This window comes from Gossypium hirsutum, chromosome D07 (genome assembly GCF_007990345.1).
Source record: "Gossypium hirsutum isolate 1008001.06 chromosome D07, Gossypium_hirsutum_v2.1, whole genome shotgun sequence".
NCBI lineage: Eukaryota > Viridiplantae > Streptophyta > Magnoliopsida > Malvales > Malvaceae > Gossypium > Gossypium hirsutum.
In genome coordinates this window covers 33,720,987-33,792,862 of record NC_053443.1, presented here as the reverse complement: position 1 = coordinate 33,792,862, position 71,876 = coordinate 33,720,987, and the positions used below count along the sequence as shown (strand labels likewise).

At 35.5% G+C, this 71,876-nt stretch overlaps 1 pseudogene; it reads left to right on the top strand.

Moving 5' to 3' along the window:
* Positions 1-30,834: 30,834 nt before the first annotated feature.
* LOC107956178 (peroxisomal membrane protein 13-like) lies at positions 30,835-55,150 on the top strand (annotated as a pseudogene).
* The last annotated feature ends 16,726 nt before the right edge of the window (positions 55,151-71,876 follow it).

Here is a 71,876-nt window from a genome sequence, read left to right as displayed (position 1 = left end):
TTATGTAACACATGATCAATCAAGATCTTGGAATTGAAACTTCTCTTTCCCATTATCAACATCACTACCAGGATAGAGTTTGAGATGATCACAGTTTACCTTAAATGTGTCATATTCAGGTTGTGTTACCTCAATTTGTCCAGATAGAAACACGTGTTTTACCACAAATAGACCCGACCATCTTGACTTAAGCTTTCTAGGGAACATTCATAGCCTTGAATTGTATAACAGCACTTTATCTCCAGCTATGAAATGCTTTGTCCTCTTTAAATGAGCCTCATAACATTGCTTTGTCACTTCCTTATACATTCTTGAGTTTTCATAAGCATTTGATCGTCATTCGTCTAGCTCATTGAACTACAACATTCTATTTTCAACTATCCTTTAGAATCTATCACTTTGAGCAAGACACAGGCCCAATGTGTCTTTATGAGTAATTTCCTATAAAGAATGTTGAGTTGCATGATCAATAGAATCAACATAATAACACGTAACATCTTGCTCACTAGAAACTTGCATACCATCACGTGTTTGAAGACTAATCTCTTTAGCACCTACCCTAAGAACAATTTACCATTACCAACATCGATAATAGTTTTAGTAGTGGCTTGATCTACCGTAATTTGATACGTCAAATTAGGCTCCCGATTACACTGAAGAAGCTTATTTTCGAGCAATTTGAGTATCTTTTCTTTACTTTTTTTGATTTTTAGTTTTTGTCTTTAATAAAGTGTTTTTGTTAGTTTTATGCTCTTTTGAGACCCAAATTGGCCAAACGTGCCATGGGGGACCTAACGATATGATTGAGTGTTGTAGGGAGTCGATAATGGCCCGAACTTAAAGAAAATGTCACTCAGAAAGGGTATTGCGATACTAAAGCATTGAAGTCATGATACCCCTGACAGTCTGATATGAGCTCGCCCATGAAGATAGGTGCCGAATCCATGGAGTTGCCTTTGGGGCCAATTACTCGAGCACGTGCCAAGAAGTTCCAAGATGCTGTAGCAAGCTATATTGCTCGATTGTGGAGTGATGGGTTGATTGCCCATAAAACGCCCAGCTCAACTAGCTTGATTCGCAATTTCCTACAAGCTGATTTTAGCTTGTGTCAGCTCAATTTAGCTCAATTCGGCACTTAATTAGTTCAAGGAGCTGATTAAATTTATTTTTAATAAATTTAATTAGTTGTGTTAGTTTAGAATCAGCTCAAATCATTTAATTAAATAAATGTGTCTTAATCTGGACATTTTTAATTCAGCTTATTAAATATGTTTTATATTAGTACATGCCTTTAATATGTCCATATTAAGTCATAAATTAAATGTGTTTAGTTTAATTACAAAGTTTTAATGTGTCTTGACTAAGACAAATTTATTAGTGGCTGCTAATTAATTTGTCTTAGCCGAATTAATGTGCAGAATTTTAATATGTCCAGCTGCTGATTTCATGAGTATTAAACTTGTCCTAATCACATTTATTTGATGTTTTTTCAGCTAGCTTAATGGCAAAGAAAGCTCATAAAGAAGGAGCATGTATTTGGGCACATGCATGGACGGCATTTAAAGTGCAGCTGCCTTGTGTTTCCAGCTGACTTTTCGTGCAGCTCAATGGACTTCTAGCTGCTGTTTTTGAGCTTCTCCAAGGGCCAATTTCGTGGAGAGCAATGGCCAAAGAGTGCCTCATAAATTCCAGCAGCCAATTCATGTGAAGGCTATTCATATTCGGCCAAAGAAGCATAATTTTTGAAGCTGTCCATTTCTCTTCTCCATAGCAGCAATTAAGCTCTTTTAAAACATTAACCGAATGTGAATTTTCTCCATTAAAGGGGCCAGCCGAATCATCTTTTTCTAGAAGGTTAATTTTCAGAATTTCATCACATGAATGTAACTAGGAAATTTCTAGGAAGTTTCCTCAAGAAACTTAAGGCATAAGGATCTGATTAGATAGGCTATTCGGCTAATTTAGTCAAGCTATAAATAGGTCATGTAATTCACATTTTGAGGTTAATGAACAATTTGATAGCTTTGCTAAATTGTGAGGTTGTTTTCAACTCTCGTTATTCTCTAAAAACTTGTGAGACTTATCAAACATCTTTGTGGCGTGAAACTTGTTTTTGTTTCTTCCCGAACTTATCACTTTAATCCCAAAAGTGTGGCGTTCGATTCATACTAAGGTTCCTATCACCATTGATAGTGGGTCAAAGTTTCTTTCCATTTAACAAACCTTCCATCCATCCTTACCAACCTAAGCATTCTCCTAAGTTACGGGTTAACACATTCCTATTGTGTTAGTTCGGCTTTCGAATCCTTAGCCAAATTGCTTCCATTGTTTTCTAATTCATTTCCTAAACCAACAAAACCTTTTTGAGCCTAAATAAACCTCTTTCTTCTAGCCTATTTTGTAAAGCCTCAATTTACTCCTAATTCACGATCGGGCGATCTTTACGACTCAATTCGATCTCGAGGTGAGGGCGTATCAAGTTGGTATCAGAGCTAGCTGAATTGGAGTAAGAATCGTCGTCTTCAGTATTACGAGATTGTAAAAAAAAAATTCGAAAAAAAAAGTTTGTATTCAATTTATTTTTTTTTTCTTTTTCTTTGTGTATTCAGTATTAAAAAAATTTGGAAAAAAAAGAGAAGTGATTAAAATTCATTTTGAGCTTGTAAAAGCATTGCTTGCTGCCCGAAGGACCACATCTATACAGCCACACTAATTTCCTTCTATTTTCTTTGATTGTTAGCCTACCCGATCCTAAAATATTACCCTACCAAGCCACATCTATTTTGTAAGCCGACCCCAAATGATTTTGATTTGTCAAACTTAGTTTGCGGAGAATTTTGGGAAGTGAAAATTGAGTGGTAAAAGGCAAGAGAGATTAGTGAGACTATTAAAGAGTAGAAAAGCCAAAGTGAGTGTTTATTCTTGTGAGTGATTGGTGAGTTCTTGTTGTGATTCTTTAAAGAACTTTTTTTTTAAAAAAAATGTCACGAAGCCCGGAAAGGAATCCAAACGAGGGAGGTGGATTTCGTCCAATAAGAAACGTTGGAAGGGGAGTGCCGGATCTCACTTTGCAAGCCATTATGCAAGAAATGGAGCGAATGTTTGATCGCAAGCTTGAACCAATTGAAGACCGCCTATATCGAGTCGAAACCCGAAGGCAACGCGAAGTGACTCCGGAAGATGCAAGGCGAGGACGAGAGCAACCAATTGAAAACCATGATGAAGAAGAATCTGAAGGTGATCACTTATCTGAACAAGGAAACCCTCAACGGTTCCAACGAAACCGAGTCCCAAGAAATCGAGACCGTTCGGATGACAATCTCAAAAATATTAAGATGTCTATTCCGCCGTTTCAAGGGAAGAATGATCCCGAATCTTACTTGGAGTGGGAAAAGAAAATGGAACTCGTCTTTGAGTGCCATAACTATTCGAAAAATAAAAAGGTAAAGCTCGCTGCCATTGAATCCTCGGATTATGCGATCGTGTAGTGGGATCAATTGGTGACTAGTCGAAGGAGGAATGGGGAGAGGCCTATCTCTACGTGGGCCGAAATGAAGGCCGTTATGCGCAAGCGTTTTGTTCCCTCCTATTACCATCGGGAGTTGTACCAACGATTGCAAAATCTCACACAAGGCAACCGAACTGTCGAGGACTACTATAAAGACATGGAAATCGCTATGATAAGAGCCGACGTGGAGGAGGATCGTGAAGCAACAATGGCGAGATTTTTAGCCGGCCTAAATCGGGATATTGCCAATATCGTCGAGCTTCAACACTATGTAGAAGTTATGGACATGGTGCATATGGCAATAAAAGTTGAAAAATAATTGAAACGGAAAGGACCCATGCGGACATATCCAACGGCTTCTACCAACAAGTGGACTCAAGGGACTAGCAAAGCTCCCAATCGGCCTAAGGAGCCTTTCGTTGCTGCCAAACCCAATCAAGTAAGTGCCGATGCTAGGAAAAATAAAAACGAGGCTGTCTCGAATCGTTCTCGCGATATCAAGTGTTTCAAGTGTCAAGGAAGAGGCCACATTGCGAGTCAATGTCCTAATCGACGAGTGATGGTGGTTCGTTCAAATGGCGAGATTGAGTCCGAAGATGAACAAGAGGAGGAGCCTGAAATTCCCATGGGGGAAGGTGAAGAGCTCGAGCTGCCCGTTGAAGGAGGATTACTTGTTGTCAAAAGGAGCTTGAATATCCAAGTAGCCGAGGAAGAACAACAACGAGACAACATCTTTCATACTCGTTGCCATTTTCAAGGTAAGGTGTGTAGTTTAATTATTGGCGGAGGTAGTTGCACCAATGTCGCAAGTTCTTTGCTGGTTGAAAAACTTGGTTTAGCCACCACAAAGCATCCAACTCCTTACAAGTTACAATGGCTAAATGACGGAGGCGAACTCAAGGTGACGAAGCAAGCAAGGGTGGCGTTTTCCATAGGCAAGTACCAAGATGAGGTGGTTTGTGATGTCGTACCAATGCACGCGGGACATTTGCTATTGGGGCATCCTTGGCAATTTGACCGGCGAGTAGTCCACGACAGCTATACAAACCGATATTCATTTAAGCACCTTGGAAGGAATGTTACATTAGCTCCTCTCACACCGAAGCAAGTGCATGAAGACCAACTCAAGATGAAGCAATCTATTGATCGAGAAAAAGAAAAAGAGAAAAACAAAAAGAGTGAAAAGAAAAAGAAAGAAAAGAATGAGGAGAGTGAGATAAAAACAAGAGTGACAAAAGAAAAAGAGCAAGAGTGTGAAAATAAAAAAATAAGTGTTTTTGCTAGAAAAAGAGAGATTCAAAAATTGATGTTGGCAAGGCAACCTATCTTTGTACTTATGTATAAAGAGTGTTTATTGGAAACTAGCGAACTTGACAATACTTTGCCTACTCCTATCGTTTCTTTGTTGCAGGAATTCGGAGATGTTTTTCCTGAAGAAGTGCCAAATGGCCTACCTACCATTCGAGGAATCGAGCACCAAATTGATTTTGTGCCCGGTGCTGCAATTCCAAATAGGCCAGCATATAGAAGTAATCCTGAGGAAACGAAGGAATTAGAAAAGCAAGTAGCCAAATTAATGGAGAAGGGCTACATCCGTGAAAGCTTAAGTCCGTGCGCGGTTCCGGTATTATTGGTTCCTAAAAAGGATGGATCCTGGCGAATGTGCGTTGACTGCCGCGCTATCAACAAAATCACAATAAAATATCGCCATCCTATTCCCCGCCTCGACGACATGCTTGATGAACTTAGTGGAGCCCAATTGTTTTCGAAGATCGATTTAAAAAGTGGGTATCATCAAATTAGAATGCGGGAGGGAGACGAATGGAAAACTGCGTTCAAAACTAAATATGGTTTGTATGAATGGTTGGTAATGCCATTCGGACTTACCAACGCTCTGAGTACTTTCATGCGTCTCATGAATTATGTTTTACATTCGTTCATTGGAAAATTCTGTGTTGTGTATTTTGATGATATTTTAGTCTATAGCAAGAGCTTGGAAGATCATATTCAACATCTACGTGCCGTGCTTGAAGTCTTACGAAAAGAGGTACTTTATGCCAATTTAAAGAAATGTTCTTTTTGCACTAATGAAGTTGTTTTTCTAGGCTTTGTGGTAAGTGCTCGTGGATTAGAAGTTGACCAAGAAAAGGTCAAGGCGATCAACGAATGGCCGCGTCCAACGAACATCAGCCAAGTGAGGAGTTTTCACGGGTTGGCAAGCTTCTATCGAAGGTTTGTGCCTAATTTTAGTTCTGTAGCTGCCCCCTTGACAGGTATAATTAAGAAAAATTCTCCTTTTGTGTGGACTGATGAACAAGAAAATTCTTTTAATAAGCTTAAAGAATGTCTAACTAATGCACCATTGTTGTCTTTACCTGATTTTAACAAAACATTCGAGATAGAGTGTGATGCTTCAGGTATCGGCATTGGTGCTTCTTTGATGCAAGATGGACGGCCTATTGCATACTTTAGTGAAAAGCTTAACGGAGCTACGTTGAATTATCCAACGTATGATAAGGAACTATATGCATTGGTCCGAGCTCTCGAAACATGGCAACACTATTTATGGCTGAAGGAATTCGTAATTCATTCGGACCACGAGGCTCTAAAGCATTTGAAGGGACAAACCAAGCTCAATAAACGTCATGCCAAGTGGGTGGAGTATTTGGAGTCGTTTCCGTACGTGATCAAGTATAAAAAGGGTAAGGAAAATGTTGTAGCCGACGCCCTATCACGAAGGTACGCACTTGTCAATTTAATGGATTCTAAATTGCTTGGTTTCGAATTTATCAAAGATCTTTATAAATCTGATGCTGACTTTGGTGAAATTTATGAGTCTTGTTCGCATGGTGCTTGTGAAAAGTATTTTCAGCATGAGGGCTATTTATTTCGTGAAGGCAAGCTTTGTGTGCCTCAAAGTTCTGTGAGAAACGTCCTTGTAGAAGAAGCTCATAGCAGAGGACTTATGGGCCATTTCGGAATTGCTAAAACTTTAGCAATATTGCATGAACATTTCTATTGGCCCAAAATGAAACGTGACGTAATAAGGAAATGTGATGGTTGCATCACTTGTAAGAAGGCAAAGTCACGAATCAAACCGCATGGATTATACACCCCGTTGCCTATTCCTGATGCTCCGTGGGTAGACATTTCAATGGACTTCGTTCTGGGCCTTCCAAGAACCAAAAGAGGGAGAGATTCAATATTTGTTGTTGTAGACCGTTTTTCAAAAATGGCGCATTTTATACCTTGTAATAAAACTGATGATGCTACTAACGTTGCTAGTCTGTTTTTCAAGGAAGTTGTTAGGTTGCATGGGATCCCTCGAACCATTGTCTCTGATCGCGACACAAAGTTTCTAAGTCATTTTTGGAGGACGTTGTGGGGGAAATTGGGCACCAAACTTCTATTTTCGACGACATGCCACCCTCAAACGGATGACCAAACCGAAGTAGTCAACCGTGTGCTATCAACTTTGCTTCGAGCTATTTTGAAAAAAGAATTTGAAGATGTGGGAAGATTGCTTACCTCATGTGGAGTTCGCATACAATCGAACCGTTCATTCTGCTACGAAATTTTCTCCTTTTGAGGTAGTATACGGTTTTAATCCCATTACTCCTCTTGATTTGATTCCTATGCCTTCTAATGAATTAGTACATGTAGATGGCAAAAAGAAGGCCGAATTTGTTAAACAATTACACAAAAATGTTAAGGATAATATTGAGAGGAGAACCGAACAATATGTTCGAGGGGTAAATAAAGGGCGTAAACGAGTCGTGTTCGAACCCGGTGACTGGGTTTGGATCCACATGCGCAAAGAACGGTTTCCCGATCAAAGGAAATCCAAGCTTCAATCAAGGGGTGATGGCCCTTTTCAAGTATTGGAACGGATCAATGACAACGTCTACAAGATTGACCTACCGGGTGAGTATGCAGTGAGTGCAAGTTTTAACGTTGCTGACCTTTCTCCTTTTGATGTAGGTGACGATTCGAGGACGAATCGCTTCGAAGAGAGGGAGGATGATATGAGCTCGCCCATGAAGATAGGTGCCGAATCCATGGAGTTGCCTTTGGGGCCAATTACTCGAGCACGTGCCAAGAAGTTCCAAGATGCTGTAGCAAGCTATATTGCTCGATTGTGGAGTGATGGGTTGATTGCCCATAAAACGCCCAGCTCAACTAGCTTGATTCGCAATTTCCTACAAGCTGATTTTAGCTTGTGTCAGCTCAATTTAGCTCAATTCGGCACTTAATTAGTTCAAGGAGCTGATTAAATTTATTTTTAATAAATTTAATTAGTTGTGTTAGTTTAGAATCAGCTCAAATCATTTAATTAAATAAATGTGTCTTAATCTGGACATTTTTAATTCAGCTTATTAAATATGTTTTATATTAGTACATGCCTTTAATATGTCCATATTAAGTCATAAATTAAATGTGTTTAGTTTAATTACAAAGTTTTAATGTGTCTTGACTAAGACAAATTTATTAGTGGCTGCTAATTAATTTGTCTTAGCCGAATTAATGTGCAGAATTTTAATATGTCCAGCTGCTGATTTCATGAGTATTAAACTTGTCCTAATCACATTTATTTGATGTTTTTTCAGCTAGCTTAATGGTAAAGAAAGCTCATAAAGAAGGAACATGTATTTGGGCACATGCATGGACGGCATTTAAAGTGCAGCTGCCTTGTGTTTCCAGCTGACTTTTCGTGCAGCTCAATGGACTTCTAGCTGCTGTTTTTGAGCTTCTCCAAGGGCCAATTTCGTGGAGACCAATGGCCAAAGAGTGCCTCATAAATTCCAGCAGCCAATTCATGTGGAGGCTATTCATATTCGGCCAAAGAAGCATAATTTTTGAAGCTGTCCATTTCTCTTCTCCATAGCAGCAATTAAGCTCTTTTAAAACATTAACCGAATGTGAATTTTCTCCATTAAAGGGGCCAGCCGAATCATCTTTTTCTAGAAGGTTAATTTTCAGAATTTCATCACATGAATGTAACTAGGAAATTTCTAGGAAGTTTCCTCAAGAAACTTAAGGCATAAGGATCTGATTAGATAGGCTATTCGGCTGCCTTAGTCAAGCTATAAATAGGTCATGTAATTCACATTTTGAGGTTAATGAACAATTTGATAGCTTTGCTAAATTGTGAGGTTGTTTTCAACTCTCGTTATTCTCCAAAAACTTGTGAGACTTATCAAACATCTTTGTGGCGTGAAACTTGTTTTTGTTTCTTCCCGAACTTATCACTTTAATCCCAAAAGTGTGGCGTTCGATTCATACTAAGGTTCCTATCACCATTGATAGTGGGTCGAAGTTTCTTTCCATTTAACAAACCTTCCATCCATCCTTACCAACCTAAGCATTCTCCTAAGTTACGGGTTAACACATTCCTATTGTGTTAGTTCGGCTTTCGAATCCTTAGCCAAATTGCTTCCATTGTTTTCTAATTCATTTCCTAAACCAACAAAACCTTTTTGAGCCTAAATAAACCTCTTTCTTCTAGCCTATTTTGTAAAGCCTCAATTTACTCCTAATTCACGATCGGGCGATCTTTACGACTCAATTCGATCTCGAGGTGAGGGCGTATCACAGTCCTAAAGTGAAGAGAATTGAAATCAAGTCTAGTGATATTGCAAAATCGAGACTCCCCAAGATGCCCAAGTTCGAGACTAGTGTGGGTATCGTGAGCCCGCTGCCTAACGAGTGAAAAACTGTTGGGGCAATTTCATGTCCAAACAAGCTTAATTCTATTTTTCATTTAAGGGTATAATGGTCAATGTTAGGTTAAATGTTAGTAAGTTATAAATACTACTTTATAAGCCTTTGAATTCATATTTTTTTGGCTAGAAAAACATTTTCCTTAGTTTCATAACTCTTAGTTTAGGTTTTCTTTTTTTTCTCTTATTTTCTTTCTTTTTCTTTTCCTTTTTTTTATAGTATTTTTATTTCTCCATTTTTGTTGGCACATAATGGATGGAGATGTATTAAATGCTCGCACTTCATTAGATATTTATCTATTAATAAACATTTTCTCAACCATTATCTTTTATATTTTATGCTTACTATGAGTTTGTTAAAATGCTTGTGTGGAATTTGAGTTTAATCATGTGTTGAATTATTTTATTGGTTGATTGATGAGTGGGTTACTTAGCTAATTTATTATCTATGCTTTGATTGGTTGTTTATTCAAGTGTATTAAATTGCATATTACACTAGAATTGATGCCTCTAGTGGAAGATTTAGATAGCTAAGTTATTATTTATATACCTAGGTAAGACCGAGAGGAGAACCTAGGTGGTATCTTTTAGTTTAGGATGAGACCGTGAGAAGATTCTTAAGCAAGAGTGACAAACAATATAATCATCATAGGTTTATTAGCTTAGCTAAAAATTCAGGACTCATTCAACCATCATTTCAATCCATTTGCATAGTTTCTAGGAAAAAAGTTAGTTTAGTATTTTTATTTCTTAATTTAGATTTAGTTTATAAACAATTTTTATTTGAATTTACACTAATAATTTTTTACTCGATTAGATTAGTACTTGTTTAACTTGTAATTAACTTGATAACACTTCACCAATTTGGCAATCCTTTGGGTTCGATCCTTGGAATGCTCTAGCATTCCATTGACACTACAAATATTACAACTGAAACTGTATGCTTGCAGTAAAAATTGCAGTTTTGAATCAATTTATAAAATTGTTTATTTTCTACGCACGCGCGCATGCGGTCCCTAGCTAACCTGACGTCAAATGTAGTAGTAATTTTGTTATGTTTTCACATTTAATGAGCTTATTTTCTATCACTTTTATTATTAATTATTGTATTTTCAATGGTTAGTAGTTAAGTAGTAAAAGTTAATAAAATAAGTATTTTTAACACATTTTTTTAGTGTTAGTGACCTATTAGGCCGACACAGGTCTTAGGTAGTTCTAGTCTATTAATTTGAGTGTGGAGGATGCTGAATTTAGGGCCCAATGGACGTAAGAACTTGGGACGAATGTTACACAAGCATCCGGATCCACTAAAAGATGAAACAGACCCAAGAGCCTATAAAAAGCATGTTGTGTTGCGCCATGCAATATATATGGTGCGACATAGGACCTGAGTAAGCCCAAGCCCTTCAAGGCTATTTTTGCTGCACAATCAAACTTATATGAAGACCTAGGATGTGCTGATGACCTAATTAGGGCTTCTAACACTTCTATAAATAAGACCTTAGGGGTTTGATGAAAGGAGGTCATCTTAGATGCATCTAAAAACCCTAGTAATTTAGGATTAGTTTTAGTTTAGTTTCCTCTTTGAGTTTTTAAACTCTTTTGTTCTTTTTTCATGCAATCAATTTTGATCTAAGATCTCTTTTATAATATCAAAGTATTTTAGCTTCTTCTTTTTTTGCAAGCGACGAATCTCGTTATCCCAACCGAGAGATTTACTACTCTACGCTTCCATCTATATCAAACAGGATTATTTCTTTATCTCTTTTCTCTGTTCTCTTTAGATTTAATTGTATTTATTTATGTGTTTATTTCAACTGATATTGAGATTATGAATATCATGAGTAGCAATTCCCTTACGGGAGATTAACGAGTGGATGTGGGAGTGATTAATGAAGGAAGGGTTTCCTATAAAATCAGTTGGTATAAATTACGCATTCTTAAACTCTAAGCTTGACAACCCTAGGAAGTAAGTAAAGGTTAAACAAGGTCGGGACATAAGTTTTTCATGTAAATCGTGATTTATCCTGGTTGAGAAAGTGAGGTCGGGAGATAAGCAAGTATGGGCCAATTAATTAATCAATTAGAGACCAAGAGGTAATAATTGGTTAGTTAATAGCTAATTCGCACTAAAACTCGAATCTGAAGTTAATTACAACCACTAAAACGAGTTAATCTTCTTGATTGGTTTAACTGACTTAGTTGTTTGTGTTTTATTTTCTGTTATTTAGTTTATGATATTATCTTTTTTATATTGGTTTTCATAATATAGTATTTAATTATTACTATTTAGACATATTATTATAAAAGTGTTTTCAATAGATTTAATTCATCCTCCCTTGGGTACGATCCTCAAAATACTTCTCAATGTTTCATTGCACACTTTACTATATTACAATTTGACTCGTACACTTGCAGACACCACTGTTTTATTTCCCATAGTTTTTGTGTAGTATTTTCCAGTCACACATTCGCACGTTTGGCGACAGTTACTAGCCAACAGCCAAGCCACCTTGCATAACTGTTAAGACCTAACAACCTTGATTGGTTGGTACTAAGCAACTTAGATTGCAAGAATAATAAACCAACCATTAAGAAAATCATGGAGGCCATCGCACTAGTATGGTCAAACAAACAATCAATAGCCATGCATTGAGCAATTCTTTGGGCAACCTAAGCGCTCAATATAAATATTTAGGTACAACTCTTCTTCCAAATATTTATACTTTCAATCTTTTATTATCTTAAGTTGCATCATTTTTGTACCTACACTTTACCTTTTGTTGACTTAAGCATTGAAGTGTACCTCAAAGCATGAGCTTCGATATCCTCAAAGTTTACATTTATCTTGCAAAAAACCTAAACTCTAATCTAAATTTACTATTCTCAACCAACTATCTCTAGGCCACGATTAGGTGTGAAGCTAGAAGATAAACATGATTTTTCACCTTTCTTATTTTCGAAGTCATGAGCATATTTTTTATAGACTTTTTGTTAGATGACTCATTTAGACCTAATACAATTGACTAAACATAGAAGATTGAAGTTGTACGAACGAAATCACCCTTAGCAGATTAAGTGGCCTTGTCGCAGCGGTGTCACGACATCCTAGTGGCGGTGTCACGACACTGCTGGTAGAATGCTCCTTTTCACGTTTAAGGTTGGGTGTCGCGACATCTAAGGCAGAATGCTCCTTAGGTGGTTTGGAGTTGGTGTCGCAACATCGAGGGTAGTCCACTGACTCCTTAGCCTGAATTGATGTCCTGCACACTTAATCAACATGTTAGTCTTCCCTTAGGCCTAGATTGGCCTAAAATGTCATAAAACACTCAAAATTTCTCATTTTATGAACTAAGTACTAAAATGGAACATTAACTAAAAAGAATACTAAAGTCCTAGAAAACAAGCTCACTAAGTGTTAAAAAGGACTTAATTTGCCACAATTCGACCAAAATCATGTAAACTTTTGTTAGTTAGAGTCATTTTTTTTCTTTGATAGTATAATGATATTTAGATTGAATGAAAAGTATATTCCTAAATTTTTATATAAGCATGCTATAAAGTTTAGGAAAATAATTTCACATGTACTTGTCATGACAATTTAATCATTCATGATCGAAACTGGAAATAAAAATCCTGCATGTTTTCTAAAAGATTGAGTGGAATAAGGTCCCTAAACAAGACTTATGGCCTCCATCAATTGTTTTTTGTGATGGCACGACAATTTTCCTACCCCATGGTAAGTATTGCCATGTAGATTTCACAAAGGACATTTCCTTAAAACAGATAACTATCCTGTGATAGCATATTATAATTTGTCGGCCCTGAGGTAGGTATTATCATATGGAATTCATTGAAGAAGTTTTCTCTTTTATAGAAGACAATCAGTCATAGATGTTACTCATTGAGATTTCCTAAGATAACTTATTTGTGGTATATGATGTAACGTGTGTTGAGTTGAGGGCTATACACTCAAGATCATTCCAGTTAAGTAACTTTCCAAAAAGGTCTACTTAAGTTAGAATTATTTCCAAACATGAAGCGATTATTAGTACATATGATTACCTAAGGATTAGGTTCATGTATTAATTTGATGAAAATCCATGTTCTTATGGGTGTAGGAATTATCATTGGAATAGCTTACAAATGTTTTCAAGGTTTAATGTAAGACGCATACATCATCTAAATGCATATTGAATGTTGCAAAAGGTTTTTCAAATATTTTTTTAATACAAAGATATTGATGAATGGATGTTTTATTTTTCCAATTCAAAAATGGCACCGACTCTCTTACTAAACAAGCTTTCTGAAAACAAACTGAATGAAAATAACTATAATGAATGAAAAAGGAACCTCATGATTTTCCTGAGCTATGAGAAATTTAAAATAGTTCTTGATAATAAATGTCCTCTGGCCAACCAAGCTAAGGCTAGAAAACGTTGGAAAGAATCTAATGAGATAAATCATTGTTATATGCTAGCAAGCGTGACTAGTACTCTTTATAAGCAACTAGAGAGTTGTGATTTGTCCAAAGAAATATTAGACAAAGTAGAGGACATGTTTAGAGGCCAAGCTACCTTGGCTCGGCAATCGACTATAACTAGTTTGATAAATTCCCAGTAGAAACCTATACTCCGATCAAAGACCATATGTTTACTCTTATGGGTTACTTTGGCGAGGTCGTAGATAATAAGACCAATCTAGACTTGAAATGGTGTTCAAAATCTTGTCCAGGACTTTGCAAGCTTTGACCAGAATAGTGAAATACAATTTTGAACACCATTTCAATTTCTGTTTTCTAGTTCAGATTGACCTCATTATTCGTGGCTTCAACAAAGTAGCCCATAAGAGTAATCATAAGGTATTTGACCAGAGTATTAGGTTTTTGCTAGGCATTCATCAAACTATATACCCAACTGTTGAGTCGAGATAGCTTGGCCTCTAAACATGTCCTCTACTTTGTCTAATATCGCTTTGGTCGAATCACAGCTCTTTGGTTGCTTATAAAGAATACCGGTCACTCTTTCCAGCATATAGCAACAAGCCATCTCATCGGATTTTCTAGTGATTTCTAGCCTCAATATGGTTGGCTGGAGGGCATTTATTATCAAGAACTATTTTGGGTTTCTCATAACTTAAGACAATCACGAGGTTCATTTTCCATTCATTATAGTTATTTTTGCTTAGTTTGTTCTTAATAAGTATGTTTAGTAAAGGACTAGGTGTCATTTTTGAACTAAAAATAAAATGCCCATTCATTAATATCTTTGTATTAAGCAAATATTTGAAAAAAAAATCACAATAGAAAATATGTATTAAGATGATACGTGCGTCTTACATTAAATCTTGAAAACATTTGTAAGTCATTGCAACGATAATTTCTACACCAATTGAATTAAGTCACCTTGGGTAAATCTTAATCAATTAGGAATAACATGGATCTACATCCAATCAATATGTGAACCTAATCCCTTAGACATTCACATTTACTAATAATCATTTCATGATTGGCCCTCATTCTAACTTAAGTAGACCTTCGTTGGAAGTTACTTAACTAGAATGGTCATGAGTGTATAATCATAAACTCAACATCTATCATAACGTGAACCACGAATAAGCCATCTTGGGACAATCTTACTGAGGAACATGTATTGACTAGTTGTCGTCTTTAAAAAGAAAACTTTCTTAAGTGAGTTCCACATGATAATACCTACCTCAAGGAAAACAATTATCATATGCTATCACAAGATAGTTATCTCTTTTTAGGAAATCTACTTGATAAAGTCCACATGACAATACCTACCTTAGGGCCAAGCCATCACAAAGACCACCGATGGAGGTTGTAGGTCTTGCTAAGGAACCTTCTCCCACTCAATCTTATAGAAAACCTACAAGATTTTTAATGTCCAGTTTCAATCATGAATGATTAAAAAGTCATGACAAGAACTTGTGAGATTCTTTTTCTTAAACTATAAGGCATGCTTATCATACATATGCATAAACATATTTTCTAGTCAATTTAAGTATAATCAAGCTATAACATAAAAGTAGAAAATTAAACTAACTTTGACGAACCAAAGTTTCCATGATTCCCATCCTAAAAAAATAGATAACAAAAAATTTTACATTTATTACCCCTAAAGCAATCTTTGGGTCATCTAGGTGAAAGCAAAATATCCTAGTTTTGGGTTTCCCAAAACCCAAAACTTTGAAAAAACACCAAATTTGTCACACTCGATCCCCTTAGGAAACTGAATTTAAAGATACGTTCAAGAGAAAATTGGAAGAAAAATGGAAATTGAGGATCCAAATGAGTTATTTTAAAGTTTGACTGGCCAGTTGGGGGATGACTAAACTCCAACCTTGGTTTAGTTAGATTGGAATTGTCTAGTTCCATAGTGGTAGACAAAATAATTAAGATTGAGTGGCGGCAAAGGTCTATGAAGATCGTGCCAATGGTGTATATATAAGTGCGTGGAAACAGAATGCCTCTCGCTTTTGCTCCTAGAATCTTATTCTCTAAGCATCGTCTTCTTCATTCATCCTGAAGAACAAGAGAATGTGAATGAACTTCTATAAGTTGTAGCTATGTGCGGATTTGAGTTTAGAAGTAGGAAAAAGGCCATAGGAACTAGAAAGTTTCTTTATCTTTTAGGTTGTCGAAAAAGTAGAGTAAAGGCCCTTTGACTTTTATATAATTATAAATTCTAGGTTTTAAAACATGAATGTCTTCAAAATTAACTGATAAAGGGTTGTTATGCTTAGCTGCTAGGGCGAAGGAGTCTTTGGCATTCGTACAAGCTACGCTATTAGAAATAAGAAAGCAATGTGAGCTTTTGTACCACATAATTGAAACAATGAAAGATCTTTGCTGATTATGTATGCTATAAATAAGTAGAACTTGCATGAAATAAACAGGATTACATGTTTTAGAAAATAGTGCTCTTAATGTTGGAACGAAAGTGAATTGTATGTATCACCTGAGTTAGAAAATGGGAAGTATTGATGGGTTAGATGAAGTTAGGATTGGGAAAAGGGTAAGATTGTCAGATATCGTCATACAGTATTACAGAGTGCAAACTGTGATGGGCGAAGCTCCAAGCCTTGCGGAGGGAACACTGTGGTGTTCAAGCATCAAGTTTAGTAATGGTGAAATAGAGGAATAGAACAAACAAAATAGGAAGAGTAAAGACCCTAGCGAGGCCATGGAACCGAGTGGAGGCTATACGCCTAAAATGAGTAAGCTCATATCTAAAAGACGCCATTGCATCATGATATAAATTAGTAAGACCATGGCTGAAAGATATCATGGCATTATAGTAACATGATTAAAACCATAGCTAAAAGACACTCTAGCATCCTTTCGCAGTTCGTCGGGACAAAAAACACGAGGTTATATTGAGTAAGACCATAGATGAGAGTAAGACCATGGTTGAAAGATACTACGGTATCACAAATAGTTTGCCTAGACATTAAACATGAGGAAGTCCACTTAGACATTAGACAAGGGAAGTCTGTTGGGACACTAATCACGGGAAGCTAGCCAGGAAATTAAACAAGAGGCACATGGTGTAAGTTCATAGCTAGGTAACAGCATTGTGTAGAGAATCCTCAAGGACAATACGCTCGAGGAGATTTGCTAGGATGAATTGCTTGTGAAGAAGAAGCGAGAAAACCATAACTCAATTATGGTATCATCAAGACCCAGCCGGTTAAAGTGGACTCGAGAACTTAAGTACAAAATGCCCTTAACTTAGTGAGGGAGGGTTGGCAAGGATCGTCGAGTGTATTGAATTTTAAGGCTTATTGCGCCAAAGGACACTCTTGTCCAAGGATTAGTAATTTTAGAAGTTCGCAGACATAAAAGAAAATTAGAGGTGGTTATGTCTGTCGAGGTTATAGAAAGCTTAATTGCCTGAGTTGATATAGGTAGGAGCCTACCAGGGATTATTCCAGGGTGAACAATTCACCAGGAATAAGGGAGGAAATGGATTTGAAACTCGCGAAAATAGATACCTGATCACCAATGATTGACATAGTGTTTTCCAATCAAGTTTTTAAGGGATAACTTTTGTTAAGGTATATTTAGGTCCGTACTCTTGGAGGACCTCCACTCTAACAAAAAAAAAGCTTGTAATCCAGTTGGAGTAGAAGTCAGCCAACTATGAGCAGAATAGTAAAGACTTCTTTCATACAATCTGCCTAATGTTGGGAATTATCAAGGAGTGGACAATTTCCTTTAAAACCATCAATCCCTTAGCTTGATTTTGTTATTTAACGGTCTCACAGAATCTCACAAAGTTAATTTGAGCTTATAAATGGTCTACTTAATTGTAAGATAAAGTTAACAATGGAATTTGAGTATAGGGTTGAGCCGAACTTTGATAATGTGAGAAAAAAATTAGGGGAAAAGTCGTAACATGCATATAGAGGGGAACTTCCAAATACCATGACTCGCAGTTTTCGCCTAGGCACAAATACTTTGAGTTGTACAACTAAATTCATAAATGAAATTATCAGGTGGAAAAATTTTAAATGATGTACGTTTAGTACGCATTAGTGTGTATAGTTGAATAAAATTAGTTTGTTATTTAGAATTTGTATCATCCGGACCCTTGATTCGCTAAGCCGGTCGAGAATTGGGTGTTTCAAATTTAGTGGTATCAAAGTATTGGTTCATCCGATCTTCTAGACATAGGAAGGCTAGATGTAACTCTACAAGCATGTTATGATAAAGTTTGATTGAGTTTCTCGGGTCATTATATGTGACTAATGAGTAATAAGGGAGTGAATGCAGTTGCTTGGATTATGAAGGCCAGAATTGGGTATAATAAAGACCAAGAAGGAACAAGAGGCAAGGCATGAAAGATAGGGAGAGAAAGTAATAGAAATAAATTGTCATTGAAAATTCAAAGAAGCAGTTACAAAACAGGTTAACCCTTTAGTTATTCTTTGAAGGTGACTCTCCTAGAGAATCATGGTCAAATACATTCATGTTTTGATTGTAAAAGAGCCTCCTAGACTCTTTCTCTATTCCCTCTAAAATTCCTCCTAGTTTGCTCCCGAAGGGTTGTAAACGTTGAAGCCGAGGTCATTATTTGTAAACTGGAGGATGCAACCGAAGTCTACTTGGCTTAAGTCAAAGGGACCTACAACAACCTGTGCATGTGGTATCAGGCTAACCCTCAGTCCAGGCAGAAAGTTTTGATTGCCCTACTGGTATCCACTTTATACTTTGCCAATGCCTCCTCATTCTCCTTCTGGATGTGCTTTATATTAGCGAGGTATTGTTGCTTACAAGATTCCAACTGGCAGACCCTTTCCTCCAACTCCCTTACTCTGGTCCCTAAGGTTTGGCACTTGCTCTTCTAGACAGAGATGAATTTAGAAAGCTCGACGACCTACCCGAAAAGCCTCATGTGACTGGTAGATTTGGGCAAGAGATTATTCACTATTGAGAAGGGTCTTTTCTGACTGGACCTATTTGGCCTCAATTTTGGCACAAGCCTGTAAGAGAACCCAGTTAGCAAGGGCATTCTCTGTCAACAACATGAAGCAAGAACCCACCAACTCACTTAAAGGATAAGCAAGAAAGGGTAGGCTAGCTCCTTCAATTCTAGGTAGCTCCTGGTCTTGGCGTTGTAGAACAGGAAAAGGATAAAAAGAATATTGGCCCACGTAGAGATGATTTTGCCAATGGAAGAAGGTTTGGACTACCCCTTAAGGGGGAGTATAAGTGATGGCCCTAACGGAGGAAGGACGGGGACCTAAAGCGTTAATGGGCAGGTTTGCGACATGTCCGGACTCAACCTGAGACTCGAAGGGAACCGAAGGTAGGGGCAACGAACATACTAGAGAAACGGATAGCGAAAATGTTCTAGTGGGTATTGACGAAGGAGCAGGGGAGTCATCCTCTAGAAAGACCAGTTGTTTTCCAGGTCTGTGATGGGGTGACTTGGTGCCACTACTCTCTGCGGCACCAGAGGACCCAATTTTCCACCCTCGACCTCTTACGACTGCTAAGACCAGCTTGTGCACTTGAAGCAACTGCATCTATGGATTGTTGTGAACCTTCAAATAAGGCCTCAATATCCATGACTCTTGGATGGAATAGAGGTGCTGGGGGTGAAATATGAGTAGAACTTGCTAGGGGAACTGCCTGGTTAGCAACATTTTCGATTAAGTCCCTACCCGAAAACTCACCCTTAGACCCTAACGTAAAGGTAAGCCAATGGAAAAGTGGAAAATTACATACAGTATAGAAGAAATCAAGAGGCTCCCTTTATTTTCCCACCAAAGCCCAAGCCAACTCACTATTAGTCCCAAATGGCCATGCCCCTTCTGCTGACTGAACTAGGCTAGGGTCTACGCTAAGATAGCGATCAGATGCATGCCAACCGTTTGGGCTCCTTTCCTACAAGCAACAGCAAAAACGTTCCTAAGAGTAAGGAGTTTTCTTAACTCCAGAACCTGCCCTAAACTCAGCCTATCAATTTTTGCTATAGCAATCTTCGTGTCTAAAGGCTAAAAGTGGTCACAAATAGATTTAGTGGAAAAGACCACCTCGTAGGAAAGTCAAAATCGCTGGGAAATCTATTTTTCACCAAGATCAACTTATTGTGGTCTAGATAAAGGTCTGGAGCCCAATCCTTAAGTAAAGGCTTGTGACCCTGGCGAACGCTAAAGTAGACTATGCCAGTAGAAAGTCCTTGCTTTAAAACCTTCAACCTGTAAAAATGTTAGATCACGTCAAGAAGGGGAGACCCATTGCTGTTACTACAATGCAGTAAATGCATCATCAAGATCCACTAGGACAAACCAAAAAATTTCCCTAGTGCAATCCCATACGCCTTAAGCACACCATTGAAAAAGGGATGCAAAAGGAGATTAAAGCCAACTCCCAACAAATAGAGGGGCAAGAAGAAGCCCTCACTGGAATCGCATAAGCATCTCTCCCCTTTCACGATATTAAATTGATATACGTAGTTGGAAAAATGGATACCATGGGATGTTAGAAAGTTCATCATTTCCTCCTGAGTGGTGGAACAACTATACAATGACATTTCAAAAATAGTGCTAGTTCCGGGGAGACAAGAACCACCATCATTTTTTATAGGAAAATTTTTTGAAGAATCCCTTTGCTTTCAAAGATTGGAACCCATGGTCCATCTACTAGATGATGGTGCAAACCCAAACACGATAATACGAAGTGAAATTGAAGGAGAAGGGAAGTAAAAAATTACTTGGGAAGTAAGGAATGCTTGCAAAAGGCAAGTAACCGCGAGTAAGGAAGTAAAAATGATAAATGAAGTAAAAGGACACGAATTAGGGTTCAAGAAGGAACCCAAATAGCAACGAAATTTAGAAGAGGAAGATTGATATTAGGTAAAAGGATTTCCCACGATGTTTTAGTTTAAATATCCAAACATTTGAAGGAAGATTCAATTGAAAAACGGGTACTAATGTAATGCCCTCAACTCGACTCGAATTACGAAGTCTAGATCTCGGGTATTACTTCACATTTCACTTAGCAAAAATTTCAAAACAGTCGACGTGTACTCCTTACTTAAAACATATTTCTTATTATTTTATTTAATGTCTTAATATTAAAGACACAAAGAAAAGTATTTAAAAATACATCAGTCTTGCCACAACTTTTTACAGCACAATAGTTTACTATAGAAAGACTTTTTAAGGTGTAATCCTACCATATGCCACTTTCCCAAGTTGTCCACAGTATGCATAATAACTTGGTTCATCGCTTCCTTGGCACATTCTGGCATCATCCCACTTGGCATACTCATTCTTATAGCAGTACTTGAAACATAAACATAACACTTGTAAGTTACGCGAACTTAGTGAGTTTGAATACAAAATACCTTGAAGCCTGTCTTGCTGAATTCTTCATTTTGAAAATTTGGATTACCATTATGTTTTTTGCAATTAACTTCATATCATCAGATATATGAATATACTTATACACCACCTACCATACTTAAGATATCAACTTTCACTTACTATTTGGCTGATTCCAGATCTTACTAGACAATAACTACATCTTCTTTCCTCTTTAAATAATGGAGGTACTTCACAAACAAATATCTATACAAAAATCCATTTTCTTCAAATATTATCTTCAGACAACTTTCACATTTATTCCAGAATAGTTGATCACATGTACTATTCTCTTAGTGGATACTACTTACTAATCTTACATTTGGCGGATTCTCATACTGAGTTTGATAATTATCAGACTAACAATCAAATTATACCCTAACTCAAACCCAAAACATACTCATACTGATAAAGAACATTTTAGATCATTCAAAAGAATTCCAAACATCTATATTTCATAGCATACAAACACCAGATTTACCAATGAATTAGGTTCCAAATGTCCTTAAAACGAGTCATGATACTACTCAAATGTGATAGCTATCAAATAACTTAGATTTCAATCTTATATAGCATGACCGTATTCAAACTAACAAACAGTTGTACCTTTCTTTATATGAATACGCCCGTATCCTAAACTGATAGACTATTATGGCGGATTCCCTTTAAAAGTAAAAATTCAATTTCTCATTCAGAATATGCCTCTTACGACTTATCCAACTTTACTACCAAATCAAACAACCCAAACTATCTTCAAACTCATCAGATACTTGTCATAAAACTAACTATTGAAGAAATATCAAAACTTACCCAAATCATATACATATCACCGAATATGCCACATAGACATTTCGAGATTCACCATAAAGGCAATTTGGAATACGCCACAAAGGCTTAACAGATCATGCCACACAGGCAACATACATAATCACATGTTTATTATCCCGACAAACTTTTACAGAAGATTCCATGGATTTCTCCCTCATGAACTTGTACATAACTTCATGTTGTGATCTACCAATTCAATTACATATTACCGAAAACATCACTATCAATATTCATGTCATCATATTATGCCATGGGTCAACCACATAGACTTATACACCTTCATTCGTGATCTACCAGTCAAGTCTTCATCATACTGAAGGCATCACCATGAATGTATTTTGTCATATAATGACATGGGTCTTTACCATATGGACCTCCACATCATCACATTGTGCTATGCCAGTTTGCTTAGCAATATAACTGCCCTAACGGAGGCATCACAATAGATGTTTTACTCAACCAAAATAGATATACTTTACCCAGATTCATTTTCATACCTATCTTACTCATTTTCTCTTAACAAAATTCATCTTTTCATACCTGATGCTCGTCAACCTTACCCACACACAACACTTTATTTGTATAATAACTCACTTACCCCCAAGATGAACATGCAGAGAAATTTTTTTATTTCTCACACTTTACCAATTATCTGTGGTGATATTAACATATACATTTACCTTTTTAACATAACTTGAATAAGTTAAGGTAGGAACTCACTAGATACTCACCTAGACTACAAATAAAAATTCTAAACTCAGTCATCCCTCTTGAACCAGCAACAGCAACTACTTAAATAACATAAAATTACCATTAAAACCCATTCAATGACAAATGGTTAACATCTCAATTACAGATGACCCCTATGCAGGGTTTCTTAATCACAATTCATTGTTCATATGCTTCTTAGTATTCTTATTCTTTCAAAAACTTAACATGCAGAGCTACCAAACTTCCCAAAAGGAAAAGCATCCATTTTTTATTCCCAAAATCCTTAATTTTTGGCTAAATAAAGAAGGAAAGAACATTTTGAGTTTAAAGGAGAAAAACCAAATAGTAGTGTTCAAGGAAGAAAGATCCTTACCACATTCTCTTTTCACTAATATATATACTCATCTTTTCTTAATAAACCTTAACAAGTGTCACTATAAATAGAATTTGTCCTTTAATGGGCCTACAAATACCAGAAGAAATATAAATGAGAGTCTTATCCATATACTGGTTGACCAGTCAATCTAGTTGGTTCCTAACTAGATCTCATTACCAAAATCTACTCAACACAGTGCTTGAACAAACTGGACGTACTATACCTTTGGAAGTAGCTTACACAAGGCTTACTCTTCTTCGATTGAATTCTTTCATCAATTGAAGGCTACTATGAGAACTAAACCTAATGTACTTCTATTGGTGGATACTCTATATGCCAAAGCATGAGCTCGCCAAAAGCTTATAACTTGGCAGACTCATTGCTAGAGTGTGCCATAATAGACAAATTTTGTCTACACGCCTTTTATTTGGATCAGCTTAATTTGAGGTGTGACAACTAAATTTTTCATGTCCTTGAACCTATTCTTGATACTTGTCGACTTGAGAAGGGGTATCTATAATCCCTCGAAAAATAGAAAACGAAAAACTTTGCCTAAGTGAACTGTGCAACGCGAATCCGTCAGAATAATGTACGCCTATATAGACCCATGTCAATAATTGATACCATGAGAGTGATCAAATATAAGAGGTAAGGTAGAGAATTTGACATACATGTACAACAGTAATCGTCGTACGTAAGAATTACAGATTCACTCTTCGTACTAGAGCAATTTAAAGACGTTTAGGTATTTAAAGGTAAAAAGGATCGCTCAAACACGAAAGGGTGTTTGTCTCAAAATTGAGAAAAAATTTTCCTTCAAAAGGATAGGTTCCTTAAAGCTACTCCAGACCCGCCACGAGAGAAAACATCAAGGAGGAAATTTCCTTTAAAGGTGAGGGAGTTGTCACACCCGGTCTCCTAGGAACTCAAAATTAAAGATAAGTTTTAGAGAAAATTAAAAGATAAAAAGAAATTGGGAATCCAAATGAGTTATTTTAAAGTTTGAATGGCTGGTTGAGGGACGACTAAACTCTAACCTTGGTTTAGTTAGATTGGAACCGGCTGGTTCCATAGTGGGAGACAAAATAATTAGGATTGGGTGGTAACAAAGGTCTGTGAAGAACGTGCCAATGGTATAAATATAAATGCATGGGAACAAAATGCCTCTCAATTTTGCTCCACGAATCTTATTCTCTAAGCATTTTCTTCTTCGGTCGTCCTGAAGAATAAGAGAATGTGGATGGATGAAGTTCTACATTTTGCAACTATCTTGTGGATTTGAGTTTAGAGCAGGTAAAAGGGGCACTGGTAAGTTTCCTTATCTTGTGGGTTTTAGAAAAAGTAGAGAAAAGACCTTTTGAGCTTTGGTATAATTATAAATTCTAGATTTTAAAATGTGAATGTCTTCAAAATCAATCGATAAAGGGTTGTTATGTTTAGTTTCTAGGGCAAAAGAGGCTTCGACGTTTATACAAGCTAAGTTGTTAGGAGTAAGAAAGCAATGTGAGTTTCTGTGCTACATATTTGAAACAATGAAAGATCGTTGTTGATTATGTATGTTATAAATGAGTAGAACTTGCATGAAATAGACAAAATTACATGTTTTAGAAAATGGTGCAATTACTATTGGTACAAAAATGAATTTAATGTATCGTCTGAGTTAGAAAATGGGAAGTATTGATGGGTTAGTTGGAGTTATGATTGGGAAAATGGGTGAGATTGTTTGATACTGCCATACGGAATTGCAGAGTGCAAATTATGATGGGTGAAGCTCCCGACCTTGTAGAGGGAACACTACGGTATTTGAGCATCAAGGATAGGAATGGTGAAATGGAGGAATCGAAGGAATGAAATGGGAAGAGTATAGATCATGGTAAGGCCATAGAACCAATAGGAGACTATACACCTAAAATGAACAACACCATAGTTGAAAGACATTAAGGCATCATGACATAAATGAGTAAGACCATGGCTGAAATTCACTATAGCATCATAGTGAACAGAACTAATACCATAACTGAAATACGCTATGGCATCCTTTGACAGTCTGCCGAGATAGAAAACACAGGGTTATATTGAGTAAAACCATCACTGAGAGATGTTATGGCGTCAAGTGATGAGTTGATAGAAAAAAAATAGTAAGACCATGGTTGAAAGATACTATGGAATCACAGATAGTCCACTGAGACACTAAACACATAGAAGTCTGCTTAGATGATAGACAAGGGAAATCAATCGAGAAACTAAACACGAAAAGTTAGCCAAGACATTAAACAATGGGCATATGGTGTAAGTTCATAACCAGGTTACGGTGTTGTGTAAAGAATCCTCACGGACAATATGCTCGAGGCGATTTACTAGGACAAATTACTTGTGAATGAGGAGTGTGAAAACTATAACTCGGTTATGGTATCATTAAGACTCAGTTGAGTAAAGAAGACTCGATAGTTTATGTAGGTAATATCCTTTACTCGATGAGGGAGGATTGGCAAGGATCGTTGAGTGTATTGAATTCTAAGGTCAACTGAGCCAAAGTCTCCTCTTGTCCAAGGATTAGGAATTTTAGAAGTCCACGGACATAAAAAATTTAAAGGTAGTTATGTCTGTCGAGCTTAGAGAGGGCTTAATTGCCCAAGTTGATATAGGTGGGAGCTCGCCAATGATATTCCAGGGTGAACAATTCAACAGGAATAAGGGAGGAAATGGATTTAAAACTCGAGGATATAGAGACCAGATGACCAATGACCGACATAGTGTTTTCCAATCAAGGTTTTGAGGGGGAGAACTTCTATTGAGGTATATTTAGGTCTATACTTTTTGAGGACCTCCACTCTAATGAAAAACAAGCTTGTAATTCAGTTGGAGTAGAAGTTAACCAGCTATGAGCGGAAGGGCAAAGGCTTCTTTGATATAATCTGCCTAATGTTTGAATTTATCAGGGAGTGGACAATTTCCTTTATAACCCTCAATCCCTTAGCTTGATTTTGTTATTTAGTAGTCTCATAGAATCTCACTAAGTTCATTTGAGCTTATAAATGGTCTGCTTGATTGTAGGATAAAGTTAACAATAGAATTTGAGCAGAGGGTTGAGCTAGATTTCGCCAACATGAGAAAAAAAATTGAGGGAAAAACCGCAACATGCATATAGAGGGGAACTTCCAATGACTATGACTTGCAGTTTTGGCCTAGGCACAAATTCTTTAAGTTGTACAACTTAATTCATAAATGAAATTATCAAATGGAAACTTTTTAAATGATGTTTGTTTTAGTATAAATTAGTGTGTATAGTTGAATGGAATTAGTTTTTAATTAAAATTTGTATCATCCAGATCCCAAATTCAGTGAGCAGGTCAAGAATTGGTTGTAACTAAAGGTATCTATCGTCACCACCACAATAGGTTATTGCTACCACCAATGCTGATGCCACACAGAATAAGGAACAATTTAATTACTTTTAGTAAGAAAGTAATTCTCTCAAATTGAAACCAGTAGAAATTATAATTCCCAGAAAATAGAATTTATACTTAAAAAATAAATTTCCACTATTTTCTAGCAGAATAGCAATATATGAAATTTGTATGTTAAAACTTATGTTAATAGCACTACTAGTGTCATCTATTTATAGCGAAAGATAGAAAAATTCTAGTTGAATAAGAATAACACAAATAATATTTATTTAATAGAAAAACTCTCATAGTCTAACTAGGAGAGAGAGGGCGACACGCCCTAGATAATAACACTAGGGTTGTCGCGCCTCACATGTAATATGAATAGTTTTGGGCCTCTCCTATATTAGGTCATATTATATGTGCTTCTTTGACTTTTGACTCAACACTTTATAATTTAATTCAACCCAATATTTGTTTTATATTTCCCAAAATATATATTCTTTTATTTAATTAATCAAATTAACTAAATTAATTTCCCAACTAAATAATTTTCTCAACCCAATTCAAATTTCGTTAAAGTCATGACAACTTTACGGTAAAAGAATATATGGGCAAATATATTTAATTTTCAATTTCAACGGATTCATAATGACAAATTAATTCATTTCCATTTTCAAACTTCTATTGTTTGATTATAATTAATTAAATACTAATTTGAAAACTTTAAATTAATTCTCAAGTCCTTTCTATACTTAGTGAGAAAATGCATTCATTTGTGAATGTGACTCATTTCTCTAAGTTCATCATTTTCATTCATTTTTGTTTATTTGGTTCTACATACAATTTATTTATGGTTTCAACGAGTTAGTGAAAGGACAAATTAGACATATACAATTGGGAACAAATAATTTATAATTAAGTTCCAACTTTTCATCTATTAATTATAAACTTATTTAGTCACGAAGTCATTATCGTTACTGAACTCTCCCTAATTACTTACCATTAAGAAAACTACTCAATAAGTGCTCGTCCAATGGCCTTGTCATAAGTGTATTACCCTTATACGATCATTAATCTCTCTGGGATAAATTCGTTCTCCCATTATGATTCTATTTTATCTCATGGTAATCATTACATCTTCCTTCATAAAAATTCAATTAGTATCAAATAGTAATAAAGTCATTTCTCGCAAAGACAAATTACTCGAGACCATGTTTACTTTTCATGCATCATGTAACGCCGATAAGAAGATATCATTTACCCATTAGTTGGGCTATGAATTCCAATATTATGAATAATGCTACATACTACAAAAGTCGTATACCCAACACACTAGTTTTTGTTCCTTATCTATTTGAACTTAGGATTTTACTTACATCAAAATATACGAGTCACGCATACAAAGTCCATCATCCATGCAAGATTAAGGTATGCCACATTATAAACGTTACAAGTGAATAAATCCATAAACAGATCTAAGATATATTCTACTTAGGTTCTATCCGATGTACTGCCAATCTAGTCAATCACATCTATGTTTCTATCTTCTAGGAGTCATCTTTTTCGATGCTCAAGACAAAGCATCTCCTCAATTGGAATTGAAAGACAAAAAATTAGTCTTTCAATCAGTTCATTAATTTTAGATTATACTAAGGACATGTTTAAGTTCATTTACTAATACAAGTATCTTTCTGTCTTATGAATCCAACCATGTAATGTCACTTAATGTTAGCTAAACATTAGATAACCATTGAGCTAATATTTGCTTCCATTTTGCTTTGAGTGCAAGAACATTGAGGAAAATATACAAAGGGTATTAATGTAATTAATGGATATTTTATTAAACCAATTTGTTCGAAAAATACAAGTTTACAAAACGAATATACTACACTTAGGGCATTAGATCGAACAAGATGGTGGAAAGGTTGTAATGGTAAATGGTGTTGTTTTGGATAATAGTTTGGTTTTACCACATAATGTTGATTTGGTTGTCAAATACAATTCACACATCAATGTTGAATTGTATAACCAATCAAGATGCATTAAATACCTTCTCAAGTACATGTGTAAAGGTGAAGATAAATCCGCATGCTTAATTGAGGAGAATACATTAATTGGCATAGAATTTAGGGTTCAAAAAGTGATCAAGGTAAATGAAATTAACAAATATATAGACTGTCATTACGTATAAGCTTGTAAGCCATGTTAGAGAATCTTTTAAAATACTCAACACAGAGAACCGACAGTTGAACGATTGACATTCCATTTACCTAATAAACAAACAATCATATTTCATGATAGTGATGATATACGTGATGTACTGAATCGAACTAACTTAGAGAAGACTATATTCAACAACTGGATGCATACTACCCAGTTGAGTCCTGCTGCTCGAGATCTAACTTTTATTGACTTCCATCAAAATGGGTCTGGGACAAAAATAATAAATAATAGAGACCAAGGAAGAATGGAAGATTAGTTGGTAGATTGTATTAGCTCATCCATCATCTGGTGAGAGATATTATCTTCAGATGGTGTTGGACATAGTTAAAGATGCAACATGTTTCAAAAACATTAGGATAGTTAATGAAATTTTTTATCCAACATTCAAAGAAACATGTAAAGAATTGAGCTTACTAGAGGGGATCGTGAATGACATGAGATTTTACGTGAAGCATCTTTGTAGGCCACAAGTAACCAATTACATGACCTTTTTGTAACTATTTTTTTTTGTTTTGTGAAGTTGGTAATCACTCTGAATTGTGGTTTCAAATTTGGAAATTACTCTCTAAAGACATTTTACATTCCCAGTGGCCTACTTATAGATGTTTGGACCTTTGAATGATTGATGATCAATTGAAGAATAATGCTCTGATTGATATTGAGAAAAAAATGAATAGAATTGGCAGGTTATTGAGGGAATTCACTAATATTCCTTATCCATGCATGATTCGTCTTCAAGATGAATGTAATTCCTTATTCATGGAAGAATTTATTTATGGTAGGGATGCCTTACTTTGTGAGTATAATGATTTGTATAAAGGCCTAAACTTAGACCAAAACCCAATATATGAAGTTGTTGTCAACTTCATCAATAATGGATTTGAAGGGTTTTTTTTTCGTATATGGTAACAGTGGTATGGGTAAAATATTTTTGTTATGATCAATCATTTTTAGACTTAGATCAGAAAGGAAGATTGTTTACATCATGAAGAATTGCCTCTTGTTATTGCCCTATGGGAGAATAAATCTGTTAAGTATGCCTCATATTTCAGTCAAATTTAAGAGATAATCTCCTAGTTAAACTTTATTTATTTGTTTCAGTTGAATTCTAATTAGTCTAGATTTTTTTTATTTGACCTACAAATTTAGCCGATAAATAGGCTCTTTTACAACCTTAGAAAATACACCCATTAAAATATTAGAACTTAAAATACTTTTGGAGAATTTTGTATTTACATTTTGAAGGTTCTTTTTTTCAAGTTCTGGGGTTTAATTTTTATTTTCATTTTTTGTACTCTTCATTCTTTTATCATTATAGTAAAATTATATTTGCCCATGGTTTTTTATCCCCTTTGGAAGGGTTTTTCCACGTTAAATTTGTGTGTTCAATTTCTCAATATCTTTGACTATTTTTTCCTTATTCGTTGTTTAATTGGGTCAATCCCCAATAAGTGGTATCAGAGCTAGTTCAATTTTCATAGATCAGCTCGTTCAGAGATGGCAAAAATAAGGTTTAACATTGAGAAGTTCGATGGTGTCACAAATTGAAATTTGTGACAAGTTCGGATGATGGCAATTCTAGTTCAAATCAGCCTGAAAAAGGTCATTATCGAGAAAAAACCTGAGAATCTAGATCAGACAAAATGAGAAGAGCTTGATGAAAATGCATTATCTGCAATCTAGTTGTGCCTCGCAAATAGGGTATTGCAGGAGGTATTGATGGAGAAAGCCTCATCCACCTTGTGGAAAAGGTTAGAAACAGTTTATGCAACTAAGTCTCTAGCTAACCGTTTAAAGTTGAAACAACGTCTATTTACGTTTCACATGAACGAAGGTGAGCTTCTTAGAGATCACATTACTCAATTTATTACTCTTTTGAATGATTTAAAGAATGTTGAGGTTAAGATTAACGATGAAGATCAGGCTATGCTATTATTGTGCTATTTACCCTCTTCATACAAGTCTTTTAGGGAGACTCTAATTTATGGAAAAGACAAATTCTTGTTTGAGGATGTGAAGGGTCATTTGTTGAGTAAAGACAAATTTGACGATGAGTTTGGTTCGGAAAGCAAGGCATATAGGCAAGCTTCTGTTTTAATAGCATCAAAAAAGCGAGATAAAATGTGTCGCTATTGTAAGAAGTTAGGTCACGTCAAAGTAAATTGTTATAAACTATGAAATAAAATGGCTGCTGAGAGTAACGAGAAAGATGGAGTTGGTACTAATTTGACCGACGAAAGCGGTGATGATTTCTTGTTAGCGTCACCGAGCAATAGTTCCAATCTTATGTCCGAGTGGATCCTAGATTCAGGATGTTCTTTCCACATGTGTCCCAATAGAGAATGGTTCTCCAGATACAATTTGGTTGAAGGTGGAGTTGTGCGCATGGGAAACGATTCATCCAAAAAGTTAATCGGTATTGGTACTGTTAAAATTAGGAAGCACGATAGGACGATTAGGAAACTCACAGATGTCAAGTATGTACTTGGTTTACAAAAGAATCTCATCTCCTTGAGTATTTTAGACTCGAAAGGTTACAAAATCAACATCGAGTCGAGCGACATTAAGGTGTCTCGTGGGGCTCTCATTTTTTTAAAAGATATGTAATACCCAATTTTAGCCCGGGCTCACAAAAAAATAATAAACCCAAAATAATAATAAAAAAGTCTAAGTCCAGTACAAAATTATATCATTTGGCCCGATCGAAATGGCCCATTACTTGAAATTGTTGAAGGTCCATCTACAAGCTTATGGAAACATAATCTTTAAGGATAAGCAATCTTAGATATGATCTTATATATGATATATGCAATCTTAGATATGATATGCAATCTTAGAAGATATGATTTTGTAATCTTAGAGATTTAATTTGTAGATACCCTTTAATCTTAGCCGTTGATGTAATTGATCTGTACCGTTGGATTTGAGGAGGCTCAACTATAAGTAGAGGCATCTCCCTTCATTGTAGAGGAGGGAAGTTGGGACTAATAATAATTCTTAAGAGTACCCTCAAATTTCTCTTTCTCTTGCATTTTTATTTTCTTTGGCGTGTTCAATAGGGTCCTTTTGACTTCATTTATTTGCGGATTTAGGCCCAGAATTTATGTCAAAGCTCGATTTAGTTTTTTTTATTTATTATTTTTTTATTAAATTTAATTTTCTTGTTATTAAGTTATTATTATTATTATTATCATTATTATTATTATTATTATTATTATTATTATTACTATATATACACATACGCATATTTTTTTACAATAATATATATACATACATTTGTTTAAAAAACTTTTATAAACACATGCACATATTATATATATTTTTTATTCTATTTGCATAACTTTTATATACATATATATACATTTACATTTTATATACATATACATTTTTTATTTCCTAACTTTTATATGCATATATATATACTTTTATATATTTTTTACTTTGATAAATATGTATATACGTATGTTTTCTTATATTATTCTTCATAAATTTATATATATATATTTCTAAATTAATTAATTTTAATATATGTAATTATTATCATTTGTTTATATATATATGTAATTATCTTTTTTATAATCTATATATATGTCTATAATTTTTTTTATATATGTACATGTATATATTTTGTACTCTTTTTTCTCTTTATATTCTTTTGTTTATTTCCTTCTTTTGTTTATCAATTTATGTTTTCATTTATATTTTAAAAGCATGTTTTTTTTATTTCGCTCATTTATTTGATGCTTTGCATGTTATTGTTTATTTATATTTATTTATTTGTTTGTTTATATTATTTCTATGCCATTGTTGTATTTATTACTATTGTATTTGTTATCACGATATTTATACATACATTATAACATTACATTATCTTTTATTCGAATTTAAAAATGGAAAATTTTCAAAAATAAAGGTAATACTCGTATTTAGGATTTTCAAGAAAATTGAGCCCTAACATATTGGGTTCCGATTTTCTTCGTAAAATCTAACAATCGAGGATTGTTCTTTAATCAAACAAAATAAAACTTGTCATCGGGAATTCAATGTGTTGTATCCTAGCGTATTGATGTGACACGTTGATTTCTCGAGATAAAGATTTTTTAAATATATATATAAAGGAAATATTGAATGTTTGAGATTTTAAGAAATCGTGCCCTAACGTATTGGGCTGCGATTTCTTCATAAATTTTAAACAATTAAATATTTTCTTAAATTTTATTATACGAGTGTTTTGGACCAACTCATCTTGAAGAGAATAAAATGTTGTGCCCTAACGCATTGGGTGTGATATTTTTCTTTTCAAAAAGAGAGTCTTAATAAATAATTTCATTTAACTAAGGATAGTATTTTTTTAAACTCTCGACTTTAAGACATTAATTAATCAATTTGGTACCAATTTTTGGGCGTTACAAGGGTGCTAATCCTTCCTCGTACGTAACTGACTCCCGAATTCATTTTTCTGAAACCCGTAGACCAAAGCTATTTTTTAGATGATCCAATCACACCTTAATAAAAGATTGGTGGTGACTCCCAATTTTTGTTTTTTTTAAAGTCAACAACTAATTTTTGTTTTTTTCCAAAAATAAAAAATAGTTTTGACAGCTTGGCGACTCCACTAGGGACTTTTTAAAAAAAATAAGAGAGTCGAGCCACAAAGTTTATTAATTTTTGTCTTATGGTCGAGAAAATATATATTTTTTAAAATTCATGAGATCCTTTTGCATTCATTATTTTCTTGCTTAATTGATCTTTGCATTATACATTACATGAGTTGAATGATTTTACCCTTTTAAGTGGGAGTGAGAAACTATTCCTTCGTGAGGTTTTCACCTCCGTATAGGATAGTGGATCGCTTTCGGAATACATCGATACCTATGCCTTCGTGAGATTATCATCTCCATATAGTCATAAGGAAAATGTGTTCCCCTGAATCGAACTTGATCTATATGAGCCTATAATGGGTGAAGATCAAGGAATTTGCTGGTTCGAGTACCATTACTTTAGAACCGAACCGCATATAATGAGCCTTAGGAGCCTACCCTAGGTAGAATCACACTGAATGGCTAGAGGTCACCCGAAAAATTGGTTTAAATTTACGATCATTTTGTTGTATTTTGTCCATTTTTGTTACAATTATAATTACTTTGGTTTGTAATTACTTTATTGGTTTGAATTTTGATGCATCTGCATATTGCATTACATAACCACTTGATTATATCCTTTTAAATGGGAGTGAGAAGCTATTTCCTTCGTGAGGTCTTCACTTCCGTGTAGGATAGCGGATTGCTTTCGGGATACATCCGTACCTATGTCTTCGTGAGATTTTCATCTCCGTGCAGCCATAGGGAAATGTATTCCCATGAACTGAACTTGGTCCGTATGAGCCTATAATGGGTGAGGATCGAGGAATCTACTAGTTCAGGTACCCTTACCTTAGAGCCAAACTACGTATAGTGAACCCTATTTGCCCACCTTAGGAATAATTACACCAAACCCTAGTGGTTTCCCGAGTAGATGCTTAATTTGTTTCTTTCTTGCTTGCTTTTGTTTTGCACTAACTTGTTTTGTTTTGTTATGGTTATGATTGCATTGCATTTTCATCATAGAAAAGAGTTGTTGATTCACGTTCAGTATCTAAATAGAGAGCTTGTCATAAGAAAACGGATTTCTTGATAAAGTGGGAGATAATACGCTCGTCCAAATATAGTCCAAGAAAACGTAACGAGAGAAAGATGATGGTCTAAGGGAGGACTACGCAACTTTGCTTTGTTGCCTGAGGATTCAAGTTGATAAACATTATTCGAGAGTCGTCAACCTCCCGACCTTTTAAAGAGAAGCCAACAAGCATTACGTGGATGAATGAGCAACAATTCGCGACCCGGATCAACCAAAAAAGAGATAGAAGAGACACCTTTTTTGGAAAGTTTACGAGAAATTAACATCCGGATATGAAGAAAGGGATTGATGTCTTCACTTGGAGTATGAGGGCAAGGCCGTATAAATATCCATTTTATGTAAAGAGATTTGTTTTCTAGAAAAGTTGTTCTAATAGAATTGAATCAGAATCAACGCCTCTCTTCTTTTGCATTCATGGCATTCATTCATTGCATTAGCTTTGCATTGCATCATATACATTAAATCTCACAAAATGACTCTAAAATTTTGGCAGTTATCCTAAAATATCGGTACACGAGAAAAAAACAAAGTAATGGACCAAAGATTGGAAAGACCTGAACAACTCCAAAGGGAGAGGTAGGACCAGCTATTGCTGCAAGAGCGTTAGCTAAGGTCCAACAAAATATGATGGACAATAAAAAATGAAGGCGTTAAAAGAAACGTTCACATCAATGTCATACATGAAGACAACTAAAAAGGGACCTTGTTAGACATCTACCTTTATAAACTTGGGAGTGTTCTAAATAATCGGACTGCAGAAGAAATCCCTGTAGTATTTAGAGCTTACTTAGAGTAATATTCAGAATCACTTGTTGCTTTCAGCCTAGAGGCAATAAGAACTCATTTGTGAAATAGGCTAATGTCTGAACGTCATTATTTTAATGAAATGCATTTTTGCGATCATTTTTTAGCCAATATTCTTTCATTCTTTACGAATAATTATTTTTTATTCTTTCATTCTATTGGATTATCTTCCAAATAAATCTTTCATTCATAATCATACTATACAGATTCTTAAATTCATACATTCTTTGTATAATCTTTTATACCTACAATAGGTCCCTGGATATCAACGACATGAGTGACGCTACTACAGACTCAGAATCTCCTTTTGAGCGAGACATGTGTTTAGAGGGATCTCATGACTTTGAAGATGACATAGATTGTAGCCTATTTTCGGACTTGTTAAGGATGGTAGAACAAGTTGAGAAACGGATCTTACCCTACAAAGAATTATTGGGATACATGACTTCTCCTTATGTGGGGCATGAAGGTCATTTGGTCGATCTCGCTAAAAGAATCTGACGGTCATCGATTCATCTTTGTGGTCGTCAATTACTTTACTAAATGGGTGGAAGCTGCTTCATATGCCAATGTCACAAAGTCGACAATTAGCAAATTCGTGAAGAATCATATGTCAATATGGAACGCCAAAAGGATCATATCTGACAATGTACTAAATTTGAACAACACAATATCAAAAGTTTGCAATCTGTTCACGATTAATGCCATATTGCCCAACAAAAAGAGATGGCGCAAAAAAAAACTCTACCGGGGCAATGCCTTTCTCTTGGGCCCACTGCGGTTTTGCCTATTGAAGACAAGATTCTCTCTCTGAGTTTTTGGATCCAATTCTGATTGAAGAGGAATGTTCAAAGTTATCCATCATGGTCAAATGCGCCAAAAGCAAATGATGCGAGCTCACAAAAAAGGTCCGCCCTAGAGAATTCCTTGAGAGGGACCTAGTATTGAAGAAGATCCTTCCCATACAAAAAGAACTTTATCCCAAGCTAGGAAGGACCTTATGTAGAAGGCCTTATCTGGAAAAGTGTCAATTTTTATCAGAAGGGATAACAAGGACATGCTTAATCCTATAAGTTCAGATTCAATCAAAAAAATATTTAAAAAAAAAGAAAAAGAAAAAGGAGAGGCCAAGGTGAAAATAAGCAAAGGACGCCTTGAGACCAAAGGGGATTTGAGTTGAAAACCCGAAAAGGGTGGCTCAAATTTTGATCATAATGGGGCATGAGGTGATCAGAGCAGCTCAAATTTTGATCAGATTGAGGCATGTTGTGATCTTGCTATACCTGAATCAACAGGAAAGGGTAGGCGACATCTTGGGACATCGACGAAGTACTGTAGATCTCCTAAACACATGTCAAACTCAGAATGGTCTTCAGAAAGTTTGTACAGAGAAGCTCAAGCTGCGATATCTGGGGCACCCAATTTTCATACTATTTATATTGAATTTGTTGTTCTTGGAATACTTCATTCTTTCCCAAGATACACATTCCCAATCAATTTCTTTGTTATCCTTATTTACTATTTTTTGATAATCTATTCCTTTCGAGCTATGCTCAGAACCAATTGTATTCTCATCCATTGTTATACCCTTTTTGCAAGCATGTTGTATTGAAATAATGATTAATGGACTAATAAAACTTTCATAAGGAAAGTTTGGCATATTACTCTAGAAGTTTCTAAATAATACAGGAACCTGAAACAGGACTATTGTTTAGAACGCACCATGTTTAAAGGTTGGAAATCTGAAAAGGAAGAGTCTAAATTAGTATTCTCTCTTTGAATTTTGTTGTTAAAAACATTGATTGAACAAAATGACAAGGCTTAAATAAACAAGTAAGCAATGATCACCAGACAGTAGGAAGAGGTTTCCTCAGAGAAGAAAGCCTTTATTTATGCATGAGCCTTTGGTACGATACCTTGGGAATGGTGTAAGGGACCAGAGAGATTTAGATCCTGTATCCTTGAATTGTGATAGGAGATTATTGAGAAAAAGCCATATATTCCTACCTTTGGGTTACAATGGGAGAATGATGGTACAAGTTTTGTGCCCCAATGGATTGAACTTTGAGGTTTACAATGGGGGGCAACCTGAGTAAATGTTTCTTCAGAAAAGCCAGCCAAGCAAGAAGGCGTTGCAGCACATCAGTGTTAAAGCCTTAATAAACTTCGAGCAATGACAACCTAAGTAGGATCATTCTCGGAAAAAAATTATGCATTCGTGCAAACACCATTCACACATGACTAGTTAGGAGCATTTGATTCATTTTATGTCATCCTAATCATTAGGCATAATTAGGTTCATTATACAGGTCATGTTCCCCAGAGAGCAGATCAGTGAAGATAACAGATCCTATCTTCCTATATTGGTAGTGAAGTAGATCGAAGATGCAGATCTTTTCTTCCCATACTGTGGCGAAGTAGATCAAAGAAAACAGATCTTTTCTTCATGTATTGGCGTGAAGTAGGTCGAAGATAGCAGGTCATGTCTTTCTATATTGGTAGGAAGTGGATCGAAGATGCGGATCTTGTCTTCCCATACTAGTGGCGAAGTAGATCGAAGAAAGCAGATCTTGTCTTCATGTATTGGCGTGAAGTAGATCGAAGATAGCAGATCTTGCCTTCCTGCACCAATAGCGAAGCAGATCAAAGACACCAGCCTTGCCTCCCTGGGTTGCAGCAGAGCAGGTTAAAAATAGCAGATCTTGCCTTCCTGCACCGGCAGCGAAGCAGATCAAAGACACCAGCCTTGCCTCCCTGGGTTGCAGCGGAGCAGGCTAAAAATAGCAGATCTTGCCTTCTTGCACCGACAGCGAAGCAGATCAATAACCCCAGCCTTATCTCTCGGGTCAGCAGTGGAATAGGTTATAGATTGTGAATCTTATCTCCCTGGTCAGCAGTGGAATAGGTTAAAGATTGAGAATTCTATCTCCCTGGGAAGCAGTGGAATAGATTGAATATTGTAGGTCCTATCTCCCTTGTCAGCAGTGGAATAGGTTGAAGATTGTGAATCCTATCTCCCTGAGCAGCAGTGGAGTAGGTTGAAAATAGCAGATCTTGCCTTCCCGTACTAGTAATGAAGCAGATCGAAGACATCAGTCTTATCGCCTTGACGTAGCAATGGAAAAGATTGAAGCCACAATGGTGAATCTTATTTCCCTGACGTTATAGCGGAGTAGATTGAAGCCACGACGGTGAATCTTATCTCCTTGGCGTTAAGGCTTGAATTAGCTGAAGTGGAGCGGATTGAAGCTGTGGGCAGCGAATCCTATCTCTTTGGCATTACAGTGGAGTAGATTGAAGCCGCAACGGCGAATCTTACTCCCCTAGCGGTGTAATGGAACAGATTGAAGCTACGACAGTGAATCTTGTTTCCTCAACATTGCAATTTAAATTGAAGCTACAACAGCGAATCGTAATTCCCCCACATCACAGTTAAGCAGATTAAAAGTTACGAGTCACCAATCCTATCTCCCCGACGTTGCGGTGGAGTGGATCGAGACACCAATTCTTATACCTCTGAAGATGCAGTAGGATGGAATGGGGCTGCTTGAAGAAGAAAAGCACCAAGATCCAGCGTGACCGGGCAAAAATTGGTCATTTCTAAAGTCTTTGCTCCGTTCCTGTTACACGACAACGAGCAAAGAGGGGCAGCTGTAATACCCAATTTTAGCCCGGGCTCACAAAAAAATAATAAACCCAAAATAATAAAACAAAGTCTAAGTCCAGTACAAAATTATATCATTTGGCCCGATCGAAATGGCCCATTACTTGAAAAGGTTGAAGGTTCATCTACAAGCTTATGGAAACATAATCGTCAAGGATATGCAATCTTAGATATGATCTTAGATATGATATATGCAATCTTAGATATGATATGTACTCTTAGAAGATATGATTTTGTAATCTTAGAGATTTAATTTGTAGATACCCTTTAATCTTAGTCGTTGATGTAATTGATCTGTACCGTCGGATTTGGGGAGGCTCAACTATAAATAGAGGCATCTCCCTTCATTGTAGAGGAGGAAAGTTGGGAGTAATAATAATTCTTAAGAGTATTCCCTCAAATTTCTCTTTCTCTTGCATTTTTATTTTCTTTGGCATGTTCAATAGGGTGCTTTTGACTTCATTTATTTACGGATTTAGGCCCAGAATTTATGTCAAAGCTCGATTTAGTCTTTTTTTATTTATTATTTTTTTATTAAATTTTATTTTCTTGTTATTAAGTTATTATTATTATTATTATTATCATTATTATTATTATTACTATATATACACATACGCATATTTTTTTACAATAATATATATACATACATTTGTTTAAAAAACTTTTATAAACACATGCACATATTATATATATATATTATTCTATTTGCATAACTTTTATATACATATATATACATTTACATTTTATATACATATACATTTTTTATTTCCTAACTTTTATATGCATATATATATATACTTTTATATATTTTTTACTTTGATAAATATGTATATACGTATGTTTTCTTACATTATTCTTCATAAATTTTTTTATATATATATTTCTAAATTAATTAATTTTAATATATGTAATTATTATTATTTGTTTATATATATATGTAATTATCTTTTTTATAATCTATATATATGTATATAATTTTTTATATATGTACATGTATATATTTTGTACTCTTTTTTCTCTTTATATTTTTTGTTTATTTCCTTCTTTTGTTTATCAATTTATGTTTTTATTTATATTTTAAAAGCATGTTTTTTTTTATTTCGCTCATTTATTTGATGCTTTGCATGTTATTGATTTATTTTTATTTATTTATTTATTTGTTTATATTATTTCTATGCCATTGTTGTATTTATTACTATTGTATTTGTTATCACGATATTTATATATACATTATAACATTACATTATCTTTTACTCGAATTTAAAAATGGAAAATTTTCAAAAATAAAGATAATACTCGTATTTAGGATTTTCAAGAAAATTGAGCCCTAACGTATTGGGTTCCGATTTTCTTCGTAAAATCTAACAATCGAGGATTGTTCTTTAATCAAACAAAATAAAACTTGTCATCGGGAATTCAATGTGTTGTATCCTAGCGTATTGGATGTGACACGTTGATTTCTCGAGATAAAGATTTTTTAAATATATATATAAAGGAAATATTGAATGTTTGAGATTTTAAGAAATCGTGCCCTAACGTATTGGGCTGCGATTTCTTCATAAATTTTAAACAATTAAATATTTTCTTAAATTTTATTATACGAGTGTTTTGGACCAACTCATCTTGAAGAGAATAAAATGTTGTGCCCTAACGCATTGGGTGTGATATTTTTCTTTTCAAAAAGAGACTCTTAATAAATAATTTCATTTAACTAAGGATAGTATTTTTTTAAACTCTCGACTTTAAGACATTAATTAATCAATTTGGTACCAATTTTTGGGCGTTACAAGGGTGCTAATCCTTCCTCGTATGTAACTGACTCCCGAATTCATTTTTCTGAAACCCGTAGACCAAAGATATTTTTTAGATGATCCAATCACACCTTAATAAAAGATTGGTGGTGACTCACAATTTTTGTTTTTTTAAAGTCAACAACTAATTTTTGTTTTTTTCCAAAAATAAAAAATGGTTTCGACAAGGTAAAAAGACCGAATCTTTATATTCTAGAAGGTTCTACAGTGACCGATGAAATCAGACGTCCCTCATCTGTTACGGAGTATAAGTCAACTCATTTGGAGCGAAGGCAACTTGGTCATAAGAGGGAAAAATGTATGATCGTTTCGTTGAATAGATGTTCTCTTTTGGATACAGGTTTTGAAAAGTTAGGGCACTGTGTTCGTGAAAATCAAACTCGGGTTAGTTTTGATTTGGCAATGCACAAGTCGAAGGCTAGAAGTTTTCCAGCTTCTAAGCACAGATTCGACTCAGTTAATTCCCTGCATAATTTAAGATAGGCCCGTGGCAGGCTTTGGCAAATATGGTGTTGTGGAAATACGAGTCAAGGTGGAGACTTGTTGAGTATGCCTCATATTTCAATCAAATTTAAGAGATAATCTCCCAGTTAAACTCTGTTTATTTATTTCAGTCAAACTCTTATTAGTCTATTTTTTTTAATTTGATCTACGAATTTAGCCTATAAATAAGCTCTTTTACAACCTTAGAAAATATGTCCATTAAAAGATTAGAACTCAAAACACTTTTGGAGAATTTTGTGTTTACATTTTAAGGGTTTTTTTTTCGGGTTTTGGGGTTTAGTTTTTATATCTATCTTTTATACTATTTGTTCTTTTTCTATTATAATAAAATTATTTTTGCTCATGATTTTTTATCCTCTTTGGAGGGGTTTTTCCACGTTAAATTTGTGTGTTCAATTTCTTAATTTTGTTCGTTATTTAATTGAGTTGATCCCCAACAAACTTACTTTGATTTAAAATCCCCTTGAAACTTGATAAAGATTCGTGTGTGATGTTAAACAGGGTACTCCACTTGTTGAATTTCTATGTAGATCAAGTTTAATTATCTGGGATGAAGCTCCAATGGCACAGAGGCATATGTTTGAATTAGTTGACAGTATGTTGAGGGACATTATGTGGTTCACCGATCATGATTTTGAGCATAAAATATTTGGTGGAAAAATGATTCTATCGGGTGGTGATTTTTATCAAAACCTTTTCGTTGTTCCAAAAGGGAGCAAGACTGATGTTGTCTTAGCTTCTATTTCGAAATCATACCTATGGAATCATTGTCGGTTACTCACCTTAATAATAAATATGCAACTTAAGGATAAAAATTCTGATATAGTATCTGATTTTAACAAATAGTTATTAGATTTAGGTGATGGAAGAATATCTAATGTCGCACTAGAGGTTAATGTCGATTCCCCACTCATTACCATACCATATTGATTCTTAATCCCTTAACGACTGATTCAGTTTGTGCAATATTTGGCCACATTTATCTAGAACTCGAGGAAAATTTCAATAACACGACATACTTAAAGGATTAAGCTATACCGTCAACTACTAATGAAGTGGTAAACAAGGTGAATGATTTTGTGCTTCTGAGGATTCCGGGTGAATCTAGAACATATCCCAGTTCCGATAGAATTTCTCCTGCATCTAGAAATATTGAAGAACAATCCCTTCTGTATTCATCAGAAGTCCTGAATTCTTTGAAATTTACTGGTGTACCTAGTCATGAGATTTAGTTGAAAGTTGGAGTTCCAATAATGTTATTGAGAAACATTAACCGAAGTGTTGATTTATGTAATTGTACTGAATTGGTTGTGACAAAATTGGGATCTAAGTTGATTGAAGTTGAAACCATTACTGGTAGTAGTGTCGGGCAATGTTGTTTTATTCCTCGAGTAGAAATTTCACCATCCGGTTAAAAATGGCCTTTCAATTTCACAAGAAGGCAATTTCCAATAAAGTTATGTTTTGCAATGACAATCAACAGAAGTCAAGGGTAAACATTTGAAACTGTTGGTGTTTACTTGCCTCGACCTGTTTTCACACATAGACAATTATATATAGTTGCATCAAGAGTAACATCACCTGCTGGACTAAAATTCTTAATAGAACAAAATGATGATGGAATGTAAAATTGCACTGACAATGTTGTTTACGGTGAGGTTTTTGAAGATGTTTTTAAAAGGTTGTAAATTTGATCTCACTTTTTTGTACAACATATCTATTGTAATTTTTCGATGCTAATTGCATTAACGATTACATCATCTAAATGCTACTTAGTAATTATTGTTTATTATTTTAAGTCATAATGGACGACAACTTTCTTCCATTATTACATTTTAGAAGGTTAAAAGCGCGGGATGCATAAATTTTAGCAAGGAGAATGAATCTAAATTTTGTTGGATGAGAATGTATTTACTACTATTGAGCTACATTTACTAATTTATTTATTTATTTACTATATATAAAATTGTGACTAATCTAATATAAATGGTTACCATCTTAAATTATAATTATCTTATTAATAATATAACTAAATAATATTTTTCATAAATACACAATCTAAATAACTGTTTCTGCATATTTTATTTGTTTAACTTAAATAATTGTCTTTTGTAACTTTTATTCATGTAATATGTTTAGAATATTATAGAAATATTATATTTCAAATCATTTTATACATATACTAACCTCGTGCATCAAATGAGTAAAAAGCTAGTTTATTAATATTTTATAATTTTATTGATTGAAATACATAATAATAAAGCGGAGAAGTTTAGGTTTTTTAAAAACATTATAGGAAAATAACTATAACAAATTTTATAGTTATTTAAGGAATGAGAAAAACTAAAAGTTACCAATAAAAATAATATAAAAAAAAGTTATCAATAAAAATTTTATGCAGCTAACCATTTTAATTTTAAGTTCATACAGTGTTGTTCGGAATTTATAGGAAAGTAAATGTTTTAATTTTGACCAAATCATTAATCTAATATATATGAGTATGGACTAAATTAATTAATTCTAGAATTTAACTTTTAAAGGATATATTGAGTTTTTAAATTTAGTCTTTAAAGACCAAATATGTATTAATATTTTATTATTATTAAAGTTATATAATTAAAAATTAAAAAATATTTTGTTAATCTAAAGTATAACGTTATAATTTAAGAATGACAATTTATATATAAAACTTAAAAATCTAAAATTTTCGAGATGAACGGGACATCCATCCCACCAGATGAGGCTTTGTAGGTGATCGGCGATGACGTGGGCGGCATTGGAGTTAAGAGACAAGTCTCAGTCTAATCCATGTACTGCTATCCCTTTCTTTATAAATATATATATCACTTTTAACATTTATCTATTTGTTTGTTTTGAATGGGATGACGTTGGCAACTCGTGTTTTACATTTACTCTCTCTCTCTCCGTCTCTCAAAAGAAAAAAGTGTAAGAATTTTGAACGTAAAAAACGTGATAACCTCAAAGGAAAATAAAAAATTGAAATGAAAATAAAAGATTAATGTCCCAAGAAAATGCGAGTAAACAAAGCTAAAACACGAAAGTGGTCTCACTCTTTCATCGTTGTTTGTCAGAGGCAAAGCCTCTAGATAACGCGCTCCTCAAAGCCATTGATCCACCCATAAGCAATCGCTGCCAATTCCCAGCTACCGTGTCTGTTCTTGTCTTTTAATTCTTTTAGGGTTTATAATCATGTTTTCACATATCGACCGATTCAATATAGATTTGTAAGGTTTCTTCTTCTTAAATTTGCTCCTACTTGGTTGCTGATTTGGTTGAAAAAATTAACACTCAATCAAGTTTATTTTCCAAATTTTGGGGGTTTTGTTTTCTTTTCTTTTGGAGATTATGGAATTAAATTCTAATTACATCAGATTTGGTGTTAACTTCTAACATTTTAAATTGATTTTTCTTTTCTTTTGTTTTTGTATATTTTGATTGTAATTGATAATCTGCAACTATAGCTACCGGCGAGTCTCCTCCAAAACCGTGGGAGCAAGCTGGGGGCTCGTCCGATTCCGGAACCTTTAAGCCACCATCAATTGGTAGTACCAACGATGTGGTTGAGGCATCCGGGTCGGCGAGACCAGGTGAAATTGTTTCGACTACTGATAGAACTACGGCTGTGAATAGAGATGTTCTCGGTAGGCCTTTACCTAACAAGCCTTGGGAGCAACAGACATATGGTAGCACTTGTGGAGGTAGAGGTTTAATTCTTTATTATCATTTAACGATTACGTATTATAAAGCTTGTCTTAATTTGGTATTCGTTGCAGGCTATAGTTCTAGTTTAAACTACAATTCGAGATATGGTTCAGGAATGTATGGTTCATCATGTGATGGATTAGGGTCTTATGGTGGTGGATTATATGGCAATGGCATGTATAGAGGAGGTTATGGTGGTTTATATGAGAATTCTGGAATGTACAGTGGTGGAATGTATGGTGGTGGTCTTGGTGGCTTTGGGGTGATAAAATTGTTCTCAATGTAAAATTGTTCTCATTCATATAAAATGCTTACAAACTATTTATAGATTATAGATAACCCTTTAAAACAAAAAATTAAAATCTAATAATAACCAATGACTCTTGACCTTTCATTCTCCTAAACAAAAAACTACTAATTTAAACCCATTAAAAAAAACAACATAACTCTTGACCTTTCACTTACATAACTCTTAACTTTTCATTTAAGTTTATTTAACAAAACTCCCCAGTAAACTTAAATGCTTCTGCCATCCTTCATGCCGATTAATTTCTTGTAGTTGTCGAAGAGTACCATCGGTAGCGGTTTGGTGAAGATATCCGCGACTTGGTCTCGACTTGCCACGTGCACTAATTTCACACTTCCTTCCTTTACATGATCTCGGATGAAATGAAAACGAATGTCAATGTGTTTGCTTCTCTCATGATTCACTGGGTTCTTTGCCAACTCAATTATTGATTTATTGTCAACTCGTATCTCAGTTGCACCAAGTTGTTGTTGCTCCAACTCGCCCAACAAATTTCTGAGCCATTGTAACACCCCGAACCCGAGACCGTCACCGGAGTCGAACACGAGGTGTTAGCAGACTTTAACCACTTATAAAAAAAAATTTCCCAGACACTGCCAATCTGCGTACTAGTCGCTTTAAAAATCATATCTTGAGTTTCACAACTTGAAAATCAGTTTCGTAATTTTTCCCTGAAACTAGACTCATATGCCCATCTACATATTTTTTTCTAGAATTTTTGGTCAGGCCAATTAGTACAGTTTATTAGTCAAAGTCTCCCATGTTACAGGGATCGACTACACTGACCTTTGTGCATTACGACTTGGATATCTCCCTGCACAGGGCTTCAATACTGATGCCGTTTGTTTCTATAGAAACTAGACTCAGAGAGGAATCCATACATATATGGAATGACTCCTAATTATCTCTGGTTAATTTATAATGAATTTCCAAAGTAGGAACAGGGAATCCAGAAACCGTTCTGGCCCTTTCTCACGAGAACCTGAATATCTCTTAACATACTATCCATATGATCATTTCGTTACTTTCCTATGAAAATAGATTCATCAAGGTTCGTTTACATAATTTATTCACTATTTAATTCTAATCCTACTATTTTTAGTGATTTTCGAAATCTACATCACTGCTGTTGCCAGCATCTGCCTTTAAGGTAGACTTTACCTATTTCATAGTTTCCATAATTCAACTAGCCCTTTTAGCATAAATAGCACAAATCATGATAGCGATTAACCATTCCATACCAAATGATTATAACATTATGCTCAAACATATATAAGCCATTTTCGCATGGCTATATACATTAACCAAAATATTCTTCCGCCACTAGTCTATTTTATACATGCCATAAGACAATCCGAAACATAGCAGTACCAAACAGTGGATAGTGATAGTGTGACTAGTTGCTGATGATCCCCGAGCCTGTAGCTTCGCAATGAGATCTATAAAACAGAGGAAACAGAGTAAACGGGGTAAGCATTACAATGCTTAGTAAGTTTTAAGCAGTGTCAACAGATAACAATCAAATTATAACATAGTTGTTCGTATTTTTATTTCACTCTTCCTTCGGGCATACCATCCCTTTACCGAATCTGCACATCTCATCATATACAATAGGCAGATAAACTTTCACATAAAAGTGAGCTCATGTGACATAGATATATCGTATGATTTCACATCACCTCTCACACTGATCCGATGTCACATAATCATAAGAATAGTCTCATAGATTGCTTTCGTATGCATCACATAACTACCTTATGATTTAGTGCAAATCAAGCTCACATATAAACTTGAAGTACATACCTGTTTAACCTTTCGCATTGAATATATTTATAAGCAATTCTTATTACGAAGTCTTACCCGGACATAATCTCCACACGAAGTTATCGGGTCTTACCCGGACAAAATCCCCACACGTAGTCATCGGGTCTTTAGAGCTCGGATATAGTACAAGCAAGAAGCTTAAGGACATTAATCAGTGATAATATTCTCGCATAAAGCCTGCGGGGTTTTAACCCGGATATAGTACTGACACAAATGCCTTTCGGGACTTATCACATTTATGCACTTTCACATCCATTACGTTGGCCACTCGGCCCTGTCACATATATACACTTTCACATTCATCACATCGGCCATTAGGCCTTACCACATATATACACTTTCACATTCATCGCATCGGCCATTAGGCCTTATCACATATATACACTTTCACATTCATCACATCGGCCATTAGGCCTTATTACATATATACACTTTCACATTCATCACATCGGCTATTAGGCCTTATCACACATATACACTTTCACATTCATCACGTCGGCTATTAGGCCTCATCACACATATACACTTTCACATTCATCACATCGGCTATTAGACCTTATTACATATATACATACACTTTCACATTCATCACATCGGCCATTAGGCCTTATCACATATATACATACACTTTCACATTCATCACTTCGGCCATTAGGCCTTATCACATATACATACACTTTCACATTCATCACATCGGCCATTAGGCCTTATCACATATATACACTCTCTTGGCTGAATCTACATCTATCATTTTCCAATATCACAATTTAGAATTCACGTATGGGTTTAATCGATAGCTTATGAGCAACTAGAACAAGTTTATCAAGGTTTACAACACAATCTCAAATTCAGCACAAGCTGTTTTTCCTGAGCAATAGTCACTAAATCATTTATAACTGGAGCTACAAAACTCCAAATCACTTTCCGTTAATTTTTCCTGAATATAGACTCGTATATCTTCCATCCATAAAATTTCCAGAATTTTAGGTTTGGCCAATCAATACCAGATTTTTCTTAAAGTTTCCCCTGTTCCAATGTTTGACTAATCTGACCACTCTTCACTACGAATCAAATTTCTCATTTTACGGAATTCAAAATGTGTTGTATTTGATTTTATTTGAAACTAGACTCATTAAGGAGTCTAAGCATATAAATTTTATCTTATAACCATTTTTGTACAATTTATAATGATTTTCTAAAAACAGAACAGGGGATTTCGGAGTCATTCTGACACCGTCTCACACAACTTTAAATATCTCATTATCGGAAATTCCTTTGCTTACACGGTTTCTTTTATAAGAAACTAGACTCATTAAGCTTTAATTTCATGTCTCATTCAGCCTCTAATTCAAGTCCATAAATTTATGGTGATTTTCTAAAGTCACGTTACTGCTGCTGTCCGAAGCAGACTATTTCAAATTACCTTTAAATTTCCAAGCTCAAACACTTAAGAACTTACCATTTGAGCTTAGAACATATCATGGCCACATCATATCTTATTAAATCAGCTCATCATGTCCTATTATAATTGAATTTACTCAACGTTTAAACACTTAAAACTTACCTCGGAAGTTGCCGAACGATTACGACGGCTCTTCGATCACTTTTTTCCTTTCCCTTATCCAACTTTGATCCTCTAGGCTCTTGAGCTAAATCAAACAAATTTACTTCTCAATCAAACACATATATATATGGCAACCATATACATTTCAAAAACCAATTCGTTCGTATCATTTGTCCATATATTAGCTTTTAGCATATTTGGTCAATAGAGTGACCTATTTAACTTTCAAGCATTCATTTCTAATTTTAATTAAACAATGCCGAATGCCATTAGCTACTAATGCCACACACACACATGTGCATAAAATTCACCCATACATAACCTCTAGCTCATTCGGTCATTCATCTCTCAAACCTATCAAAGTTTCATGTCAAACTTCCCTGGCCGAATACACATATAAGCACATAATGCACATTTAGAATTTTTTTTATTTACTTCATGATACATTCGGCCTTGGCAACAATTTCATTAGAAATCCTTATTAGCCACTTCATCAATCAATTATATCATCTACTTAATATTTCATAACTTATCATGCTAGCTGGATATTATTTATTCAAGTTCATCATCTTCATATTCGGCATTAGCATCAAATATAATAGCCCATTTCTTCCCACTTTGAATTTATGCATCCATTTAATCATAGTTTGTTTAAGCACTCATACAACAAGATTCATCCAATTTAACAAGAAACAAAAACTTTATTCCTCCATAGCTACAATGGCCGAAAGATCTAGACATCTCAATACCGAAATTTCTAACATGGGTTGCCTAAAGAATTTGGTAGGGGGTTCAAATTTATCTAGCATTTCAAGTAACTTAACACATCCATATAGCTAACATGCTAGTAGTATCAAGGCATCAACTAAAATTTTGAAGCCTCTTAGCCGAATCCTAACTCTCCAACAACTCTAATTTCATCCATGAGATAAATAGAAGTAGGCTAACCCTCCAAAGGATGTGTAAACCTCCAAAAGCAACATTGAACATACCTTAATCTCAAGAACCACCTTGGCCGAACTTCCCCTCTTCTTCTTCCTTCCATTCGGCCATGTTGAACAACAAAGGAAGAATTTTGTTTTTCCTCCCCTTTCTCTAGTCACGGCAATGGGGAGTAAGGGGGAGACAACTTTGGTTTCTCCTCCCACTCCCCTCATATTTTATTATTCTTCCCACACATATTAGCATAAAATGTCTTTAATATGTTTTTTTTAATACTTATTTCCTATTATAAAACCATGTAGTCATTATAATATTAATACAAAATGCATATGCTTTGTATCCCATACCCTCATGGCTGGCCACTTCCTCTAAAGTGGGGAATTTGACATGCAAACCCATCATTTCACAACATGCATTATTAGGCCACTTTACATTTGCCTAGCACATTTCCAAATTTTCTCACATAAGTCCTATTTGATAAAATTCACTTACCATTAACAAAATTCAAACATGAAATTTTCACACATGCATATGTACATATAATGAGCATCAACTATGACGGTTAATTATCTTTATGACTCAGTTTAGTGGTCCCGAAACCACTTTCCGACTAGGGTCACTTTAGGGGTGTCACAGCCATATAGCATGACACACACACCAAGATGTTGTCACATATTCAGCTTCACATGTCGAGAGTGTCACGATTGGTTGCTTCTTTGAAAGCCAAGTAAACGCCGTGTTACCCAAAAAGAACACATATCTCGATGTACTTTTTCGATCGTCTAAATCTCCACACCAATCACTGTCGGAATACCCAATCAACTTGTAATCTTCCATATTTGAATAAAATAACCCGAGTGACACCGTTCCTTGAATGTACCGTAGGATTCGCTTCAATGCCTTCCAATGTGAATAAACCGGCTCCTCCATGAATCGACTTACAATGCCAACACTTAGCAAAATGTCAGGCCTTGTGCAAGTGAGATAGCGAAGGCTTCCCACCAAACTCCGGTATTTGCTCGGGTCGACTCGTTCTCCTCTATCGAATTTCAAGAGTTTTACACCTAGTTCCATTGGTGTTGATACCGGGTTGCAATGTGCCATCTTGTAGTTCTTCAAAATTTCCTTTGCATATGCCTCTTGTGACACAAAAATACCTGTCTCTTCTTGTCTAACCTCCAAACCAAGGAAATACTTCATTAAACCCAAATCTGTCATCTCGAATTCTTGTGTCATCTTGCTCTTAAAATCTAGTATCATCTCACCATTGTTCCCCATAAAAATGAGGTCATCGACATAAAGAGCAACAAATAACATATTACCTCCATTCTTCTTCACGTAGAGGGCATGTTTATAAGGACATTGTTTGAACCCGTTCTCCTTGAAGTATGTATCGATACGAGTATTCCATGCCCGTGGTGCTTGCTTCAACCCGTAAATTGCCTTCTTCAATTTCAGCACCTTCTTCTCTTCTCTATTTTTTATGTACCCAGGTGGTTGTTCGATGTAGACTTCTTCTTCGAGCACACCATTCAAGAATGCCGACTTGACATCCATTTGAAATATCAGCCATTTAAATTGAGTTGCTTGTGCAAAGAGTAATCGGATTGTCTCCATTCTTACAACGGGAGCAAATACCTCGTCATAATCGATCCCCTCCTTTTGCTTATATCCCTTTGCAACAAGTCACGCCTTGTACCGTTCTAACTCGCCTTGAGCATTCATCTTTCTTTTGAACACCCACTTCACACCAATGGGCTGACTTTCTTTCGGTAATTTCGTTAACTCCAATATGTTGTTACGGTCAATTGCTTTAATCTCCTCGTCCATAGCAGTTTGCCACTTCTTGTCTAGCACCGCCTCTTCAAAACTTATATTCTCAGAATCTGCCAAAAGAAATACAATATGTACCTCATTTGTTGAATCATACAAATCTTGCAAACTTCGCATTTTTGGTTGTTGCGGTTCATCTTCATCATCGGTAGTTTTAGGATTTGTCGGTATGATTGTTGGTGTAGCAATTGATGATCCTCCATATTTGATGATAACCTCCGTTGAGTTATTCTAATCCCACTCGCTTGCTTCATTGAATCATACATCACGACTTACCACAACCTTCTTACTTATCGGGTCGAGTAGCTTGTATCCTTTTGTTTTTTCATCATACCTAATAAAAATAAACCTTTTGCTTTTGTCTTCGAGCTTCGTTCTTCACTAATCCGGCACATGTGCATAGGCCTCACTACCGAATACTTTGAGATGAGAAACTGATGGTTTTTGCCCGCTCCAAGCCTCGTGTGGTGTTTGATCATTCAACTTCCCATGTGGACATCGATTTTGCACATAGATGGCACATTGCATGGCTTCTGCCCAAAATTCCTTCGGCATCTTCTTGCTCTTGAGCATTGATCGAACCATGTCGAGAATAGTTCGATTCTTCCTCTCGGCCACACCATTTTGTTGGGGAGAGTACGGTGCGGTTAGGAATTGTCTTATGCCTTGCTCCTCACAATACTTCATGAAAGCCGTCGAAGTATTCTCGCCACCTCTATCAGATCGTACAGATTTGATGTGTCTACCAGTTGCTTTTTCCACCATCACTTTGAACTTTTTGAACACCTCGAATGCCTCAGATTTTTCTTTAAGAAAATAAACCCAAGTTTTTCGTGAGAAATCATCGATAAAAGAAATGAAATACCTTTTACCACTAAAAGATTCGGGGGTGATTGGTCCACATATGTCAGTATAAATCAATTCGAGAAGTTGCTTAGCCCGATATTCTGCTTTCTTTTGAAACGAAATTCTCGCATGCTTGCCAAGCACACATTCTTCATAAAATTTTCCTTCACAGTCCATGTCTGGTAGCCCATGCACCATGTTCTTCTTCGCTAACTCATTTAGACCACCATAATGTAAGTGGCCAAAACGGAGATGCCACAATGACACCTTGTCTTCAACGTCGACTCGCAAACATTTTCCTCGAACACTTTTCAAATTCAACTTGTACATGCGATTTCTCTCCATTTCAACTAGAGCGACCAAATGCCCTTCCTTATCTTTCAAGTGTAACACCCGATCTTTCATAAATACCGAATAACCTTTTTCCATGAGTTGCCCCATACTCAAAATGTTGCTCTTGAGGTCTGGTACGTAATACACATCTTGGATTGACCCAACTAACCCATCTTGTTGTAAATAACAAATGGTACCTTGGCCTTTTACCTCAACCTTCGACGCATCTCCAAACGACACATGTCCCGTTTCAACCTTTCACATCTCTCTGAATAGGTGCTTGTGCCCGTACATATGGTTGCTTGCACCAGTGTCAAGGTACCATACCAAGTTGTTGTTGGTGTTGACTTCGTTTTGTGCCATCAAGAGAAAACCTTCTTTTGCCTCATCATTTTCCGTGGTTAGGTTGGTTGTCTCTTCCACCTTTTTTGAGACACGGCATTCTTTCGCGAAATGTCCCGCCTTACCACAATTGTAACACTTATCAGAGTTACAATCCTTCGCATAGTGACCATATTTGCCACACTTGTAGCACTCAACATTGGAATAATTCGACCATCCGCCTCTTCCACGACCACGTCTTCTTCCACGCCAATTTTGTTGGTTTGAATGCTCCTTCTCCTCATAATTCCCTTCTTGACCATGGCCTTTTCCACCACGACCGTTTCCTCGATCTCCACGACCACGGCCTCTACCTCGAAAGCTTTGAGAATAGAGAACCTTTTCGTCTTTGATTGATGCCTTGGTTTGAAGTGCTTGCTCGAGTGTCTCATCTTTCTTCTTCTTCTTACGTTGTTCATGTGCCTCGAGAGAACCGGCGAGTTCATCGACTGTGAGCGTTGCTAGATCTTTTGACTCTTCTATGGCACATACGACATTCTCGAAACTGTTAGTTAACGATCTCAAAATCTTCTCCATAACTCATGCATCGGTTAATTCTTCTCCGTTTCGGTTGAGTTGGTTCACCACAGTTTGAACACGCGTGATGTAGTCGGAGACACCTTCCGATTCCTTCATCTTCATGCCTTCCAACTCACCACGAAGAGTTTGAAGGCGGACTTGTTTAACTCGGTCAGCTCCTTTGTACACCTTTGCTAAAATGTCCCACACTTCTTTTGAAGTTGTCGCACTTGCAATCTTCTCAAAGCCAGACTCGTCAACAGCTCGGAATAACATGTACAATGCCGCCTTATCTTTCGATCACATTTCTTTCAACGCCTTGTTTTGAGCCATCGTATATCCCGAAATAGTTGTCGGTTCTATGAAACCTTCTTGGACCACCTCCCAACCATCTTGAGACCCGAGCAGAGCTTTCATTTGGATGCTCCAATTCTCATAGTTCACCTTTGTTAGTCGAGGCAATGGCACATTACTAGTCACACTCTCCATAGCTCAGATACCAATTTGATAAAATTATTCTCAATGTAAAATTGTTCTCATTCATATAAAATGCTTACAAACTATTTATAAATTATAGATAACCCTTTAAAACAAAAAATTAAAATCTAATAATAACCAATGACTCTTGACCTTTCATTCTCCTAAACAAAAAACTACTAATTTAAACCCATTAAAAAAAACAACATAACTCTTGACCTTTCAACTCTTGACCTTTCACTTACATAACTCTTAACTTTTCATTTAAGTTTATTTAACATGGGGGTCCAATGGGTGGATATGGGATGGGAGGCATGGGTCCATATGGTGAGCAAGATTCAAATAATCCCTTTGGTGCTCCACCATCTCCTATAGGGTTTGGATTTCCTTCCTCCGTGTGGTAATTCCTTACTCGCCTTATCTTTGATTAAATTATTATCTGATTAAATGTCCAATCCTAGCTATAATGGCATCCCACCCCCAGCTATTAATGTGTTCATGTGGAAACATGGACAATTTTGTATAATTCAAATAGACGATTTTTTCCTTACTGGATGTTAAGTATGAAGCAAACATTTTAATGTCCCAGTTTGTCCTTTGTTGATTCTTAAGCTCAAAGTATGTTGTACAAGAAATATTATCGTATTTCATATTTTTGCTGACCATTTACTGAAGTACTAAAATATTAAGTATGGAGGGTAAGGTACTGATTGCAGTTTTAGGAGGCTTATATAGGAAGTGTTTAGGGTTAGTTGTTATGAATTTATTCTTTTATTTGAATTTTTCTTTTTGAAGTTGTATTCTTTCACTGTGTCATATTGATAATTGTTTCCTTCACTGATTGCAGATGCAAGTTGTTGTTAACTTCTTTGGCCGAATATCTATTCTAATAGACCAGAATACATAAGCATTCTATATGTTTATGTCTGCTCTTCTACAGGTGTTGCTTTCTTTATATTTATCTCCATAGAGATTTAAATTGTAGAAGATTTTCATAAGCAATATTTGAATCAAGGAGTTGTGTCTTTTGGAGAGTGAAATTTGTAAGATGTAGATTTATAGCATTGCTATATGCAGCTTTTTGATCGCACAGGAGTATTGTATGGGGAAATAGCTAGATTTGTGTTAAGATTGCTTGCTATCAAAACAAAACCCGAATGATCAATCAGCTAGGACCCGGCAGAGTCCTAGGACCCCATAACCATCATGGGAATCAAAACTATATTGACGCTTCAAAGGCTGCTCCAAGTGTTGCATGGGACAACATATGGGGAGAAAACATTAGTGCTTAGTTTGCTATTCAATTTTTATCCAAAAATTCTAGGTAAATTGACCAGAAATCAAAGAAGGTTTGTTGGGGGTACAGATGAGACGAATCCAACTACTTGTGTCATGGGGCTAGATCTTTTGTCTTGCGATTCGTGCGGCCTTAGGCGATACGTTCGTCCAAACTCGCCTAAGTCAGGCTTTACTCAAGTGAGGATTCTTTAAGAACTCCTCCAATGCACCAATTTGTATAGTGAAAGCAAACTATGCCAAAAGAAGCCACAAAGAACACCAGAAATAACACACGATAGGTGTTTGCGTAAATGCTCTCTCTATATTCTCTTATTCACAAAGAATAATGAAACAATGAATGGAGTGAGTACAAATGAAGGGGAGGCTCTCTATTTATAGTTGAGGTCTCCGAAAACCAATGATCAAGATTACATTACATCGATGGACGAGATTAGCCCCGTGACAGTGGTATCCGAGCTACTGGTTGCGAAGGCACCGTTGGGATGTCGAAAGAAATTGTCGGTCAGAATGAGCCAATGGAGATCCTGAAAGATCCAGAAAAGTGAGTCGATCGAGGGTTAAGTCATCACTCTTGAGGAGTCCATGGGGACGTCAAGGAGAGGATCAACGATGTCAATGATAGACTCACTGATGGGTTGCAATCGATGAAAGAGCAACTCAGGGAATATGTGTGGGATACTATCGGTTCTTCGAAGAATAAGTTGGCTGGGAAGGATGATGCTCTCGAGGCTATGGTGACAGCATTGAAGGAAAAGATTAATGAGCTTAAGGGGGAGCTCAAGATTTTCAAGGCTACCGTAGGTAATGGAATGTTGGCTTCGAAACCGAAGCAACAAGCAATGGATATGCCTAAACTGAAAGCGTTTAAGGAGGTAAGGTCCGCAAGTGTGGTGGACAACTTTCTTTGGGCCATGGAGCAATACTTTCGTGCTATAAGCATCGAGGATGATACCACAAAGGTAAATAATGTTGCTATGTATTTTACTGATGTTGTTTTATTATGGTGGCGACGTAGGTCCATAGATGTGAGACATGGTAGGACCGAGATTGGGACTTGGGATGAGTTTCAAAAAGAATTCAAAGCACAGTTTTACCTTGAGTATGCCGAGGATGAAGCTCGAGCAAAGTTACTATGGCTTATGCAACGAGGCACAGTTAAGGAGTATGTACGGGAGTTCAGTGAACTCATGCTCCAGATTTCTGATTTGAGTGAAAAGGAAGCATTTTTCTCCTTCATTGATGGGTTGAAACCATAGGCAAAGCAAGAGTTGAAACATCAAGGAGTTCAAGAACTTACCAACGCCATAATGGTAGTGGAGTCCTTAGTGGAACTTGTTTCGAGAATAGACAGGTTTGAATCTTCCAAACCCAACGAGTGGGGCAATGGTGGGTACCATAAGGAAGATGAAAAGGGATATAGCAATGATGGCAACGGTAGTGGTAGCGACGGTGGTAATAGGAAACCACAAAATGGGAAGTGGAGACCTAATAGCTCAAAAGAGAAGAAGGGAAAGTTGATATGCTAACTTTGTAAGGGATTGCTTATGAAGAAGGACTGCCCAAAGATATATTCGTTTTCAGCTATCAAGAGGAATGATGAGCCAGAAAAGGCAAAGCTTGTTTAGAGAAACACATCGAAGTTCAATTCGATGGTGCTCATTTCTAAGAAGAGGAATGACAATGAAGGGTTGATGTTGGTAGACATCAACATTGCAGGTCAGAAGAGAAGTGGTCTTGTTGATACAGGAGCATCGAACTTGTTCATATCGAAAAAGGCTGCAAAGAAACTTGGTCTCTCGATTAGGAAATCGAATAAGAAGATCAAAATGGTAAATTCTGAGGAGGCCCCAACTGTGGGAGTAGTTCAAAATGTAGAGCTACGAATCGGTGAATGGAAAGGCAAGGAAGAATTTGAGGTAATCCAATTAGATGATTATGATTATGTGCTTGGCTTAAACTTCCTTGACAAGGTTCAGACAGCTCTATATCCATGGGCTGATCAAATTCATATTGTCACTGGTCCGTTATAAAAAATTATTGTACCGGTGCATTGGGATATGAAGGTTGGCACAAAGGTGTTGTCATTAATCCAACCAGTCGAGGATGTTTCGTATGGGAGGAACATTGACTCAATAGAACAGAATGCTACAAAAGCCCCTTTAGAAGCGTTAGTGGCACAGAAGATCAATATGAAGCTTGCGCAAAAGATCGATATGAATCCTGCATAATCAACTATAGAGCCAACACATTTGGGAAAGGTGGGTTGTGCATCGAGCTCTAAGGAAAAAGGAGTGATGCAGAAGCAGTTGGGACGAGTAAATGCTACGAGTAAGGTACATTGCAAACACATTGATAGTGTTTAGAATTCTGACTTGTTGGCTTGACAAGGTCATAAGAGCTCTTTCAAAGTTCATAAGCAAGGAGACTGAGGGACTGTGGGCAATACGAAGTCAAGGTGTGAGAATCACGGGGTTTTGAAAGTGAGAAAGTGGAGACTTCTTGCTAACGTAATGTACCAACGAGTGAGACGAATCAAGTTAAGAGGCGATAGAAGCCGAAGCAAAGGTTCTGAAGGAATGGACAACCCGACCGCAAGACAAGTCGGGAAGAAGCCAAGGCAATGAAAGAGTTTCAAGGTTAATCAAGTCAATGTCATTCAAAAATCACAAGGATGTTGCGAGAATGGGTGGGGGAGAATGTCACGGGCCAAAGTGCAAAGCCCGTTACCATGGCACAAGATGCGCCCTATGAGGGTCTAGCGATAAGATGGGAAACATTTAGCCCACGAGAACTGGCCCGATTCAAAGAATTGTTGGAGAAGCCTATCAGATTTAAATTTGGTTGGCCTAATAATAATGATATGGGAACTTAGGCTATCTTGATAAGTATGGGAACTAATGTTTAAATATTGATAGGGAATCATATCTTGTAAAGATTTGATTTGATTTGATTTGATTTAATGTAATCTTGTAAATCCCTAAAATCAAGGGATAGGCTAATCTCATCCATTGATGTAACTTAATCTTGTCCATCAATTTTGGGGGAGCTCAACTATAAATAGACAGCCTCCTCCTCACTTGTAAATCATTCTATTGTATGTTGAATTCTTAACAGTAATAGAATTCTAAGAGCATTTACTCAAACACCTCTCGTGCATTCTTTTCTGTGGCTTTCTGTTGTTCTTTATGGCTTCTTTTAGCATAGTTTGCTTCCGCTATACAAATTGGTGCCTTAGAGGAGTTCTAAAGGAATCCTCACTTGAGTAAAGGCTGACTTAGCGAGTTTTGAACGAACGGATCACTTAAGACCGCACGGATCGTAAAATGAAATATCTAGTCCCGTGACATTTGCAGCTGTTTGACTCACCCATCTTGATAGTGGTGTTGACCTAAATAAATGTTTGTGGCTGGATTTTTTGCAATGTTTTGAGAATTCCCATGGTGTTTAGAAAGATGAGACATAATAATAGCCATTAAATATGGAGTTATAATGATTTATTGTTGAAAATGAATTTAGTGTTGCTGCTTGTCTTGATACTTTTTATAAAACAGAGAAAAAAAAGATTGTAGAAAGATGTTTATGTGAATAATAATATTGATCTCTTCACTTAATAAGCATTGAACTGAATTTTCCAGTAAAGATGGGAAGTTCTTTCAAGGACTTGTTGAAATATTTCTCACTAAGCTATTTATTTCTGTTCATTTTTTTCTAATATATATTTAGAGAGTAATTCCTAAAACTAAATAAGTTTCAAATCAGAGTTGAGTGTTGAGTAAAGGAAAATAACAACAATAAGAAAACTCAATATTGCAAAACCCAGAATCATATCCTAGACAATCACCAAAAAGAAAATATATACAGCAGTCTCATTTGCCAAACACAATTTTTAATCAAGGTGTTTCCCATCTCAACTGAATTTCAATGTTAATTTCCTTCAAATAATCAAATATGTTTATGTAATGCAACTAAATGACTTGTGTTAGAGGTGACCTTATCAATCAAAACCAAAAACTACTGATCTGTTGTAATTTGATACGTCAAATTAGACTCTGCAAAACACTCGAGGAGTTTACTGCCAAGCAATTTATGAGTCTTTTACAAACTTTTGTTGACTTTTAGTTTTTATCATTAATAATTGTTTTTGTTTAATTTTACTCTTTTTTTAGACCCATATTGGCAAAATGGTATCATGGGAAACCTAATGATGTGTTCGAGTTGGTGTAGGGAAACGATAATGGCTCAACCTTGAGGAAAACAATATTCAATGTGGGTGTCGCGACACTAAGTCATTTGCCTTGAGGGTGCAAAACTTCAACGAGAAATCAATCTAGGAGCGAATTGTCAATAGAGTTGCAATAATAAGGGTGTAGTGTAGCGACATCAATCCCAAAGTTACAACACCGAGCTCCAAGTCACGATATCACTGGAGGTTGTTGAAGTGGAGAAATCGTGGGCACCAACAGGGATGTCGCTACACCAACTAATGAATTTCGCAACATCGAGAACCCTTAAAGCCATATTTATGCCACTATCGAGGGTGTCAGAACATTGAAGCCTGGATGTTGTGACACCACTGCCTAATGGGGTGAAAATTGATGTAGGGCTAGTCTTTTATCCAACACCAATCTAATTCAACACACATTTTAAGGGAAATTTTGTCAATGTTAGTGTTGAATTTCTCAACTATTTAAATACACTTTTTGGTTGCCAACTAAATGAGCCAACTTGTCTTTCATCTTTTTAGCTTAATTATTAGTTTTCTTCTTCATTTTTAGGTTTAGGTCATTAATTTTTATGAGCTTAGTTGGTGTGGTTGGTAGTTTAGTTAGTTTTTATTGTAGCTTATTACTTCCTTAACGATTTAATACTCAAGTTTATATTTTGATTTCTATTCCAATCCTTCAATATATTTCAATTATATTTACTTTCTAAAGCATAAAAATCTTAACTTTAATTGTGTTTCCACCTCCATTGTTGTTATCATCTTCTTCAAAGCACCGTTCAAGAAATTCCTAAGCATTCACTAACCTTACTCTTGTATTTATTTTAATGGCATATTTGAGTATGTGTTTGACTGTTATTTGCATGATGATGATGAGTGGTAACTAAATCTATGGAATACTTGAAGTGTTCCATTGTAACACTTAAAAATATTACAACTGATCTATTACACTTGCAATACACCATTAGATTTTTTATTGTATTTGTGTTAATTCATAGCCTTAGAGCAGGCATGCAAGGGCACGATCAACTGCCTCGAGTTGAGTTGTACAAATGTAGGCACCGATAGCTTTTTCTTGATCCTCATATTCAAAAGCTATCCCAATCAGGCCTTATGGACATTACTTCTTCAATCTTGATCTCAACATTGCCTTTATACAATTTAAACAACTCTACCACCATTTTTTATAATCTATGATTTTGGTTCATGTACAAAATTGACAACCGTTTACATCCATTTTTCAGAGCCTGCAACCTAAATTCTGGCAGCAATTCACATGAAGCTTCTCTAAGTGTGGCTTTGTATTGGCAGTGAGATTATGTAACACTTTTAACCTGTATCCGTCGCCAAAATAGGGTTATGGAGCAGTACCGGACAAACAGAATAGTAAATCATTCAAATCATACATTAATACAAACATAATCAAATTTTATTCAAATACATTCATAATGTCCCTTAATTAAGCCCGTGAGGCCCTAAAAATACTATAGAAATAGTTCGGGACTAAATCGAAAACATTAGGAAATTTTAGAAAAAAGCTAAAAATTTTGGGCTGCAGGGGTCACACGACCGTGTGGCCTTAAAATGAACCTTAAAACACAAGTTTACCATTTCAAATTGCTTGAACCTTAAGAAACTCAAATACTAACAAAAATACCAAATCAAAATGACATTCATCGGTTCAAAAACGCATCAAAACCAACCTAATATGTGCCTAACCAATGTACCCTTATTGGTACCACAATTATATACAACTTTACCTCAAAATACACATTAATTCAATTCATCAACTCATTCAAGCAATACAAAATAATATACCTAATAAAGTTACCACAATCACAACAATTCAAATATATGTAAGCCACACATACTAGCATAACAATTATACTTCATTCTCATATCATTTACAAATTGGTTATTTGCACAAAATATCATTCATCATATTTACATAAGCCAAACATTAACTAAAATGGCACAAGAGCCTATACATGCCATATAATCCGAATTAAATGTTTCAAAAACTACTGAGATAAGCTGGATAGTGTAACTTAAGTGTCGATCTGATTGTCCAACCTTCCGAAAATCTACAATGTCATTAAACAACACAAGTAAGCTTAATGAAGCTTAGTAAGTTCGACGAGTTAAACGAAAATCTTACCGAACTAACTATAATAAATCAAACAATAAAAAAATCATCCAAGTAAACTCCTTGTCATTCACAACTTCAATTGATGAATACATTCGTATTCAGATCAACACAAAAATAAATATCTTTTAATTTCGTTAAATAAATCACCTTACCGAGATTTTTCCATTCGAAGAACAACTTACGGGTAAGAATACATCGTCAACAGAAGCTCATAAGAGCTAGTCCTCCCGAATACACTAACAAAAGCTCGAAAGTTGAACAGAAGCTCGTAAAAGCTGATCCACCCAATCACGCCAAACAGAAAGTAAAACATGAGAGTTCGCAACAACTGCTAAACCCCAGTTTACTTGGGTAAAATGTCGATATCTCCCTTCAATACCATCTCCACTCCAAACCCCCCGTCATACACCAAATCACGAATGTTCTCAAATTTCGCGTTTAATTCAAACTGAATATCCAATTCAATATTATAATTCAAATAATAATTCATTTCCAACAATAGAATATATGCATAATACCAATCATCAATTTATACAAATGTTAAATTTTAATCGTACGAACTTATGTGGACTGAATTGTAGTAATTGTAGAAGTTCAGGGACTATTCTGCTATTTTCCTTTTTCGTGAGTATCTGTGGGATCTTGATCTAAAATATAAATTTACTCATTTATTAGCATATATTTCATTTCCAATCCATTTTACAATTAATACCCTTTTATTTTTTGAATTTACATAATTACCCTAAACTTTTATAATTTTTACAATTTAATCCCTTAATTCGTTAATCTATCAAATTAACTAATTTTCTCAAATCAATAATCTATCCAAATATTCTAGGCCCTCATTCAGCCCCTAATAAACCTAAAATTCACTATCAAACCCTAATATTTTGACATTTTTACAATTTAATCCTAAAATTAATATTTAACAAAAATCACTTTACAAAATCATCACACAACACAATAAAAGCTCCAAATCCATGTTATTCATCACAAAAATCTAATATTTATCAATGGAAACTCTAAAATTTTTAACAGAATCGAAAACGAAGGTACGGGCTAGTTGGACCTAGTTGCAACAATCTCAAAAACATAAAAATTACAAGAAACAAGTAAGAATTGAACTCACATGGAAGCTCTATAATGACTGTAAATATTTTAAAAATAATAATAACGAGCTGACACGATAAAAATTTGTGGTCCCGAAACCACTGTTCTGTCACCACTGAAAACCGAGCTATTACAGATTAGCTCTAGTGAGATTAAAAACAACGATGGTGGTGAGATCGAATACTGTAGCTGTAAGACTAAAAGAAATGATGGAATGTGTTAGACTCAAATGCAACTATAATAAGGAGGTAAGAATGGAAATTTACTATTAAAGACATTAAGCTAAAAATTGTATATAATAGAAGTTTAAAATTATATCATTTTAAAGAAATTATTAAGAATATGTCAATTTATAATTTATTAATAAAATAATATGTATAATAATAATTTTTGAACATTTCTTGGTGATGTAATTATTTATTATTTATTTAAATAATATCTAACATTTATTTCAAGCGTGATAAATTATTATTTTATAAGTATTTTTAATAATATTTAACATATTTCATAGTATTTAAAATATAAGAAGTTTATAACATATATTAGGAATAAAAAAAGTTTTATTAATAAATAAGTTAACACTTAGGGATAAAAGAGAGAGAAATAGATAAAAAATGATACTATTGTAAGTACAAACACTAGTTGTAGCAATTAGTGCTCAATCCTCTGGTGATAAACTTCTTGTCATTTGGGAAATATCACTTCAATGGAGGTGATCCAAAGAGAATTGACTTGTGTTGGAAAAATTCGATTATGAAAATGATTTACTGTTACAATGAAAGTTTAAAATTTTTGAAAATCGAGTCGATTAGTGATATTTATAGTAATAAAAATTCTACTAAAAAGTACTTGTGTTTCGTGCGAGATTGATCTTTCATAATTTGATACGTCAAATTAGGCTCTTTAATACACTCAATGAGCTTTTTCTCAAGCACTTTAAGTGTCTTTTATTTAATTTTGTCGATTTTTAACTTTTACCGTTAATAAACGTGCTTAGCTGAGTTTTGTCCCTAATGAGACCCAAATTGGCAACACGGTGCCATGGGGAACCTAACGAGGTGATTGAGTTGGTGTAGGAAGATGAAAATGGCCTAACCTTGAGTAAAACAAAATTTAGAGTGGGTGTCATGACACTGATGTTATGGATATCATGACACCAAGCCCCTTTAGCTTGATGATGCAAAATTTCAACGCAAAATCAACATAGAGCCTACTATTGAGAGAGTCGCAACACAGAGGGTAGGATCTCACGACCTTGAGCCAATGTCTCCAAAGTTATGATATCCTTGGAGGTGTTGAAAATAAGAAATTAGAGCCAACACCAATGATGTCGTGACACCAAGATCCCCCTATAACCACAAGTGCCCCACTATCTATGGTGTTGCGACACCGAGGCCTGGGTGACGCGACACAATTGCCTAACGAGGATAAAATTGTTGCAGGGGTAGTCTTTTGTCTAACACCAGCTCCAATTAAAACACAACTTTTAGGGGCATTTTGTCGAAATTTTGGGATTGTAATCAGTTGATAAAACCATCCTTTGGCTAAACACTTAAAGGATCCAACTTTATTTTACTTTCTATCATCTTTTTAGCTAAGTAGTTAGTTTTTTTCATCTTTTAGGGTTTAGTTCTTAGCTTTTTCTGGTTTTTAGTTGGTTTAGTCGATTTTATTTAGTTTTTACTGTAGCTCTTGTATTAATTGCATTTTGGTTTTCATCCAAAGTCTTTAATATATCTTAGTTGCATTTCTTGTTCAAAGCATAAAAATCTGAACTTTACTGGTATTTTCACCTTCATTGTTGTCGTCATCATCTTCCTCAGGTAGCCATCAAAGAAATCTATAACCTTTTTCTTGTCATCACTCTTCTGTGTTTTGAATTATTAATTGCATAATGTTGACTATTTTACAATTTAGTCCTTCCTAGTGTTAGTTAATTTAATGTAATTTCCCTTGATTATGAATTGTCGTAATATAGTACTTAATGAGTAGTTAGTTAGACTTCCTACTTGTAGCTTGTTTCTTAGGGATCACTTTGTCCCCAAACTCCCTTGGGTTCGATCCTTGGAATAATCGGGTGTTCCATTATAAAATTACAAATATTACAACTCGACTTGTCACACTTGTAGTATACTGATAACTCTAGAATATAGAGTTATCCTCGGTGCTTAGACTAATAATTCATGCAAATTATTAGTGGTTAATAACAAATTTCGTAGTTTTCATTATAATTCCATGTTGTTGAATAATGTTAAGGTAAATTTTTTATCTTAATTAATTTATATGCTAAATATACGATTTCTGCATCTTTGAAGGTAGTTGGTGCATTAAGAGGAAAGAAGGACTTGGAACTCACTTATTGATGCTTAATGTTGTAGAAAAGGACCTACGAGATTGGGTTGATGTGTTGTCATCTTTAAATGCCCCAAAGATGCTAATTTGACTTCCTATGTTCTCTTTCTTCCGCTATCTTAGGACAATCCTCCAAAGAGAGATGAAATCCTGATACCGAGGGTTGATTTCCCTTCTACAAATCGATCATTGCATAATGCTCCAATATCTTGTCTATGTATGAAGCCTGAGACAATGCTATCATTTTTTTCTTTCGATCCCTTAGAATTTGAATGCCCAGAACAAAATTAGCTTCTTCCAAGTCCTTCAAGCTAAACTGTTATGATAACCATAGTTAACCCGATGATAATATCCCTACATCATTCTAAGAATGTCATTGACATATAGAATGAGAAAAACCACCTTTCCATCCCCTAAATGTTTATAAACACAAGGTTCATCTACATTTTGCTCAAATCTAAAAATCTTGATTGATTGATTAAATCTTTGATTCCATAAGCGGGATACTTGCTTAAGTCCATATATGGATATAATCTGCTTTCAAACTTTATGCTTGTTTCCTTTACCTTTATATCTGGTGAGTTGCATCATATAGATGCTCTCTTTAAGATAGTCGTTCAAAAACGTTGTCTTGACATCCATTCGCCAAATCTTGTAATGGATAGTCATTACAATGGATAGTAATATACGGATTAATTTAAGCATGGCAATTGGAGAGTTTACAAGTTCATTTACACCCTATGGGTTTTATCCCTTCTAGTAAGTTTACAAGTTCCTAAACTGAGTTGGAGTCCATAGAATCCATCTTGGTTTTCATATTTATTTCCCAAAGCTTGGAATCAGCACTATACATTTCTTTATCATACGTGAGTGGTTCAACATCTTGTTGTTCCGCAGACTTAGTGTTAAAAACACTTCCACCAAATTGGAAGAACACAAGCCTACAAGAGACCCTCCCACTGCAGCGAAGCACCCTATGCTGCTAGTCATTTACAGGTTTACTATTACGAGTTGGTTCTGGAACTGTTTCTATAGGTTTTGTATATTTCTTGAAAGTTCTTCGAATACCTCTTTACTCCAAGGTTTGAATCCATTCATGTAACTTTCTTCAAGTAAAGTAGCATGAGCTGACACTATAATATTTTGCTCTTTCAGGTTAAAAAATAAACCACCTTTTGATCCCTTCGGATATCCTAAAAACATGCACAATTTTATCCGTCAGTTTAACTTCCTCTCAAATTTATCCAAAATGTGGGTTGGGCATTGACCGTCGCCAGACGTGTGAACGTCTAAATTGGAAATAATGTAGCAAAAAGATATCAAAATAAAGCAGCGGTGTCTTCAAGTATACGAGTCAAATTGTAATATAGTAAAGTGTTACAACAAAACACTCCTGGAAGTTTTCCGAGGATCATACCTAATGGAGGTTGAATTAAACCAAAATTCACTTCTCTACACTAACAGGGTTAAATAGAAATATAGTACGAAAAAAATTAAAAATAAATAACAGAAACAACATAAATTAAAAAAAAATAAGCAAGGCAAATTAACAATCAAAATTAACTCTAACAAACTAGCAGAAGATTAACTCACGTCAGCATTCCTAATTAAATTCAGTACTCGGGTTTTATTGAATCAGCTATTAACTAACCAATTATTTCGTTTCGGCCTCTAATTAATCAATTAATCGACAAAAACAACTTATCTTTCGACCTCGCCATTAAAACTAGGATAAATTATGATGTACTCAGTAAACTATTCTTTCGACCTCATTTATCTAAATTACTTCCTAGGGTCGTTGATGCGGAAACTCGGATCTAGACACAAGAGAAACACAAATTAGAAATAAAACGAGAATAAATAAAATTAGTTAAATAAAAAAAATAAAAAAAAGGATAGATTTGCCCTATGAAACCCTTGGTTAACTTATAACCAAAAACGCCAATGATTGAGCGGCTCCCTACGAAACCCCTAGAAGAAGAACCTCTAGAAACACCGATGAACGGGAAAAAATTTTGAATATTTGTAACTTCGAAATACCCTCGAAAGTAACAAACTCCAAACTAAAAAGCAAGAGAGGAATCACTCTACTCTCAAAAATTTGCCTCACACAAATTTGGAAGAAAACAAATACTCTCTTTTTATTCGACCCCCCCAATGTGTAGAAAGCAAGCCTATTTATAGGCAAAATACAAGAGTAATTGAACCCTAATAAAACTCTTTAAAATTATCTAAGAAAATAAATAAATATAACCTAACCAATAAAATTACTTAACTCATAAGTGATGTGTCCCAACCAATGAGAATTAAGTAAATAATAATAATAAGATACATAAAAGATTAATCCACCAATTTATGGGCTTGCACTATTCCAAGATTGGTCCAGTGAATTGCATTCTCGTATTTGTCAACGTCATGAACATGATGAATTAAATTTGTAGCAACAAAGTCTTGGACAAAAGCATTCATCTTTGATTTTAATTGTCGTGCCTTGCTTCGAGTGACTGACCACTAGGAAAAACAACCCCTTGAGTGTCACCCCTTGGCTCGTATTATTCTCCCCCTCTTCAAGAAGATTCGTCCTCGAATCTGAACCTACATCAAATTCAAAAGGAGAAAGATCAGAAACATTGAAAGTAGCACTAACACTATACTCACCAGGAAGATCAATGCGATAAGCATTGTCATTTATTTTCTCTAGTACTTGGAATGGTCCATCTCCTCGTGCATCAAGTTTATTCTTTTTCTTAGAAGGAAATCATTCCTTCATCATATGCACCCATACCCAATCTCCAGGTTCAAACAAGACTTGCTTTCGTCCTTTATTAGCTCGATGTGCATTGGACTCATTCTTTTTCTCAATGGCTTTACGAGCCTTCTCATGGATCTCTTTCACTAAATCGGCTTTCCTTTCACCATCTAAATTAGCAATCTCATTCAAAGGTAAAGGAAGCAAATCTAAAACAGTAAGTGGATTAAAGCCATATACAATCTCAAAAGGAGTAAAACCTGTGGAAGAATGAACAGAACGATTATAAGCAAACTCAACATAGGGTATCCATTCTTCCCAAGATTTATCATTCTTACCTATTATGGCTCTAAGCAAAGATCCCAAAACTCAATTTACCACCTCGGTTTGACCATCAGTTTGAGGGTGGCATGTAGTAGAGTAAAGTAGTTTAGTACCTAACTTACCCCATAACACCTTCTAAAAGTGACTAAGAAATTTTGCATCTCTATCGGAAACGATTGTCATTGGGATTCCATGTAATCTCACAACTTCACGGAAAAATAGATCGGCAACATGGGTTGCATCATCAGTCTTATGGCATGGAATGAAATGAGCCATTTTAGAAAATCGATCCACAACCACAAAGATGTTATCTCGTCCATGCTTTGTCCTTGGTAAACCTATTACAAAATCCATTGAAATGTCAGTCCAAGGTGAACTAGGAACAGGAAGAGGAGTATATAGACCATGAGGCATCACAATGGATTTAGCTTGTTTACAAGTAATGCAAGTAGAGCAAATTTTCTCAACAAGTTTTCTAATGTTAGGCCAATAAAAATGCTCATGTAAAACATCATAAGTCTTAGTGACTCCAAAATGACCCATAAGACCACCACTATGAGCCTCTCGAACCAACAATTCTCGCATTGAACACTTTGGTAAGCATAGTCTATTATTTCAAAAAAAATAGCCATCATGCTTATAAAATTTGTGAAATGCACCATGTTCACATGCATCATAAATGCTTGCAAAATCAGAATCAGTGGCATATAAATCTTTGAGATACTCAAAACCTAATAACTTAGTATGCAAAGTACTAAGTAAAGTGTACCTCCTTGATAGAGCATCAGCCACAATATTATCTTTACCTTTCTTATACCTTATAACATAAGGAAAAGATTCAATGAATTCAACCCACCTCGCATGTCACTTGTTCAACTTACCTTGTCCGTTTAAGTGCTTAAGTGATTCATGGTCAGTGTGAATCACAAACTCCTTTGGTAAAAGGTAATGTTGCCAAACTTCTAATGCCCTTACCAAGGCATACAACTCTATATCATAGGTTGAATAGTTCAAATGTGCTCCACCAAGTTTCTCACTAAAGTAGGCTAGTGGTTTACTATCTTGCATGAGGACGGCACCTATACCTACACCAGAAGCATCACATTCAATCTCAAAGGTCTTTTCAAAATTAGGTAAAACAAGAATAGGAGCATTACACAATTTATCTTTAAGTTCATTAAATGCTAATTCTTGCTTATCTGTCCAATGAAAAGATACATCCTTTTTAATAAGTGCAGTCAAAGGCGGAGCAATTGTGGAAAAGTTACGAACAAACCTGCGGTAGAAACCGGCTAACCCAAGGAAAGACCTTACCTCAGAAACAGTTTTAGGGATAGGCCATTCTTTAATTGCCTTTACCTTCTCCTCATCCACATGGATTCCTGTAGAACTTATCACAAAACCCAAAAAAACAAGCTTATCCATACAAAAGGTGCATTTTCCAAGATTAGCAAAGAGTCGTTCATGCGTTAACACATCCAATACTAATTTAACATGCCCAACATGATCATTCAAAGTTTTGCTATAAATTAGTATGTCATCAAAATACACAACGACAAATTTTCCTAAAAAAGGTCTAAGTATGTGGTTCATTAATCTCATGAATGTGCTAGGAGCATTAGTTAAGCCAAATGGCATGACTAACCACTCATACAGGCCATACTTAGTCTTAAAAGCAGTTTTCCATTCATCACCTTGTTTCATTCTTATTTGATGGTAACCACTTTTTAAGTCAATTTTAGAGAAAATGCATGCACCATTAAGCTCATCCAACATATCATCTAATCGAGGAATTGGATATCGATACTTTACCGTAATCTTGTTGACAGCACGAAAATCACACACATTCTCCAAGAACCATCTTTTTTTGGGACGAGAAGTACAGGGACCGCACAAGGACTTAGACTCTCACGAATCAACCCTTTCTCTATGAGATCTTCAATTTGCCTTTGCAACTCCTTAGTTTCTTCAGGATTGCTTCGATAGACTGGTCTATTCGGAATACTCGAACCAGGCATAAAGTCAATTTGATGTTCAATCCCTCGTAAAGGAGGTGATCCCTTAGGCATTTCAGAAGGAAATACATCCTCAAAATCCTACAAAAGATCAACAAAACAACTAGGCAAATGTGTATTAGGGTTAGTCAAAACAAAGTTTTCCCTAAACCTAATAATTATAAATGTTTGTTTTGTACAAAGAGCAAATTTGATATCTCAAAACCTAGCGAATAAACTCACTCTCTCATCTCGTGACTTGTGTGTGCAATCACTCACCAATGTTGGGCCTTTAAGTTGGCTTTTAACACTAAGGGTCTCTTTACTCTCAGCTTTTTACAATGATTTTACCTCACTTCCCTTACCCATCTCACTAGCAAGTTTGAGTTGATCATTGTAGACTTCTTGAGGAGGAAGTGGAGCCAAAGTAAACTTCTTTCCAAGGAACACAAAGGTATATTGGTTAAGGAAACCATCATGATTTACTCGTCGATCAAACTGCCATGGCCGTCCAAGTAATATGTGCCCAGCTTGCATTGGAACAACATCACACAAAATTTTATCAGAGTATCTACCAATGGAAATGAAACTAAGTATTGTTTAGATACTTTTACCTCCCCACTGTCATTCAGCCATTGCAAGCGGTATGACCTTGGATGCTTCACACAAGGTAGGCCAAGTTTCTCAACAAGGGAAGAACTCATCACATTGGTGCAACTTCCACTATCGATGATCAATGAACTAGGTTGTCCACCACTCAAACATCTCGTGTGGAAAATGTTATCTCTTTGTTCGCACCCTTCCTCTTTAAACTGGACATTTAAAGCCCTTCGAGCAACAAGTGCTTTCTCACCATACTCCAAGTATTCTTCATACTCATCATGAGTATGCACATCATCAGCATCTTCCAAAGGAGTCATCTCATCTTCATTATCAGACTCAAAATCAAACTCGCCATCTTCTCGAATCACCAATGACTTTTTATTAGGGCATTCTCGAGCATAGTAACCTCTTCCTTGGCATTTGAAGCAGGTAATATCTTTTGGCTGCTTAATGGCACTAGGAGAAGTAGAAGAAGAAGATGGAGCTCGATTAGTAGAAGTAGAACCTTTAAATGAATTAGGCATACCTCTATCTTTGGAGTAAGTTCTAGGCTCATTTGGCTTGAACCATGCATCTCTCCCATTCCACAATCTATCATCTTATTTTTTCCAATTTCCTCTCTAAGCAGGATTAGAAACTGAACTAGCACCCATCGTTGTCCCTTTCTTTCGTAATTGCTTTTTAATGGTGAGTGCAGCTTGAAGCATCTCTTCAACATCCATGTAGTGTTGTAACTCAACTCGATTTACAATCTCAGGATTTAGGCCGGCAAGGAATCTAGCCATAGTCACCTCAGCCTCTTCAACAAGTTTGGCTCTAATTTGAATAGTCTCCATCTCTTCGTAGTAGTCATCCACAGATCTATCTCCTTGAACAAGATGTTGGAGTCTTTAATGGAGTTCTCGATAATAGTATGGAGGAACAAAACATTTTAGCAAGATGCGCTTCATTTCAACCCAAGTAGTAACAGGTTGCTCTCTACAAAGAATCATACTTTTACATAATTGATTCCACCATGTTAGTGCATAATCAATGAACTTAGCGACAGCGTATGTTACCTTTTTCTCATCAGAGTAATTGTAACAAGCAAAGACTGCTTCCATCTTTTCCTCCCAATCAAGGTAAGCATCAGGATCATTCTTCCCTGAGAAAGAAGGAAATTTTGGTTTGGGGTGTCATTGTTTCGTTCCAACCTTTCTCTAGGTACATACTCGGA